Below are 64,943 nucleotides of genomic sequence, written 5' to 3'. Positions count from 1 at the left end.
GGGGGGGGGGGGGGGGGGGGCCCGCCCCCGGAGGGCAGTGGGCGCCCTGCCCCAGGCCAGCGGCTCCTCTCACCACTTCTCCTTTTGGTTTCACTTCAGTTCTGGGGAAAAGGGCATGGTTTTAATTAACCATTCATCCCAAGCCTGGTCCTGGGCGTTAGAGGCCAGCCTGGTTCCCTTGAAGCGGGACAGGCTGCTAAGTCATCCGGTGGGTGAACACTCGAAGGCTCCCTGTGGACTCTAAATAATGATGTTTCCTCACAGCATCCATTGCCCCGTGATGTGGGGTATGTGCAGTTGGTGCTGTTGGGACCCAGAGGTCCTCATGGGTCAACCACGGGACAGCCCCTCCCTGTCCCCAAAGGCTGTCCCTTCACCCTCATGAGGGTGTCAGCCCCAACCCTGGTCTGCTTTCCTGCCTTAGCAAGCAAGGTTAAACCAAGCACATGACTTGGGGACCCTTTTGCACCCCCCCCCCAAGGGATGGGCTTCTGCAGTCAGCCCTGCCACTGATTCCCCTGGCCCACCCTCAGCTCATCGTGATCAGAAAGCCCACAGCCCCACCACACATCCAGGCCTCCCAGAAATGGGGCAAACAGAGACAGAAGCCCATAGGATCCTTTTTTTTTTAAGTTTATTTATTTAGATGGCGTGCCTGGGTGACTCAGTCAGTTAAGCGTCGGACTTCGGCTCAGGTCACGATCTCAGGGTTCGTGGGTTCGAGCCCCTCATACAGGGCTCTGCGCTGACAGCTCAGAGCCTGGAGCCTGTTTGGATTCTGTGCGTTCTGCCTGTGTGCGTTCTCTCTCTCTCTCTCTCTCTCTCTCTCTCTCTCTCTCTCTCAAAAATAAACAAACATTAAAAAAAATTTTTTTATTTATTTTTGAGAGAGAGAACGCACCTGAGCAGGGGAGGGGCAGAGAGAGAATCCCAAGCAGGCTCCATGCTGTCAACACAGAACCCAACTCAGGTCTCAATCCTGAACCATGAGATCAGACCTGAGCCAAGATCAAGAGTGGGACACTCAACTGACTGAGCCACCTGGGTGCCCCTGAACCTTCTTAGACAACCCCTGTCTGGCACCTCCCAAGCAGAATTCACCCATGCCACTTTGTCTACCACTGTCTCCAGTGGTCATGCCTCTCACTGAACCTCTCCCTGGGGACTGCAACAACGTCTGTGTGAACTTCCCAGAGGCAGGGCTGCACTCTCTTCGTATGCCACCAGCATCCCTCCCCCTATCAGCAATGAACTCACAGTGGTTTTGGAATTTTAAAAAATTTGGTTCATCATTAAAATATTTTTAAAATATGCACATTCTGATTTCAGAACAACATACTTTCTATATATATATAATTTTGTTAATGTTTATTTTTGAGAGAGAGAGACAGACAGAGTGTGAGCCAAGGAGGGGCAGAGAAAGAGGGAGACACAGAATGTGAAGCAGGCTCCAGGCTCCGAGCTGTCAGCACAGCACCTGACGCGGGGCTCGAACCTACGGACCACGAGATCATGATCTGAGCCAAGGTCGGACGTTTAACCCACCGAGGCACCCAGGCGCCCCAGAACAACATACTTTTTTTTTTTTAATGTTTATTTATTTGGGGGGAGGGTGCAAACAGGGGAGGAGTGGAGAGAGGAGGACAGAGGATCTGAAGCAGGCTCTGCACTGACAGGCTGACAGCCGAGAGCCCCATGTGGGGCTGAACTGCGAGATCACGACCTGGGCAGAAGTCAGATGCTCAACTGATGGGCCACCCACATGACTCCAGAACAACATACTTTTTAAACTCTTCCCCCAAATCGTGGAGCTATCCCTGTGGCAGCTGAGTCCAGAAGTCCCAATGAGGGGCCAAGCCAGCACAGAGGAGGGGACCGGACTCCTTCTGAGCCAGGAGCACCTTCACATTTACCGCCAGATGCTGGAGAGTTGGGGGTATGAAGACCTTACTCTGGAAACGTACGTGTTTTCTGTTCATGTCTACAAAACTTCAGAGAGAACACTTGGGTAGAAAATGTGGATTAACCTCACGGGGAGGGACCAGAGGAAGAAGCCAAGAAAGGTCGTCATCACTAGGCTCCTCCGCGAGAGATGATGGGTCACCGGCATCGAGGCGCCCGAAGTGCGGCAGAGTCACCAGGATTGAAGGAAGCGCTAGATGTCGTCACAAACGTACACCGTGTTATATGTCAATCATCCCTCAGTAAAGCCGGGGGGGGGGGGGGGGGGAATTTCCTTGCGAGGGAAAAAGACTGTTGACAAGAATCCACATAGCAAAGAAGATGGAGAACAATGGAGCCTGTGCTCCTGGGTTAGTGCGGTAAGTGGTTTGACCGGACGGAGACAGTGACTGGTGTCATTTATTTCATTAATGAACCTCTTAACACACTCACTTTTGAAATAAATTGTTTATCGACTGTTGACTTTAATAGTATCTGGCAAAAAAAGAAAAAGAAAAAGACAGACATGGCTGGCTACTTTTTCAAATCATGAGAATATATTTCCTGCTCTGTAAAATCATTTGTGAGGAAGTCCATTCTGACATGTTTCCAGTGACCCATCACTTTTCAAGAATCTGACTATGTAAAAACTGGATGTAAACCCAGAGCCTCCCCTGACGCCAGGTACACAGCAAGTGCTCCATTAATGCTGGTGGAGGGAAGGGCTGAATGAATCCTTTCATTCCTGTCACCGAGGTGTAGGTTCCAGACTAGCGCCTGGGGAGATGGGGAAAGGGTGGAGATCCCCCTCCCCGGGAATGAGTGGAGAGGCCAGGGCTCCGAGTTCCTCCGGGGTGGTAGACTTCTGCCCAACCCAGGCCCCTGTTGCCCCAACACTGGGTGAGATTCATCACCCCCTGGGTGAAGAAGACACAACCACTGGGATAAGCAGCTGTTAACAACCATTAATAAACACATCAGCAGGCAATTGCCAACGGCTCCCTGGAAGAAGTAACCTATGAGACCCCATTAGGAGTCAGCAGGCTGAGCTGGGCTGTGTGTCCTTGAGCAGGTCAGTCCCCCTCTCTGGCCTCAGTTGCCTTATCAATAAAAGGAGTCTGGACACGCTGACTGTGACAGTCTTTCCCAGCCCAGTTGTGTAGTTCTGGGTTAAAGAGGATGAGAAAAGCTATGGGGCATGGGTTCATCCTGGAACAAAGTCAAGAAAATAGAACAGTCTGAAGGAAGATGACAGCGGCCAAGGATTTTCCTACTGAACCTTTTGGACAAGGCCACTTGCCCGGCCTCCTCTGGTGTGGAACTGACGAGGGCCCCCGTGGCGGGGGGGTGGGGGGGTGGGGGGGGGGAACTAAGCCAGGACATAAGCCCCGCTCAAGAGTGGTCACAGTTCTGAGGGCCAAAGTCTGAGAATCCTTATCAGCTTCTGCACAGTGATTCAAAGCCAGTTCAGGCTCAGCCAGAAGGGGGATTTCCTGACCTGCTGGGGGCGAGAGGCAGGAGTCGTTTCCTCCTTCCAAGAAAGAAGATGTGACTATAAGAAGTTCTGTTTTCAGCGAAGTGAAAACACTCCCTTCCCTTTCTCCCCTAAACCTTACTGGAGGGGTCGCAGGGCAGAGGTTCTGACCCCCTCGGGAGGCCCCAGCCAGTCTCGAGGCAGGGGGAAGGGGGGGGGGGTATGGAGCAGAGAGAAGCTGAACCCATAGCACAGAGGCATTTCCCTGCTTTAGAGCAGCTTTGGGTTTGCAGAGTCCTCTTGGCTAACACGGACTCCGTACTCCTTACAGAGCAGGTGCCCACTAAGCATGTCACAGACGCTGTCTTAGGAAGATTTCCTGCAATGCTGAGAGGTCAGGGCAGGACTAGCCTCTGCATTTTGTGGCTGAGAAGCCTGAGGCTCCAGAGAAATGAAACAACTTGCCCAAGGTCACACGGCAGGTCCAGGAACGGGAGATAGGAAACCACAGGTGGAGAGGGAGTGGAGATCTTCACTCGGTCACTGTCACAGAGGCACCAAAGTTCCGAAAACTCGGGAAATGGAGGTTGGGCCAAGTGAAATGAACTGTTCAGCAGAGATGCTGAGGGCAGAGAGGTAGGGCCACGGCCTCTGCTTGAGAAGTGCCCAATACATTCAGAGTCACTAAAACCAACCAACCAACCAAGTAATAGCACTGGGTTTTGGAGACACATCCCAGCTCTGCAAACCTCTGCCTCCATTTCCCCATCTTTAAACTTCAGGGGTTTGGAGTGTGGATTGAATGACATAAATTATAGGCAGGACCCTTAGCACAAGGCCTGGCACATAGTAAACACTTAAATGTCAGTTACCATTATTATTATTAAGACTGATGAAACAGTACTCCTTTTTCCCCATGCAGCTTATTATTATTATTGTTATTGTCATTATTACTAAGACTGACGAAACAATACTCCTTTTTCCCAGGCAGGATCAGCCCCCCCGAGGGCAGGTTGTCATGAGCTCATCCCTTTCACAGATGAGGAAACTGAGGTCCAGTAAGGGATCTCCGCTTCCTTCTTCTGTAAGTTGAAGGAATTGGGCTGGATGCTCTCACTCCCAAGCTGGGCAGGCAGCAAGGAGTAGGGCAGAGAGAGGGATCACTCCCTGCACTCCACTGAGCCCCAGGGCTGCCCTACCGAAGAATGATGCCCCCCACCCCACCATGTCCTGAATGTGAGGCTTCCCAGTTCCCAGCCTCCCAGATGCCCAGGCAGCTTTGAGGTCAGAGACAACAGCTGTGATCCCTTGAGTGCAAAACCTGCTGGGGATCCCTGCTGCCCTGGGAGGGAGGAGGAGGCCGCCGTGCGGCCAGGTGCCTTCCCGGGAGACTCGGTTGGTACCCAGAATCCACCTGCCCCTCAGGGAGAGACTTGCAGCATCTCCTCGTTGAAATCCAACCTGCCCTGCTCCGGGCTCTCTGGTTGCTCCCTGTCCTGGACGACCTTCCTGGGCGTCTTCAGAAATCTGGAATTTGGGCCCCAGGAGCAAATCAGCCCTTGTCCTAGCCGCAGAGAGTTTCCAGCCCACCCAAGCCCAGCCCTGCTTCCCCTTTTCACCTCGGCCCCTAGGCTATTCACCTGAACAGGAGCTTCTGCCCAGGTTCTTTCTTGATGATGTTCAGCTTATAGTAGTGTCGCAGGGCACGTGACATCTTCTCGTAGGTCATGTTCACCCGGTTCTAGAAGGCAAAGCAGTCCCACGTCACCCTCCGCTCCCTACCTTGCTCCTTCCAGGCCTTGGTTTCCACACCTGGAAAGGAGCAGGTCGAACTGGATGGTTTCTTAAGCCCCTCAGCCCAGGGTTCTGTGAGGGGTTACAAGAGTTCCCTTGAGTTTGGGAGGACAAATACGGGGCTGGGAACCATGGGGCAGGAGTGACTCACACATTGCTTTTAAATAGCCAATGTCACAAGTAGTAACAAATAAGTATATATCTAGTTGGAAATGACGACAGCTAGCTCAGTAAGGGGCATATGGTAGGAGTAGTCCCCCGCCAAGCTGCGTGACTTTAGCCAAGGTATTTCCTTCTTCTCTCTCTGAGGGGTGGGCAGTGCAGAGGAAGGGCAAAGAGGCTGGGTTTTGGGGTCAACATAAAGCAGCTGCGTGACCTCAGGTAAGTTTCTTTACCTCTCTGCATCTGTTTCCCTGGGTATAAAATAAGGATAAGAACATCCATCCCACAGGTTTGTTTGAGGATTAAATTAGCTAATCCATAGAGCACTTAGCACAATGCTTGGCAGGTAGTACACGTTCATGAAATGGAATTACTGCTCTCTGGGCCTCAGTTTCCCTCCCTGTACTATTTGGGGATTGGACCAGGTAAGCACGCCCAAACTTTAGTCCATTGCATCCTTCCAGCCCCCAGACCACTGAGAGGCAACAAGAGGGGAGCACTGAGCCACACTCTCTGTGTTCAGCCCCTGCTCTGCCATCCACTGCCTGCAAACTCTTGGAAAAACTGCTCTGTGCCTCCATTTCCCCTCTGACGCCTACCTCATGATGTCTCCTGGGAATTAAATGAGTTACTATGGGGAAAGCTCTCAGAGCAGCGCCTAGCAATGAAATCCTATGCCATTTTAAGAAATGCTATCTGGGGCGCCTGGGTGGCTCAGTCGGTTAAGCGTCCGACTTCGGCTCAGGTCACGATCTCGCGGTATGTGAGTTTGAGCCCCGCGTTGGGCTCTGTGCTGACTGCTCAGAGCCTGGAGCCTGTTTCAGATTCTGTGTCTCCCTCTCTCTCTGACCCTCCCCCGTTCATGCTCTGTCTCTCTTTGTCTCAAAAATAAATAAATGTTAAAAAAAAAAATTTTTTTTTTAAAAAAGAAAGAAATGCTATCTACTGTAGATCACCATTATTGCTAATAGTTTTTTTTTTTTAAGGCTCCTTTTTTAGTTAAATGACTTTATTTATAGACAAGGACACTTGCTTTATATCACCAGTGTCAATCAAGACATTGACATCATAGTTAAAACTTTTCATCTTCTTACTAAAATAAATACTTAATTATTAGAATTTGGAGTCAACCACCTAAAGTCCTCCGGCAGGTGCCCTTTTTAGGTATAGGCGTCCCTCACACTGGGAATGCTGGCCCCAGGGGTTCCCAGCCCTTTCCAGCCCTGACGCCTGATGTTCCCGCAGGGCCTGAGACCTGGATTTCTACCCCAGCTGCCCCCCAGAAACCAGTTTCCTCATCTGGCCCAGCCACCCCGCAGCAGATGTGGCACCACTCATGGAAACATGCTTTGAAAGTCTCATGGGGCGCCTGGGTGGTTCAGTCGGTTAAGCGTCTGACTTCAGCTCAGGTCACGATCTAGTGGCCTGTGGGTTCAAGCCCCGCATCGGTCTCTGTGCTGACAGCTCAGAGCCGGGAGCCTGCTTCGGATTCTGTGTCTCCCTCTCTCTCTGCCCCTCCCCAGCTCACACTCTGTCTCTGTCTCTGTCTCAAAAGCAAATAAACATTAAACAAAATTAAAAAGGTCTCAAGTGCTAAGCAAGTAGAAGGCAAGATCCCTGAACTTCCCCATCCTCAAGAAGTAACTTCCTGTCCCTCAGTCGCTCCTAAAATAAAACCATCCTGACACATCTGGAGCTGCTGGTGAAGCCCCTGTCCATTGAGGACCATCCCTTAGTGCTGATGGGTCCACTCTGACCCCCTACCCTGTCCTCTTCTGGATGTGTGGAGGTCATCCCACCTGGTGGCTGAGGTTTACCTTGTGGTTTCCCCAGAGTCTGGCAAGCCCGTTTGGATCCACAACTCTGAAGATCTTGGCGTTCTTGTCTTCCCACCTGATGTAGGGCTCGTACCTGGTGTCAGAGAGCAGCTGGTACACATAATCCCACAACAGCCGGCAATCTGCAATAGAGCACAGAGGGTAGGGACAGGGCACTCTCCTGGAGCTGTGAGGACAGGCATTCGTAAGGTGCTTTGGGGCTCATAAGGCCATGCGGCAGGATGGTCAAGACGACAATACTACCAGAAACAGCCACTTGTGGGGGCTTATTGCCTCTTTGATTCGCCTTAACTCTAGGAAGTGGCTACCTTTATCCCCAGGAAGACATAAAGAATTGGGCTCAGAGAGGGGTTGGACATGTCCCGGGCACGGAGCTCCTCAGCGGCAGGCAGACCAAGGAGTCTAACTGTTAAACCCATCCTGTCAAGCACCCTGGTGAGAGGCCTGGGAAAATCAAACGTGCCATCATGGAGAGCAAGCGGCAGAGGGAGCCTGGGAACAAAAGCTTAAGTCCCCCTACCTGGGCCACCTGGCTGGGTCATTTCAGGCAGGTTACCTAACCTCTTCCGAGCCACAGTTTCCTTGTAGGGGATGATATGACAATTAAGTAACATAATATATCCAAAACTCCTTAGCACGGTACCTGGTACAGAGTAAGTGCTCAAAGAATGTTAAGCACTATTCTGTAAGAGATCAAATACTTGTGTTTCAGTGATCCCCAGTTGTTTCTGATCCAGAAGCCAGGCTCCTGCCCACTCTGTGGTGTCTTAGAATAAATGTAGTTACTCTGCCATGGCTAACCAACACACCTTTGGAAAGGCAGCCAGTTTCTCTGTCAGTCTGTCTGGCAGCCTGTTAGTCAACCCTTTGACAATGAATGTAGAACGGAAGTGTGGCTCTAGAGCCAGACCGCCTGGGTTCACGTCCCAGCTCTGCCACTTATTGCTGTGTGATCGATCGTGGGGGAGTCCCTTAACCTCTCTGTGCCTCATTTTCCTTACCTGTAAAATGGGGCTAATAATACCAGCCTCAAAAAGCCAACGTGGGATTAAATACAAGTCTCAGAATCACACGTGGCACATAGTAAGCACCCAACCATTTATAGATAGATAAATAAATAAATAAATAAATAGCCAGGGTGGCTTAGTCAGTTGAATGTTCGACTTTGGCCCGGGTCATGATCTCGAGGTTTGTGAGTTTGAGCCCCACGTCATTTAAAGGAGAGGAATACTCCCCCCCCTTTTGCACTGCTGGTGGGAGTGCAAATTGGTGCAGTCACTCTGGAAAATAGTTATGGAGGTTCCTCAAAAAATTAAAAATAGAACTAACCTATGACCCAGCAATAGCACCACCAGGAATTTATCCAGAGGCTACAGGAGTGCTGATGCATAGGGGCACTTGTACCCCAATGTTTATAGCAGCACTTTCGACAATAACCAAATTATGGAAGGAGCCCAAATGTCCATCAGGCGATGAATGGATAAAAAAGATGTTGTGTAGGGGCGCCTGGGTGGCTCGGTCGGTTGGGCTTCCGACTTCGGCTCAGGTCATGATCTTACGGTCCGTGAGTTCGAGCCCCGCGTCAGGCTCTATGCTGACAGCTCGGAGCCTGGAGCCTGTTTCAGATTCTGTGTCTCCCTCTCTCTCTGCTCCTCCCCTGCTCATGCTCTGTCTCTCTCTGTCTCAAAAATAAAATAAAAACATTAAAAAAAAAAGAAGAAGATGTGGTGTATATATACAATGGAATATTACTCGGCAATCAAAAAGAATGAAATCTTGCCATCTGTAGCAATGTGCGTGGAACTAGACTGTATTATGTTAAGCGAAATAAGTCAGAGAAACATAAATATTATATGATTTCACTCATATATGGAATTTAAGAAACTCAACGGATGAGCATAGGGGAAGGGAAGCAAAAATAAGATAAAAACAGAGAGGGAGGCAAACCGTAAGAGACTCTCAAATTTCGGAGAACAAACTGAGGGTAGCTGGAGGGGTGTTGGGTGGGGGATGGGCTAAATGGGTGATGAGCATTAGGGAGGGCATTTGGGAGGGGCACTAGGTGTTCTCTGTAAGTGATGAATAGCTAAATTCTACTCCTGAAATCATCATGACACTATATGTTAACTAACTTGGATTTAAATTAAGAAGAAAAAAGAAATTTCACTGAATATCTAACCAAAAACTAAAATAAAATATATAGAAAATAAAAAAACAGATTTTTAAAAACAAAAACAAAAAATAAAGGAGCAGAATACTCACCCATGCCAAGCTCACTGTCTGACTAGGACTGGCTGAACTGGAGACAGGGTGGGCTTGGCAATCCTGGGCAGCACTGACTGCTGTGGCTAGATTGTGGCCAGTACACAGGACAGTCACCCCACACTCCAATAGCCCAGCACAGACCCTCTCATCACCCAGCTCAAAACAACCCTCCTCCCTGTCACTCATAACCCTCTGGGACTTGGCCTCAGCACACCTCCCTCCTGGCCAGGGGCACACAAGCCTCCTACTCACCAGCGATCCTGCCATCAATGGGAGCCTCCGGCATCATGGGGGAGGAGCAGGCTCCCTCAGCCCTGCAGCTGAGCTCTGAACAGTGAGATACGTTGAGGGAGTCCTCCCTGCCAAGGGGCCACCTGGCCAGGTGGCTCAAGGAGCTGGCAAACCCCAGGTGTGGTGGCTGCTGCAGGAGACCCGTTCGGGGGGCCAATTGAGGTCGCCCAGTCCCCTCTGCAAGCAGATGAGCACCGTTGATTCTGTGGGCCCAGGGCCTCCCCCAACCCCTCCATGCATGCCTGGGATCCCCGTGGGACAGCACTCCTAATGCTTTTCATCCGCCCAGTTCCCAGCTGGAAGGTCAGGGAGGCAATGGAGGGCCAGACAGCCCAGTGCTAACCCCAGCTCCCAGCAGGCAAGTGACATAATCTCTCAAACCTGTTCCCTCATCTGTAAAGTTGTTTGCAAAGCCAAGGGGTGACAGAGCCACATCCAGAATCCAGGTGCCTTGTATCTCAGTCCTATGTCCTCTCCATCCACCCAACAAATATTTACTGAGAACCTTCTGTGAGCCAGGCATTGTTCTAAAATTCTTGGGGACATATCACTGAACTCAAAACAAGCCCCTGCCCTCATGGAGCTTATATTCTAGCAGTGGGGGAGTGGGAGATTGGAAAGGGAGGGAGATAGTTGAAATAAAATAGAAAGAGTATACAATGGGGCAGGGGGCAGGGGGCAGGAATAAAGCACTCTAAGGCAGATAGGAAATCCCAGGAAAGATAGAGAGCTATGTGATGGTAAGGGAAGGCCTCACTGACGTGTTAACATCTAACAGACATCTGAAGAAAGTAGAGGAGTGAGCTGTGTGGGTATCAAGAGGAGAGAATGCCAGGCAGAGAGAGCAGCGAATGCAAAGGCCCTGAGGCACGAGTCTCCGGTTTGTTCAATGAACATGGAGGCCAGAGTGGCTGAAGCAGCAAGAGCAAAAGGGAGAGGGGCGGGAGAGGACAGCAGAGGGCAGGAGGTCATTGTAAAGACTGTGGCTTTGACTCTGAGTGTGATGGGAGCCATTGGAAGATTTTGAGCAGAGAAGCGACACGATCTGCCTTATGAATCTCTCTGGCTGCTCTATTGCAGATAGATCATAGGAGGTCAAGAGCAGAGCAAGGAGACCAGTGAGGAGGTTCTCCAGAGGTGATAGAGGCTGGGCCGCGGACAGCAGTGGAGGTGTGTGCAATGGTTTGATTCTGGATAGATTTTTTTAAGTTTATTTATTTTTGAGAGAGAGAGAGCAGGGGAGGGGCGGGGGGGGGGGGGGGTAGTGGGCACAAAGGATCTGAGGAGGGCTCTGCACTGACAGCAGACGGCCCGATGCGGGGCTCAAGCTCACGAACCACGAGACCATGCTCTAAGCCAAAGTTGGACACTCAACCAACTGAGCCACCCAGGCACCCCTGGATAGATTTTGAAGGTTGAGTCAACAGGACTTGTTGACGGTTGGGATTCTGTGATTTGGGCAGGAAAGAGAGAAAACAATCAAAAGTGACATCCAACGTTTTGGCCAGAGCAATTGGGAGCATGAAGCTGCGGTTTGCTGAGACAAGGAAGCCCAGGAGAGGAGCAGGGTTGGGGGGAGGGAGGTGGGACAAGAATCAGGTGTTTGCTTTAGGAGCTTTTAGGGTTGAGATGTCCATTAGACATTCCAGGGGAAGTGTGGGGTGCAAACGTCTGGAATTCACAGAGGTCCGGGTATCTGTAGGAATCATCAGTACTAGACGGTATTAAACGCCCAATACTACATGAAATTACCTAAGTCTGAGTGCAGATAGAGGAGAGACCCCCTGAGTCTGGGGCTACCCCAACATTTAGAAGTAGGGGAGAAAATGAGAAGCCACGAGGCTGAGAAGGAGTGACCGTGGGGTGTTCTGGAAGCCAAGGGAAGAGTCTGAGGGGCAGTCATGAGAGGTGACAGTGAATAAGGACCAACATTGGACGCGGACATCCCCACGTTCAGGTGTCTAGAGTCCCTCACAAGAGCAATTTCCACAGGGAGATCAGGAAGAGAGGAAATGGGGACACGAGAAAACAACACTTTGCTAGAGAGGAGAGCAGAGAACTGAGATGGGAGGGGCCAGAGGTGAGGGTTGAGGAGGCAGGGCAGAGGGAAGGGGGGGCTCGGCCCACACAGCTGTCTCTTCCATTCCTTTGCCTGGAGGAAGCCCTGCCCTCACAAAGAGGCCGACTGAGGGGAGGTCCCAGAGCTCTGAGAAGAGCCTCCCTCACCTTCCAGGAGGCAGGGGCAGTGCTGAGGGGGCATCTTCTGCCTGAAGGCCCCTCCGAAAAAGGGCCCACACATCAGGGCTTGCCGCTGGGTCTTGATGTACTGAAGCAGCTCATACAGGACGTCACCTGGGGGTGGGGGCAGGGGGCAGGTCAGTCACCTGCCTCTCAGGGGAGGGCCAGCGTCAGTCACAGCTTCATGCAGACGAGATGAGAGGTGGCAGGATGGAAATGGGTAGGGGAGATGAGAGCCACGGGGAAGGGGAGGGGAAGCGACAGCAGGACAGGACACTGGGGACTCTGCAAACAACAGCCAAACAGCTTCCTGCAGGCCCGCTCTAGCGAGGGGCCCCCCGGGAAACATTTACGGAAAAGGGGACATCTGCCATGCTGGGAGGTGAGCAAGCTCCTCCAACCAGTGCGTCCATCATCCCCCCCTGGGCCTACCTGGGTCTCTGTCAGCACGTTTTAGAGGGAAGCCAGCGAGTTTCCCTGACCTGAACCAGGTGCACGAAGCCGGAAGTCATCCTTGGTGAGGATGCAGAGTGCTCGGCCGTTCATCTCGAAGCCGTGCTCCCCCGTGCGCTGCAGAGAGTACTCCTGCTCGGCCCAACGCAGCCAGTGCAGCACGTCCTCCCTGCTCCAGAGTGCCGGCTGGATGCCTGCAACCACCGTGAGGACAGGGACTGGGAAAGGGCACAGGGTGGGGGCAAGGGCTCTCCCCTCAATAATCGCTCATGCTTACACTTCAGGAGTGTCACCTCCTCTGAGAAGCCCACCCTGAACGCTACACCTGAGCAGATGCTCTTCTGTCCTGCCCCCCACTTTGTCACCACGTCCTGTTCTTTTCCTTTCTGGCACCTTACTTTCCTTGTCATTACATTTGACGTACATGTTTAGCTTTGTCATTATCTATGCCTTATGTTTGTGTTCAGTTATTTATTTATTTTTTTTTAGTTTCTTTATTTTTGAGAGCGTGCACGAGAGAGCACGAGCAGGGGGAGGGGCAGAGAGAGAGGAGACAGAGAATCCCAAGCAGGCCCTGTGCTGTCAGCACAGAGCCCTATATGGGTCTCGAACTTACAAACGGTGAGATCGTGACCTGAGCTGGAGTCAGGAGTCAGACGCTTAACCGACTGAGCTACCCAGGTGCCCTGTGTTTGCCTATTTTGTTTTTGGTGGCTCCTCCTACCAGCCCAGCCTGCTTTCCAACTATTAACTCAGCAAATGTTTACTAAGGAACTATTATGTGCCAGGCACTGGGCGGGATGTGCTGGGGCACGTTGTTGTGTGTATTCAGCACCCAGGATGGTGCCTGGACCATAGGAAGTGCTCCCTAAACAGGTGTTGACCGATTGCATGTATGATTAAACGGTCCTACAAAGAACATGTGTTGCCGTTACCGTTTTCCCAATGAGGAAGCTGAGACTCCCAGAGGTTAAGTGACTAGCCTCGGGTGACACAGGTAGCACAAGGTACGGCTGGGCCCAGAATCCAGGTCTGTCTGGCTGCCACTCTTCAGCTCTAATGTGCCAGCTCAGGTCTGGGCTTGCTCAGGGAACCGCCCAGCGGACAAGGAAGTCTCCTGCACCCATTTCAGCGTGTGTGTTCTTATCTCTGGAAATACCCAGACAAGCAGTTGCTTTATTTTATTCCTTCCTATGCTTCTACTCTGCCTGGGTCTATTAGGCAACCAATGCCAAATATTTACCCCACTAATCTGGGTTGTGTTTAACAAGGCCACATCATGGCTTTCTGGACCCTTGGGACTCTTGCCTTCCTAGGCTCCTTCCTCCACTAAAAAATATTTAAAATTATATTTTATGACTGCATTGCATACAGATGAGTGTATCGTGATGTATTAAACCGTTTTCTTCTGCCTAAAAGTTCATATTTTTTCTCTTGATTTCATTTTATTTTTTAAATTTTTTTAATGTTTATTTATTTTTGACAGAGAGAGAGACAAAGTACGAGCAGGAGAGGAGTGGCAGAGAGAGAGGGAGACATAGAAACCGAAGCGGGCTCCAGGCTCTGAGCTGTCAGCACACAGCGTGATGTGGGGCTTGAACTCATGAACCATGAGATCATGACCTGAGCCAAAGTTGGAAGCTTAACCGACTGAGCCACCCAGGTGCCCCTCTCTTGATTTTAAAAGAAGTCAGAACATTTTTGTGGGCCCCTAAACGTATTGGAGCCCCCAGCCTTGTGCCCACTGTGATGGCAGCCTGGTGCTGCACTTTGTGTGGTTCTTGTCCTCCCGAGAGCTTTTCAGCCCTGTCAGGACCCTGGCCACGTGACAGTGGAAGGCGCCCAGCTCATCAGGGCTGGTGTGACAGGTAGAAAAACTGAGACGGAGGAGGTAACTGTCCAAAGACTAAACCAACCTGTGACTGCCTTGGTCCCAAATTAGCACAAGAGAGAAAACCAGTTTTCCCGTTTACCAAAAAAGAAAACGTGCATCTGCTTGATCATCGATTCAGCCAATATCTAATGAGCACTGGCCATGTGCCAGGCACTGTGCCACAGCTGGGGACATGGCCCAGGGGGAGGCTGGCAGGAGCGAGGCAACCAACAACTAAGGACAATTCCTGCTCAGCTGCACAGAGGGACGGGGCTCCAGGCTACAAACGCAGAAAGCAGGGCAACACAGCCCGGCTTGGGTGGAAGGAGAGGCTCCCCTTACTTTATTTTGGGACCTGAGAAGGAATAATAAAGAAGAAATATCTGCAATTGAGTAAAAAATTAAGGGGACAAAAAAGAATAGAAGTGGCAACTGACCTTTGCGGTATGTAGTACCATCAAGATCTGACGCTGTTACCTAAGACTGGCAAGGATCATTGGGACAGAAGGAGCCAGGAGATGTGTGTATATTTGCACGCGTGCACACGCACGCGCACGTGTGTGGGTGTGTGAAAATTTAATACATGATAGAGATGGGATTTTAATTCAGTGGAAAAGGATAGTGAACTTAAGACAGGGTAAAACCATGACTGGTTTGCCACCTGGTAAAAATATATTTGGATCTTCACCTGTCACCATTTATCAAAAGCAGTTCCAGGTGGATTAAGACCTAATGAATACAACAATAGAAACCTGAATAGAAGTGGAAATAGGGGGTGCCCGGCTGGCTCAGCCAATGGAGCATGTGACTCTTGATCTCAGGGTTGTATGCTCGAGCCCCACATGGAGTGTGAGGTTACTTAAAAATGAAATCTTTTAGGGGCGCCTGGGTGGCTCAGTCGGTTGAGCATCCGACTTCGGCTCAGGTCATGATCTCGTGGTTTGTGGGTTTGAGCCCCTTGTCGGGCTCTCTGCTGACAGCTCGGAGCCTGGAGCCTGCTTCCGATTCTGTGTCTTCCTCTAGCTGCCCCTCCCCTGCTCACACTCTGTCTCTCTGTGTCTCTCTCTCAAAAATGGAAAAACATTAAAAATTGTTTCAAGGGGTGCCTGGGTGGCTCAGTCGGATGAGCGTCCGACTTCGGCTCAGGTCATGATCTCGCGGTCCGTGAGTTCGAGCCCCACGTCAGGCTCTGTGCTGACAGCTCAGAGCCTGGAGCCTGTTTCAGATTCTGTGTCTCCCTCTCTCTCTGACCCTTCCCCGTTCATGCTCTGTCTCCCTCTGTCTCAAAAATAAACGTTAAAAAAAATTTTTAAAAATTTGTTTCAAATAAAATCTTTTACTTTTTTTAAAAAAGTTTATCTTGGGAGAGAGAATGGGAGCAGGGGAGGGGCAGAGAGAGAGGGAGAGAGAAAATTCCAAGCAGGCTCCGCACTGGCAGTTCAGAGCCCAATGCGGGGCTCAAACTCACGAACCCTGAGATCATGACCTGAGCCAAAACCAAGAGTTAGACATTCAACTGAATGAGCCACCCAGGCACCCCTTAAAAATAAAGTCCTTTTGTTTTTATTTAGAAAAAAATTTCTTAATGTTTTATTTATTTTCAAAAGAGAGAAAGAGAGAGAGTGAGCAGGGGAGGGGCAGAGAGAGAGAGAGACACAGATCTAAAGCAGGCTCCAGGCTCCAAGCTGTCGGTACAGAGCCCAACGTGGGGCTCGAACCCACAAACCCACAAACCGTGAGATCATGATCTGAGCCGAAGTCGGACACTTTACCAACTGAGCCACCCGGGTACCCCTAAAGTCTTTTTTTAAGTGGAAATAGGAAACCCATATGCATTAAACATGGGTAGGTGAGCCCTCAACCACGACGGGAAATTCAGAGGCTATAACAAGTGAAAGATACATTTGATTACGTAAGTTGTGTGTGTGGTAAAAGATACCATAAACGAAATTAAAAGAGGACAGAATAAAGGGAAATATTTACAATGCAGATAACAGATAAAGGGCTAATGTCAGGGCGCCTGGGTGGCTCAGTCGGTTAAGCATCTGACTTCAGCTCAGGTCATGATCTCAAGGTTCACGTGTCTGAGCCCCTCGTCAGGCTCTGTGCTGACAGCTCAGCGCCTGAAGCCTGCCTCAGATTCTGTCTCCCTCTCTCTCTGCCGTTCCCCTGCTCTCACTCTCTCACTCTCCCTCTCTCTCTCAAAAATAAATAAACATTAAAAAAAAAAAGGGCTGGGTCGCCTGGGTGACTCAGTCGGTTAAGCGTCCAACTTCCACCCAGGTCATGATCTCACAGTTCGTGGGTTCAAGCCCGCTTCGGCCTCTGTGCTGTGTGCTGACGGCTCAGAGCCTGGAGCCTGCTTCGGATTCTGTGTGTGTGTGTGTGTGTGTGTGTGTGTGTGTGTGTGTCTGCCCCTCCCCCGCTCATGCTCTGTCTCTCCCCCCTCTCAAAAATAAACAAACATTTAAATAAATAAATAATTTTTTAAAAGGGCTAATGTCTATCACAGAGGAAGAGCATCTCTACACTGATTTTTTTTTAAGACAAAAAAATCTTACCAGCAATTCACGGTGGAGCAGGATTTCTCAGCCTCAGCACTACTGACACTTTGTACCTGATAATTCCTCCCTGTGGAGGCTGTGCTGAGCTTTGTGGAATGCTTCCCAGCATCCCTGGCCCTCTGCCCACTAGATGTCAGCAGCAAACACACACACACACACACACACACACACACACACACACTGCCCAACAAGAGTGACAATCAAAAATGTCTGCAGACGTTGCCACATGTCCCCAAGGGAGAGGGGCAAAACCACTGCCAGTTGAGAACTTCTGCAGTAGAACAAATCCACTAATACTCATGTGGCAGGACGTGACACCTCACTGGTCCCCGACAGGCACAATCAGAGAAGAGTGAGATATCATTTGAACGATAGCGCCCACAGCTGGCAGGAATGCAGGGAACAGAATGCCTGGCTGATGGAAATAGAAATGAGGAGCCTCCGCGGGAGGTCCGTCCAGTGGCTACAGAAGTGACTGAGACACAAAAGCTGTGTGGTGTGAAAGCTGGAGGCCACCCGACAGTGAGATTCAGGAGTGCCAGGGGCAGGCCTATGAGCCAGCCAGGGCTTCTGGGGCTCTGGGGGCCAAATGGCCATTGCATTTTTTTTTGTGGGATTGCCTATTCCATGATCTTGGAGGCTGTCGACCTGAAAATTCAAAACTATGATCCTGAGTCAGAAGGGTGCATTGTCCCATGTGTGGCCAGAGGGTTGGGATGGATCCCACACCCCTCTAGCTGTCCTGCCTCCATGGAAACACTAAAACTGCACGAAGGCGGGGACATCATGAACTTGGCAGACAGTATCAACCACAGGTGTGGTCCTGCTACCAGGTCCAGAGACACGGGCAGGGGACTTCCCATGCTGTCCCCGAGGGACTCTGAGGTCCCACAGTAGCACTTGAAAATGAAGCCTGTCATCACCCTGCAGTGGGATTGGGTTTTTCTTTCACTACCTCTTGCTTACTCCTACCCTCACCTTTCATCCGTTTACTGCCAGCTTCTCAGGTCCAATAAATACAGAAAAGGGACCTTCCTGTTCCTTATGTCTTCAAAGAATCCCCAGGTCAAAAGGCTTTCCAATAGGACTCGAGACCCCAGGGAAGGACCAAGTTCCAAGCTCGGATGAGCCACCCAGCTCTGGGCTAAATCTCCAACCCCAGGATCTGGGTCCCAGCTCGGCCCCTTGCTAGCCAAGTCACCTACAAGCTGCTCAGACTCTCTTAGCCTCAATTTCCCCCTCTGTGAAATGAGATAAAACACTGCCTCACTGGGCTACTGTGCTGTTTGAGGGGCAGGGTGGCGTAGGGGTTAGGAGCCCAGGCTACATCTGTACAATCCAGCAACTCACCCCTGAGTGAAGACCTAAGAGCCGTGGTGGGAACACACCCTCCGGAAGACATGTATGCGAATGTCCGGTGGCTCTATTCATAGTAGAAAAGAACTGGAAACATCAGGCAGAGAACGGACAAATTGTGATGTTTGTGGACAATGGAGTGCCGCTCGACCATAAAACAGAGTACAAGGGGCTGTTTCATGTGACACGTGGATTAAAGCTCACAGATACTACGGTGAAGGAAAGAAGCCAGATGTAAAAACACAATCAAGAATAGACGCTAGTCTAGGGAGAGAAGACAGAATAGTGGTCGCCCTTTGGAGGGGAGCGGCCTGGGGAGAGGTGCAAGGCACCTTCCTGGGGCGCTGGAAATGCTCTAGTTCCTGATCTCAGTGGTGGCTGCTCAAGTGTATGCATGCATAAGCATTTGTACACTCAAGATTTGTACACATGACTGCATGTAAAGTATGCCTAAAAAAAAAAAAAGGAAAAGGAAAACCATGCAACAATAAGGATCGAAGCTGGTGCCAGGCCAGCTGGAAGCTGGCTAAATGACCGTGTTTCCATTTCTTCACCTGCAAATCAAGGGTGACAAATACAGTACTAGCGACGTGGGGCTGTCACAGGATTCTATGAGACAATCAATTTGAAGACCAGGGCCTGGCAGGTCGTATGCACTTTCCAAGATGAGCAGAGCTCTTGATGTTAGCTGGGGTGACACGGGTAAAGTGCTTGGCACAGGGCCCAGCACACCTCAGAGCTCAGCAATTGCTGGCGAGTGTGATCTAAGGTGTCTACTGCCCCCCGCTCCAAGACGTCTTCCTGACCTGGTTACTGGGATAAGCCCAATTGAGTCTCCCCTTACTGGTACAACCACACCCAGGGGCTTCACCCCAGAGCAGCCCATGCTTCTCCCTCTCTTGGCTGTGACCCACCGTATTTTCAGTGTGGGTCACACCAACCATCTTTGCCTCTCAAGACTCCAGCCTGATTATCACTTTCCTCTCCCGGCCCCAGCCACTTGCTCCCTGGGGATTTCCAGCTTGGCTAGTTCTAAGCTTCTGGGACAGATCTGGACAGAGACCCTAGAAGGGGAAGCCGGAGGGGCTGTGTATCCAAGACACCACTGGGGGGTTTGAGTATCTCCCTAAAGAGTTAGCACTGTCTCCCACGCACACCCAGAACAGGTAGGACTTGAAGGCCCCCCTCCCCATCCTGGGCTGCATCTCCCTCCACTGCCCTTATCACTGAGCTTCCAGCTTCCTTATGTAGTCACTGCAGCCACCGCTAGGATGTCAGCTCCTTGACCACAGACTTTGCCAGTCTCAGTCACTGCTCTCTCCAGCACCTACAGCAATGCCCGGGACATAGTAGATGCTCAATAAATATAAATGGCCTACATGAGTGTGCTGAAAGACTTCCAGGCATCCTGATCTACCCCTCTCTGGCCCCCCAGTCCCACCCCAACCAGGTCTCTCTTCCCACAACACCCCTTTCACTCTTTTGCTCAAGAAACTGACATGGCGGAGCGGCTGGGTGACTCAGTCAGTTAAGCGTCTGACTCTTGATTTTGGCTCAGGTCATGATCTCACAGTTTGTGAGTTCGAGCCCCGCATTTGGTTCTGCACTAACAGTGTGGAGCCTGCTTGGGATTCTCTCTCTCTCCCTCTCTCTCTGTTCCTCCCCCACTTGTGCTTTCTCTCTCTTTTTTAAATTAACTTAAAAAAAGGAAGGAAGGAAGGAAGGAAGGAAGGAAGGAAGGAAGGGAAAGAAAGAAAGAAAGAAAGAAAGAAAGAAAGAAAGAAAGAAAGAAAGAGAAAGAAAAAAGAAAAGAAAAGAAGAGGAAAGGAAAGGAAAGGAAAGAAAAGAAAAGAAAACAAAAGAGAAGAAAAGAAAAGAGAAAAAAAGAAACTGACATGGCTCTCAACTCTCCACCCCAGCAAGTCAACACTCCTCTGTCCTTGTTTCAAGAGCCGCCTCAAGCTGCCCCTCCCCCCCCATCAAAGCTATTTCCCGGGTACTCTCCTCACCACACCCCCACAGTCTGCTAGACAGAGTGACTTCCAGAACAACAGAGCTGGGCCTACCTTTAACAATCAAATCAGAACTAACAGTTGGCTTCTACCTCCCTGGCAGGGTTCCAGGAGGAACGTGGGAGACGGTAAAGTGCTTGGCCAGTCCTCTAAACATGGGAGCTGTCATCATCCCACATCGGAGGCTTTTGCTCAGCGTAAGTGACAGCCGCAGCTTTGGAGGTACCTGGGTTTGAATCCCAGCCCCACCAGTTTCCTGGGGGGTGACTATGGAGAGGGTAATTCTCCCGATTCCAAGCACAGTGTTCACATCTGTAAGGTAGGAATAATAAAAGAAGCCACTCTCCAGTCCTATTTAAGTGTATTCAATCAGTGCGTATGATATGCCCGCCACAATGCCTGGTCCAGAGTAAATACTCAGCAAATAGTATTCATTATGATTATCAGCATCCTCATTGGTGGAGCCCGCCTGGAAATAGAGGGACTAGCTGGTTTCTCTGCCACAATGACTGCAGTTTAGCAATCGCCATTTTCCGTGGTTTACTGAGTGTCACTGTCTGTCCAGAGTCCCCTCAAATCCATCACCCTATTGTCTATCCTGGTCGTCCTGGCTGATATTGCTTTTCTTGGTAACCACATTCAGTTTTATGGTCACCAGGCCGTGGGGCAGGGCCCGCGCATACGGTTGTGTGGTGTCCTACACAAAGGCACCGCTAGAGAGAAGGAATGGGAGGGTATGGGAGAAGCCAACCCACGCCCTGGCTGGGTTTGGCTTGGCTTCTTCCCAGAGGAGGGGTCTTTTCAGTCTGCACAGAGATGCACATGGTCTAGCCCAGGCCCTGACTTTAGGGAGCAGGAGGCTCTTTGTCCCGAAACTGCTGGCTTTGGGAATCTCCCATCTGTTTGTTGTTTGCCATATTCCCTTTCACTGGCAGGTGACAACATCACTGTCAATACTCAAAGCTTCCCAAACACCCACTTCTAGTCTCCAGCCTCCCCACTCCACCCCACCCCACCTCTCCCTTGGCTCCTGCTTCCACCTAACTTACTGCTTCTCTTGCCTTGATCTAGGGCAGTTCCTCAGACCATTCTAATTGCAACCCGCATTAAAAAAAAAAAAAAAATGCATTTTACATCATGACCCACACAAGCATGTACTTATAACGAGCCAAAACAAAGTATTCACGAGATCACAGCTACCTTTACCATTTATGATGTACTGTGAAATGTTCTATTTCATTAAAAAAATTTTTTTTTAATTTTTAAAATTTATTTTTGAGAGAGAGAGCATGAGTAGGGGAGGGGCAGAGAGATAGGGGGACAAAGGATCTGAAGCAGGCTCTTCGCTGACAGGGGCAAACCCGATACGGGGCTCGAACCCACGAACCGTGAGATCATGACCTGAGCCGAAGTCGGACACTCAACCGACTGAGCCACCCAGGCGCCCTGTTTTATTTCATTTTTAAAAAAATACTTATTTTGACCCACTAAACTGATTTCACTCCTTAGTCCTGGCCAAATGCTTTGTTTTTTGTTTTAAGAAGATAGAAGTTTACTGAATACACCGCAACGAAGGGGCAGGCAGGACAGCAGAGGAGGGGCTGTCTGCCCTGACCAAACACTTGGGAAAGCACTGTTAGGACACAGCTGTATAAAATGTGGCCCTTGAATGTATTTCCGGGAGCAGTGGTGTCACCCAAGAGTTTACTAGAGGTATAGCTTACTAGAGGCTCACCCCAAACCTACCGAATCAGAATCTGCATTTCTATAACGCTCCCAGGAGACTCGCGTGCACAAGAAAATTCGAGATGCTCCGGTCTAGGATGGCTGGAAGCCACTCTGTTAGACTTGACTGTTGGGGCGCCTGGGTGGCTCTGCAAGTTGAGCATCCCACTCTTGATCTCAACCCAGGTCATGACCCCATGGCCATGGGTTGGAGCCCTGTGTCAGGCTCCATGCTGACAGTGCGGAGCCTGCTTGGGATTCTCTCCCCCTCTCTCTGCCCCTCCCCCACTGGCACTCTCTGTCTCTCTCAAAATAAATAAATTAATTAAAAAAAAAAAAGAATTGTACACATTAACATAAGTGCCTGGGGACTCTCTATAAGTGAAGGATATGAACTTGAGCAGCAGCATGAACACCTGTCGGAATACCCCAAGGGGCCTTCTCCCGTACTGTACGCTGCGAGGGCGTTGCAGAAACGTGTCCTCCCTCTGCCCACGACGTCTGAAAATCAGACGTGGCGCTCTATGGTCTCTGCCCGTGGCTTGTTCACAACTAGGAGCTTTGAAAGTCAATTTCTAAACGCAGAGATCTCAATTCTTCTGCAGCCAACCGTGGAAAGTTCACAGAGCTTTTTTTTTTTTTTTTTTTTTTTTTTTCCAGAGAATCAGCTCCAGGAAAATGTGGCAGCTCAGGACCAGGAACTAAGAGTCTGAGGCATGAGGCCCCATCTGGCCGCTAGCTGCACAGAGTCTCAGTTTCTCTGTCCTCAAACGCGGCTGTGCTGGTGACCATCTCTAAACTGCCTCCTCAAAATCCCCTGAGCTGTCCCTAGAGGCTGCATCACCGCCCCCAAGACCCACTCCCCGGGACCTCAGCCCGGGTTCCCGTAAGTGGTCCCAGGGCCTGTATTGCCTTCACGGCTCCCGACTCACCCCTGACCTTGGGGAGACCCTCATGGATGCAGCCTGGGGGAGGGAAGGTATGAATCCCCTTTCACTCCCCACTTGCGCAGAGGGAAGCCTCATTGTGAGTCTCCTTTTGTGCGTGCAGAGCCTGGGGGATCCAGCCCCTCCGTCTCAGCCCCCTTCCTGTCACTAGACAGGACAGTCACCCCCAGAGTGGACTCTGCCCTGCTCTACCGCACATCTTTGTCGGGCAAATAAACACGGAAACGTAAGCTCTGCAGGGAACTTGTGTGTGCCACTTGGCACCCACTCACAAAGCTAAGCAAGATTTGTTTTGTTCGTTCACCTTCCTGCTGAAGCAAATCATCCTGCTGATAAGAGGAGCTGGAGGTGGAGGAGGGAAGGGGGGTGGGTGACGGGGGATAAATACTCAGAGAGACGCCCAGCGAGGGAAACTCAATTTCCAGAAACGTAAGAAAGGGGCATGACATCACCACAGCCGTCTGAAAGGTCAACCCCTCACTGGGGGTCAGCAGTTCGCTCATCTGGGACGCTGTTGACAGGAAAATGAGTCATTTAGCGCTCCCAGTCTTGGAAGACTGCTAGATATTTACCAAAGGCCAGGACTTGTTGCCTGAATACTTTCAGAAGTAAATATGAGTCATGAAATCTAAGAAGTACAGAGGACGCTGCTGGTGCCCTGCCCATGGCCCTTGGCTCTCACCTCTACTCTCTGATGGCCGCCAGATGTCGAATGTGAGCACCTGACTCTGCGCCTGACTTTGCCAGCGCAAAGGGCAACTTGGAAAGGGAAGGTGGGGATGAAGCCGAGCCAAGCCAGCTGGGTTTGCTAGCTCCTTCCCAAAAGGGGGTCTTTTCAGTTTGCAGTGGAGTCAGTGGAAGCAGCCTACCCCATCACGGATGGGAGGCAGGTGAATGAAAACCCAGCTTCCTTACCCCCGGGCTGGGATAGCTCAGGGTGTGCTCTCACTGTCCCCCACAGGTCCCCACTGGTAGTGAGCCCCAGTTGTCCACCGTGCTACAATTTACATTTAAATTGGATTTCAGGAGCACCTGGATGGCTCAGCCGGTTAAGCGTCCGACTTCGGCTCGGGTCATGATCTCACAGTTCACGAGTTCGAGGCCCTCATCAGGCTCTGTGCTGACAGCTCAGAGCCTCCTTCAGATCCTCTGTCCCCCTCTCTCTGCCCCTCCCCAACTCGCACGCACACACACTCTTATTCTCTCTCAAAAATAAATAAACATCAAATAAAAAATAAATAAATTGGATTTCCTTCGCTCCTCTGTGGGGAAGTACTTCAGGGCCTGTTTCTGGAGAAATGTAGCCAAAGGCAGTAGGACTAGTACCCCAGCAGTTCTAAATCGGCACCCTGAGTTGAGTAACCAGGGAACAGGCTGGCTGAAGAGAAGAGGAAATTCTTGTCACTAGAAACGTGCAGGACCACCTGGTAACCGTCTCAGAGCGGCCCCACCGAAAGGGGCTTCAAAAAATTAAAAGTCTGGTGTAGTCGTATTTGCCAAGGTGATGACTACATTTTCTAAAGCCCCATTCCTCTTATATCCTCTTACCCAGTAACTCTGAGCTAGGCACCCAAAAGAGGGAGGTAACTGAAGGTTACTTGACTTTGGGCAGAACACAACTTTCTGGCCCCCAATTTCCTTATTTGGAATGCAAATGAATTACCTGAGGGACCTCAGGTCTCTACAGTGTTGATCTTCTAGGACTTGGTGTGCCAGTTAGGAGAGTGGACTTTGAATATGGGGAGGTAATGGGGGATAATAGAGGGCCTCGTGGGACCTGCAAATAAGCCCCCCAACCACCACTGAGGCTTGGTGTCCTCAGCTGCCATGAGATGTCATCAAAGGTCCTTCTTCACAGCAACACTCAGGGTCTTCAGCTCTGTCCCCAAAGTCCCATTTTTCCTCATCACCACAGTTTGGGTTGTGAACAGAACCCAAATCCTACCCTCTATGTAACTGTTGCCAAACATCTCCTTGGAACAGCCCTGAGCTCCAAGCTACCTACTGGTCAGGGCTTGCGCTCGGACAAGACGGAAACAAGAGAGGTTCCTCACAGAGCCCCTTGCCCCTGTCCCCACATCACACTCCCGCTTCCCTCCACTGCTGCTCTGAGGCGTGAGGGCACCCATGTTCTGTGGTTCTCTCGTATCCATGAGTCCCCGTCTTCCCACAGGCTGCATTCCTCACTAAGAGAATGCCACACTGTTTCCAGCAAAGGCAGCCAGGTCCCCCCAAGGCCTGTGAAGTCACGCCCACTGCTCAGTCCTGTCAGCAGCTCAAAAAGTAGGTCGTGGCCAGGAAATCAGAAGGGTATGAAATCAGTTAAGCAGTGTTCCAGCTCCTGGATGAGCCGAGCAAGAAGTGGCCTGGATGCTTCACAATCCCAGTCAGATGTACCCGCCCACAGCCACCCCAAGAACCGCCTCCCCCCACCCCAGATTAAGACCTCCCACTGGCAGTCAGCTTGCTGCCTATCTTATGATTCCCTTGGCTTAGGAAATACATTTAAAAATCTCTTAGAGGATTATCAGCAGGGCCAAGGGTTGGCCTTAGCATGGAGAGCCCATGTGCTCTGGAGCATGTCACTTAGCTTTTCCACCCCTCAGCTCTGGCAGCTGAAACAATCTACAGCCTGTTCTATGGTTAGGAGTTTCCTCGGGAAAATGAAATAAAAGGATATGGCCAATATGTCTCCCATGGCTCTCCTTGGGTGGGTTTGATTGTTTTACATATTCTTCTGCTTCCCTGCCATTTCCCAATTTTTGACAATAAGCATATGCTACTTTAGGAATAATAAAAATGAAGCATAATTATTTAAAAGAGAGTTCTACATACATACAACTATGGTTCACTGTTTCACCTCATCTGGCTTCCTCATTGGCAACATCCCCAATCCTTTGTCTATAGGCTGGAAGAGATCCCATAGCTCATTCGATCCCAACCCTCATCTTACTAATGAGGAGACTTCTCGTCTTCACCCTTGACCATGGCAGCTGCCTCCCCGCAGTGAAAATTCACATTGACCTCCTCTGACTTCCTCACCAAGGAAAAGTTACAGAAAACCCAGCAGAGAAATAGCAAATGGAGGGAAGGTAGCCTCTTGGGTAAGAAGTCCATGTGTTACATTTATGTCCTTTAAAAACATCAGCCTCTGGGGCTCCTGGGTGGCTCAACTGGTTAAGCATCTGACTTTGGCTCAGGTCAGGATCTCACAGCTTATGGGTTCAAGCCCCACGTCAGGCTCTGTGCCGAAAGCTCAGAGCCCGGAGCCTGCTTTAGATTCTCTCTCCCTCTCTCTCTCTCTCTCTGCCCCTCCCTGGCTTGCATCCTGTCTCTCTGTCTCTCAAAAATGAATAAACATTTAAAATTGTTTTTCAATAAAAAACATAAAAACATCAGCCTTTCTCCTCCCCTCTACTCACGGAGTCTTCCTGGCAGCTTGCAGATTCCCCCTTCACCCAGCAAGTCCATTCCAGCTTCCAATTTGGCCTGGGTGCCTGGGGGTGGTGTGGCTGCCTCGGGGCTCACAGAAAAACTGGCCAATTCTCCCTCCTAGAAAGTAGAAAAGCCGGGGCAATCAAAGAAGAGCCTTCTTGGTGAAGGCTCAGCCATCCTTACATGTATTAAGATTTTTTTTTTCCCAGTGGAAAGAGCAACCATCTCTGCATCTGCCTTAAAGGTAGGAACCATGTATGTCTTCAGCTTGGTACCTTCGACATCTTGTACGCAGTGGACGCTTGATCAATTTCACCTTTCTGATGCAAGTTTTTCACAAATGTGCCTAACCCCACCAGAAGCCTCCCCTGCCAAGATCTGATAGTACGCTGAAAATCTAAGAGCCTAGGGATGCTCTCTGGGACCTTGGTGAGAGGACACAGGGGACCTGAGGGGCCAAGATAAAAAGATCTGAAGTCAGAAATAAACAAGCAACCAAGTAAATGCTGTTTTCAAGAGAGAAAAAGGAAGGATAAATTTCTAAATCCCAAGGTCCCACCAAGGGAAGCCTATATCTTTACAATTTTACAACCAGCTTCGCCCCAGAGGTATTCGGTTCATCCGTTAGGATGAGGGCATGACAAAAGTGACAGGATTTTGTAGAAACAGGAGGATCCTTGGGACTTATGCCCAGTCACAGGTGCCACCCTGTGAAAAGCAAAAGTGAAACCAGTCCCAGCAAGTCATTTTCCCGATCTAGGATCTTCAAGAGCATTACCTTCATCTCTTGGTGTCTGAGGAGGGCAACCTGCAGTGAAAGACTGGGGATTTGGAGCCACACAGCAAACTCCAGAAGCCTGCAGAGGAGGATTTGGCAACTTTTGGGGTAGCTCTCAGGGCATTTCTGGCTGGGACCCAGCCCCCCCTGCTCCCATTGGTGCTGTTTCCCAGGTAATCCAGCCTCCAAGGTTGCCACTGGGAGGGAGGGCTTGCCAGGCTGGAGAAGGGTCTAGGGTCGAGGGCCTGATACTCACAGGAAGCCCCTCGTGGACTCTTCAACCCTCTTCCAAGCATTCTAATACCAGCCAATTCCGGGGTTTTAACTGCCTGGGAAATGCCAGCCAGGGAGCTGCTGAGAGGGGTCTGGGCCTCAGCAGGAAGGCCAGGGAAAGGTCTGATAAAATATGGATATGTATCTGAAACTAGATCGTGGAGAGAGGAGGTGGAGAAAGGCCTTGGATATGGGAAGAGGGAGCCCAGCTCTGAGGCGGTTCTGAGGCTGTTGGGGAAATACGGCAAAGGCGGAGGGACTGCTAAGGAGTGAGGGGGGTGGGGGGAGGCCTCCGCGGTCGCGTTTGCCAGCTGTGAGGGTCTGGTTTGTGCAGGAACCTCCTGGGACATCACAACTGGTTGATGGAGGGGTGAGGAGGAGGTGTGGAGGAGCAGTATATAACACAGAAGGGCTGGAGGTGAGTTAGGAGGAGAGAGGGCCGGCGAGAGAGGGATGGAGGGTGAAGTTTGGTTATGTGTTGGAAAGCGAGATTCCAGCCAGGAAAAAGTTCTGATAAAATGAGTATGGAACTTGATTGAGGTAATGGAGAAGGGATGGGGGGCAGGAGGCTCAGTTCGCGCACTGCGCACTGCGGACTTCAGCCCAGCCGCTGGGCTCTTACCTGCATCACAGGTGGAGAGGTGAGGGAGCCACCGGCTGTCCGTCGTGAGCGCTCCGCCGGCTGCGGCTGCTGGGCCTCCTTCCCCCAACCCCTAACTCGGCTCCCAAAACTGGAAGGTGGCCTAGGAGGAAATCTCTTTCGAGAAGAGAAGCGCCGGGTGGCCTCGGGTTCCCGGGGCGAGCAGGCTCACAAGGGCGCTCCGGTAATCTCTATCCTTCCGGGAAACGAAAACGAAAGAGCGGGATCCGGCTTCCACTCCCGCCCCGGCGGGCTCCGGGCTCCGGGGAGGCAGGGGCCGGCCCTTGCGGGAGCAGAGCCGCGGGCGCTGTCTGCTCGCCAGCCCGGAGGCGTCGGTCCTGCCGGCGTGCCCCCGCCAGTGGACGGACCCTCCTCTGGCCAGCCTGGCCCTGGTTCCCAGGGGCATGGAGGTGAGATGCTGCGGGATCTGGGGAGCCGAAGGAACCCCTGGTCTTGGGCTCAGGACAGCAACAGACCACCTTCATGTCACCCCTGTGTGTCTCCGCATTTGGATGGGGACGGGTCCTCCGATGCTGTCCGCCTGGACCAGGTGCCTCGCCCCTTAGGGATGGGTGACTTTCTTGGCCCTGACCCCGCGTCTGCCTGCCGTTTGGCCCGCCCAAGCCCCACCATCAGAGGGGCTGTGGTACCCCCTGCTGCCTTAGACCCCAGTACTCAGTGGAATCCCCCTACACCTTTTCCCAGGCCGCTGGCTTCTCCAGGCAAACCAACACACTCACCGGAGGAAAAGGAGAAAGCCTGACCTTGTGCAGAAATTCCCAAGGGGGTAGATGCTGTTGCAAATGCTTACTTAGCACTGATACGCCATGAGCTCCTAGAAACTAGTAAGAACAAGGCCAGAAACCCAACAGAAAAAGGAGCAAAGGATATGAATAGAAAGTCCTCCTAAAACAAAATGCTGAATGGCCCCGGATATAGAAGGTGCTCAGACTCACTCATTATTAAGGTGTGCAAAATAAAGTTTTCTGAGATATCATTTTTTTACCTGTTAATCTGGCAAAAATTCAAAAGTCTAATGACATAATCCACTGGAGAGGCCGAGGGGAACAGAGCACATTGGGCAAGCCCACGGAAGGTAGTAAGACAGGATCTGGCAAAGTTACAAATGCACATACCCTTCAGCCAGCAGTCCCACTGCCGGCAATGTATTCAATGAATCCAACGCACCTATCCAAAACGTACATGTTGTTTATTTCAGCATGGCTTATGATAAGGAACAATTAGAAACGATCCAGGCATCCATTAAAAGGGGGCTGATGAAATAAATTATGGTAGATCCATTTAACAGAACACTGTCTCATCTCTCTGTGAGGGATGGCAAGTTCTCCAAGAGGCAGTACAGCATAGTCTTTAGGAACCTAGACTCAGGACAGTCCACCCGGCTTAGAATTCCAGCTGTCATGGGGTGCCTGGGTGGCTCAGTCGGTTAAACGTCTGACTTTGGCTCGGGTCGTGATCTCGTGGTTCGTGGGTTTGAGCCCCGCATCTGGCTCTGTGCTCACAGCTCAGAGCCTGGAGCCTGCTTCGGATCCTGTGTCTCCCTCTCTCTCTGTCTCTCCCCGACTCACACTCTGTCTCTCTCTCTGTCTCTCTCTCAAAAATAAACATTAAAAATTTTTTAAAAAAAGAAAAGAAGAGCAAGAGTTTTCATTGAAGCCTTTTTATATGTTTTGATTTTTAACCATGGGAATAAATACCTATCAAAAGAGTAAAAATAAATAAGAAAGATGTTTAAAATTTTTTTTAATGTTTATCTATTTTGGAACTGTATAGGCATGGCCTGAGACAAACTGAAAAAATGAGGACGTTTCCCTTTGGAAGGGAATGCTACATATGATCAAAATCTACAAAATTTTGAACCCATATGACAGAAACAAGTGGAACCCCTCCTTCACAAAAGGAACATGCACAGGTGTTTCATGCTCAAAAATATAACAATATTTATTTCATTTCTTAAATTATTAATTTTTAAATAGCACTCTTCCTACAAAGAACTCAAAATGTATATATAGAACTTATAATTTATAACCAGAAACTTTCTTAATGCTTCCAAAAGGGGGAGAAGAGAAGGAAGGTGAGGTAGACGGAGAGGTCTAAGAACAGGGCACTGCAGGTCTGGACACAGGCAACAAGGGTGGAGTCAGCAGGTTGCTGGAGGGCCCAGTACCCAGGGAAGGGCCAGGAGAAAGCACCCATTTCTGTGACCTCTGCTTTGAGAACAAGGTTCAATTTCACTCATGAAAGAAGATGCTTCAGGTTGCTTTACAAAGAGCACCGGGGACCGTCCACAGCACTGGTGGTAGAATTCTAAGTGGCAAGGCCCCCTGGGGCTTTGCCGGGGAGGCAGTCACAGACGTCTCACGGCAGGTGGCTCTGAACAGACAAACGGCCAGTGAGTCTGCAGTCCTCCAAGAAACCAGGCGTGAACCAACAGTGATGAGTAAAAAGAGAGGGAGACAGAGAAGGGTCTGCTTCCATCTGCCCCAGTGGGATTCTTGTTTTCTCAGAGGTTAGAAGGTGGCATTTACATATCTTTTACATCCAACGGATATTCCAGAGAAAGCGCTGCAGTGCATGAACTCCTCCAAAGAAAACCAAGACACAATGAGCCAGTGCCTCCCTGACTTCCTGTTGGAGAAGATCCTGTTGAACAGAAGAGGGAGAGAGAAGCTTTTTTTTTTTTTTTTTTAATTTTTATTTATTTTTGAGACAAAGAGAGACAGAGCACGAACGGGGGAGGGGTAGAGAGAGAGGGAGACACAGAACCGGAAGCAGGCTCCAGGCTCTGAGCCATCAGCCCAGAGCCCGACGCGGGGCTCGAACTCACGGACCGCGAGATCGTGACCTGAGTTGAAGTCGGACGCTTAACCGACTGAGCCACCCAGGCGCCCCGAGAGAGAGGCTTTTTTAAAAAATCGATAGAATAGGGGCGCCTGGGTGGCTCAATGGGTTAAGCGTAAGTCTGACTTTGGCCCAGGTCATGATCTCACAGTTCGTGGGTTCGGTCGGGCTCTGTGCTAACAGCTTGGAGCCTGGAGCCTGCCTCGGATTCTTTGTCTCCCTCTCTCTCTCTCTCTGCCCCTCCCCAGCTCATGCTCGTACTGTCTCTGTCAAAAATAAATAAACTTAAAAAAATTTTTTTTTAAATCGATAAAATAATCCAAAGGTAGAAACTCAATATTAATTCAACGAATGCCACAAACAAGCTTCCTGGGCTGCTTTATGAATTGTATGAGCAGGAGGATATCTGGGTCTATTCCTCCGCCCGCCTTGTGGGAAGCTTCGTCTGGATGTATCTTTTCCATCCGAATCATCCGCACGTGGGGGCACTCTTTCCGGGGCTGGTAACCTCTGCCTCTGGCTTTGCAGGGCACTTTCTTAGTCCTTTCAAAGAAGCCAAGTGTTTGTTTTGGGGTTGGAAGAACTGATAGGACTTAGATGAGCGTAGGGGGGAGTGAGTATGAGCGAAGTGGGAGGTGACAGCACAGCAGGTTTGTGGAGGAGTAAGTAAAGGCCGCTGTTTATTCCGGAACATCAAAGAAGAACAAATGGCTCTCCCTGGCCCTGCCCCTCCTCCTGCAGTCTATTCACCACACAGCAGCCTTGGTGAACGGTGAAATGTGCCTCCTGTGCTCGGTGCTCTCCCATGGCTCTGCTTCAGTCCTCAGGGGGACCTGGGATCCTGCCCACTCTGCCCCAACCAGCCGCTCTGACCATACTTTTTACTACTTTCTCCCTTACTCAGCTTCCTTCGCTGCCTCCTTGCTCTTCTTCAAACATGCCAGACATGCTCCTGCCTCCACGTCTCTGCTTCCCACCCCCCTTCCGCCTCCACTGCTCTCCCCCTCCAGAGATGCACGGCTCCCTCCTACACCTCTGTCAAGGTTTCCCTCAGAAGTCATCCTCTCAGTAGTAAGGCCTTCCCCCTCTACTTAAAATTGTAAACCCCCCAACACTCCTCCTTCCTTTCCTTGCTTTATTTTTCTGCACAATATTTGTCATTGACTGATTAAACTGCATACTTTGTCTGCTTATAGTCTGTCTCCCGTTTTAGGATATAAACTCCAAGAGGGGCCCCTGGGTGGCTCAGTTGGTTAAGCGTCTGACTTCAGCTCAGATCATGACTTCACGGTTTGTTCAAGCCCCACATCGGGCTCTGTGCTGTCAGCACAGAACCTGCTTCAGATCCTCTGTCCCCCTCTCTCTCCACCCCTCCCCTGCTCTCTCTCTCTCTCTCTCTCAAAAATAAATAACATTAAAAAAATTTTTTTAATGTTTAAAAAAAACAAGCATATAAGCTCCATGAGATCAAGGAGTTTTCTCACTTTTAATCACTGCTATATCTCCAGCACTTAAACGGATCCTGACACATAATAGACAGTATTCTATAAATATTAGTTATATAAATGAATGAATGAATGAATGAATGATAAACCAACAGTGGCAAACTAAAGAATTTAGACTTTGTCCTGTCAGCAACTAGGAATCATTAAAGGGTTTTTTTTCTCTTTTATAGTTGGTATCAGTTAGGAAAATGGAATGGATTTCCTTCCAGCAAGGTAGATAAGAAAAGGTACAGAGCACCAAGTCAGAGGCTCATATATTTAAATTCCAGCTTTGGCACTTAATTGCCAAATGACCTTAGGTTACCTAATCTCTCTGAACCTCATACTAATCCACTAATCCATAGAGTTATTGAGAGAATTGACTAAAACACATAAGAGTCTCTCAAAGAGTACCTGGAAGAAATTGTTTAATAATAGATGTTAGTTTCCCTTCCCTCTTTTAAACAAAGAAATTCCATATGCATTACTGTACCAGTCAGGGTCCCAGAGGAGACAGATGGCACACTCAAATTAGGATAACTCAGGGACAGTTAAATAAAGAGACAGTCTACAAAGGTGGGGAGCACACAGGTGACGCAATACCACGTGGGCAGGTAACGTCTGAGTTGTTGCCTATAGTGTTGGGGATATGGGGTGGCACAGTTACTAGAACCCAGAAGGAGAGAGTCCTATGGAGATAAAATTCCAAAGACACATTTAAGATCCTAAAAGCAATGGGAAGTCTATTTTAAAACATAGTTTATATCTAGGAAAAGTACAATGCTCCAGATTTAAAAAAAAAAAAAAAAAAAAAAAAAAAAAAAAAGACCAGGTCCTTGAACCAAAATCCCTCCAAAACCCTAAATAGCAAAATAGAAGACGTTATTTTGAGAATCAAGGCCCGCTTGAAAACAAAGAACACTTGCTTACGTGAAAAGAACAAGAGACCAAGCTTTGTAGCCGCTCAAGAGAGATCTACTCGCAGACCAAAGCAGAACTTGGTGAACTCCTTGCTAGGGAGCTCCAAGCGCAAGAATGAAAGTCTCCTTATGCCAAAAGCAGGAAGACATCTGGAGGATCAGTGTGACCGCTTGATTAAACAGAATACAAAAGGTGAATCCGCGATGACTATATACAAAAGAAATACATCATTCCAGATTTGAAATTCTGCTACAGTTGCTTGATTTAAGTCTTGAAGCAGCAGAGTAAAAAGCCTTGAGCATTTTAGAGCCACGCTTTGGAGGAATTTTTACTATTATTTTTTAGACGCACCGTGAGCTACTTAAAGGTGGACCTAAAATGCAATTTTGTGGTCCAGGCCAAGGTACCTTTCAAAGCCTAGGGCAAAGCCGACTTTGTGAAATGCTGCAGGAAACGCTAGGGCAGGCATAAGGATAGACATATAGATCAATGGAATAGAATGGAGAGCCCAGAAATAAACGCTCACATTTACAGTCAATTAATTTTCGACAAGGATGCCAAGGCAATTTAATAGGGAAAGAATGGTCTTTTCAACAAAGGGTTCTGGGACAACTGGATGGATACCCACATGCAAAAGAATGAAGATAAACTTTTAACTCACAGCATACACAAAAATGGATCAAAGACCTAAATTTAACAGCTAAAACTATAAATCTCTTAGAAGAACACATAGGTGTAAATCCTCATGACTTTGGATTAGGCAATGATTTCTTAGCTATGACCCCTAAAGCAGTAGAAACAAAAGAAAAAATAGGTAAATCGAACCTCATCAAAATTTAAAAGTTCAGTGCTTCAAAGGACACCATCCAAAAAGTGAAAATGGGAGAAAATATTTGCAAATAATATATCCAATAAGGAACTTACATCTAGAATGTATAAAGAACTCCAACAGCTCAATCATAAAAAGACAAATAAGCCAATTTTAAAATGGGCAAAGGATCTGAACAGACATTTCTCCAAAGAGACATCCAAATGAGCAGTAAGCACATAACAAGATACACAACACTAGCCATCAGGAAAGCGCAGATCAAAACCACAATATGAGGGGCGTCTGGGTGGCTCAGTCAGTTAGGCGTCCAACTTCGGCTCAGGTCCTGATCTCTCGGTTCCATGAGTTCCAACCCCACATCGGGCTCTATGCTGACAGCTCAGAGCCTGGAGTCTGCTTTGGATTCTGTGTCTCCCTCTCTCTCTGCCCCTCCCCTGCTCATGCTCTCTCTCTCTCTCTCTCTCTCTCTCTCAAAAATAAATAAACATTAAAAAAAATTTAATGATAACTTTATGGAAAAATAAAATTTATATACTGTATAATTTTCCTGTTGAGTAATGTACAGCTAATGGTTTTTAGAATATTCACAGAGCTGTACAACCATCATCAGAATCAACTTTAAGTTCGATTATTTATTTTTAAGAGAGAGAGAGTATAAGTGGGGCAGGGGCAGAGAGAGAGGGGGACAGAGTATCTGAAGTGGGCTCTGCTCAGAGAGCCCGAGGAGGGGTTGAACTCACAAACTGTGAGGTGCCCCTCATTTTTAAAAAAAAAAAGCTAGGGAGTTCAGTGTCAACTTATTAAGCTGTAGGGGTCAATTTAAGACACAAGTAAATTATAACTTCAAAGGTAAGGGAAAGAAAGAAAGGGAGAAAAATGGAATAGGAGGCTATGGAGAGCAGTGACCTCTTGATTGGGTTGAGGCAAATACAGAAAATAGTTGGTTGTGATTTGTCCTCTGTCCTCTTCAGAGAAAAAATTAGAAGGAACCATGAGTATTCAGAATTAGCAGATAAAGAGGCAGGGAAGATACACTAAGGGCTTTCCTAGAATGCATAAAGTCCAGTCATCAGTGAAAACTTTCCTACAGAGGAAACTGTAGCATAGAAAGGAAATGGTAAATATCTCGAGCATGCTGGTAAATGATCCATAGCACAGAGGTGGTCAACTCCAACTGTTTTGTGGTCCAGGGCACAACTATTAAAAGGGCAAAGGCAGAAAACAATTTTTTGTTCGAGTTAACATTTATTGATCATTTTCCGTGGGTCGGGTTCTGTTCTAAGTGATTTACAAAGATTATCTCATTTAATTTTCACAACAGCCTACTCTCTGCTCGGCAGCCAGTACCCATTCTAAATGTGAATCAGCTCACAAAGCTCTCCTGCTCTCCCTCTCCAGAAGCTTCCTTATGCGTGGGGTAAAACCCAAACACCTTATCATTGCCTCTATGACTGAAGCCAACTCCTGGACCTCAACTCACTCCATTCCAGCTACTCTGGCCCCCCTCGCTCTTCCTTAGGCCTGTTCCTATCGCACGCGCTCCCTGTTCCCCTGCCTGGAACACTTGTCCCCCAGGTATTCCCATGGCTCACTCCCTCACTTCCAGTCTCAGCTCAAATCTTGCCTCCCCAGGGAGGCCTTCCCTGATCACCCATCCAAAGTCACTCTCCATCACTCGGTATCCCCAATCCTGCTTTGAGCCTACATCCCTGCCTAGTTATCCGCTTTACTGTTCATCACGAGTTCAATGAGAGCAGGCTCCCCTTCTGTCCGGCTCTCTGCTCTAGCTGCCAATGCCTGGAACTGAGTCTTGCATATAGTACGCACTAAATAAAATTTGCTTGAATGAAATCGGTCCGTCAGGTATTTTATTCGACTCTCTGTGTTTCTTTCCTCTTTGTTTCCTTCTTACTTTCAGTAGTGTTGTTGTTGGGACCGTTCATTCATGTTTTGTCTCAGGGAATGTTTTACCTGGGGGAAAGGCTGAGTATTAGCCGCATTTGAACCAGAGCATAAAAGAGGACATGGCATCCCTGAAACCAGCATGATGGCAGCAGCAGTGATGAATCCTCACAGGACAGGTACTTTTGAGGGGAAGAAGTCAGGCTCTGAGGGGCAGCCCCCCCCCCCCCCCCCCCCGTGGAGCCTCACGTATCATTCTCTCTCCACTGCCAACTATAGGTTATTCTAGTGGACTTGAGCTCCTCTAAGATCTCAAACAGTAACCATTATTCTTTCCCTTATTATCTCATATAATAATCAGGAGAAACAAAGAAATCAGCGGGAGTGGGGCTTAGATCATCACCTCTGGGTCGGTTCAAGGAGGAAAACCACAGTTAAGGGTTTTCTCCTCCCTGAATGGGCATTAGATTCACCTGTGGAGCTTTTAAAGTACCTGATGCCCAGGCCACACCTCTTGACAATAAAATTAGAATCTCTCGGGGCGCCTGGGTGGCTCAGTCGGTTAAGCGTCCGACTTCGGCTCAGGTCACGATCTCACTGTTCGTGAGTTCAAGCCCCGTGTCGGGCTCTGTGCTGACTGCTCAGAGCCTGGAGCCTGTTTCAGATTCTGTGTCTCCCTCTCTCTCTGACCCTCCCCCGTTCATGCTCTGTCTCTCCCTGTCTCATAAATAAAACGTTAAAAAAAATTTGAAAAAAAAAAAAAAGAATCTCTCAAGGTGGGGCCCAGGCATCTGTAGTTCTTAAAACTTCAACGGTGATTCTAATATGCACCCAGGTTGGAGGGTGTGGAGCAAAGTCTCTCACACTTTAATGTGCATGCAAACCTCCTGGGGTGTGTGTAAAAAAGTAGATCCTGACTCTGGCATTGTGGCTGGGGCGTGAGCTTTTGCATATTTGACCAGATGCTACATGATGCTGATGTTGCTGTCCACGGACCACAGTTTGAGTAACAAGTGTGAGATCAAATATTGGCTTTGACTCAGGTTCACAATTTTCAGATCTAATGTTTCAGCATTTGGACATTATTAATCCTCATGTTCTGCTAATTCCTGGGCCTCCCAGCCACTTGGCAATCATTGTTCTGTTTGCTCTTCCTTCCTACCTGACTGGCTGTTTCTGGGGAAACTGAAGACTTACCTCTTGAACCATCCCACGATTGATGCTGTCCCCAATGTTTCTTAACTGCATGGCCAACTTGTGGATTACTTCCTCCTGGTGATGGTTCTGGCCAATGCTACTCTCTTTGGGCTGAGAAGGCAGATTGTGATCTACATTGAACAGAAAAGAGTTCAAAAGAGAGTATTAACTATAAATCACTCACCACTAGTCACTAAAAACTGTCTTAGACAATGAAAGGGATGAAATCTCATCATTGATGACTATAGAAAAGCAAAGCCTTGCATTGGGATAGATTAGTTCTGTTCAATAGGAACATAATTCAAACTACACATTAATTTTAAATTTTCTAGTAGTAACATCAGGCAAAAATATTTTAGTAATATATTTTACTTAAGACAATACATCCAAAATATTATCATGAAACATAAAATCAATACAATTTTTTTTTTTGAGAGAGAGAGAGAGGGAGAGGGAGAGCAGGGGAGGGGCAGAGGGAGAGGGAGAGAGAGAATCTTAAGCAGGCTCCATGCCCAGCATGGGCTTGATCTCACGACCCTGATATCATGACCTGAGCTGAAATCAAGAGTCAGACGCTTAACCAACTGAGTCACGCAGTCATCCCCAAATTACTAACAATATGTTTTGCATTTTTTATAGTTAAGTCTTTCAAATCCAGTGTTTATTTCATACTTACAGCACATCTCAATCCAGGTGCTATCTTTTCGTTGGAAAACCCTGATTTGTATTTGTATTTCATGAAACTTACAGTTTAAAAGGTAGAATCATATATCCAAGTTGTTTATATATATATATATATATATATATATATATATGTTGTTCCAAATGTACTTAATAGTTTTCCAACAATTAAATCAAGTATCAGTTTTTAAACTTTAATTGAAAATAAATAAAACTTAAAATTCAGTTCCTCAACTGGCCACATTTCAAGCACTCAAGAAACAAACACAGTTAGTAGCTATCATCCTGGACAGTACAGATCTGTATCTTTATAGTTTTGTAAGATAGAGCTTTCCATTTTAATGCTTATATCCATGATCCTTGAATGAGTTCCTCCAAACTTTATTTGCTTCCAACAACCAATAAGTGTGTTTTTTTAACACACACACACACACACACACACACACAGAATGGGGGAGGGGCAGAGAAAGAAGGAGACACAGAATCTGAAGCAGGCTCCAGGCTCTGAGCTGTCAGCACAGAGCCCAGTGAGGGGCTTGAACTCACAGATCACAAGATCATGACCTGAGCCAAAGTCTGATGCCTAACTGACTGAGCCACCCAGGCTCCCCTAACCAATAAGTGTTTTTAAGCAACACTATAAGTAAACTACTGCGCTGAGTGCTTTGGGGAACTTATAAAGACAAGGTTTCTGTCCTTACGTTGCTGATAACCCACTGGTTAGGGATTAAACAATTAGCAAGTGCTTCAGGAATACAGAGGAGAGGAAGATAAATTTGGGCTAAAATAGATATAAGCTGTATCATAGATACAGCAAATTATGCATTGAACCTGTGTTGTTTCAGGACTTTGAAATTTTGAAGGACTTTGATTTTTCGGGCTTAGTACTGAGAGATTAAGTCCTGTCCTCAAAGAGTCTAGCAGGAGAGAGACACAAACCACAATTCAACATGTTATAGTACGTAAAAGTAAGGTCTGCACAGAGGAGCCGGGGCAGATGTCCCAAAGAAAATGATAACTGAGTTCAGCATTGAAGAAGGAAGGATGAATAAGAATCAGCCAGGAGAAGAAGAGAGAGATGGGGAGATGGGGGCGGGGCCAGCTGGAAAGGAGTGGAACAAGACCTTGCCAACAGCAGCAAGTGTCACATGAGCAAAGGCATGGGGGTAACAGACAGTGAGGCTTTGTACATAACCTCTAAGTAGTGCTACTGTTAAAAGGCAGCGAATGATGGGAGAAAAAGGTAGGTAACAGAGTAGGCAAGAGCAAAATCATGAAGGCACAGTGAAAGGCTGGGACTTCATCCAGTAGGGCAGGGGACCCACTGAAAGGTTTCAAGCAGGAAATGACTTGATCAGATTCGCTCCTAGCTCTTACCCTCTGGGATCAGAGTGAAGATGGGCAAGACTTAAGGCAGGGAATGCATTAAAAGGCTACTGCAGGGGCGCCTGGCTGGCTCAGTCGGTTAAGTATCCGACTTTGGCTCAGGTCATGATCTCACGGTTCGTGGGTTCAAGCCCCGCATTGGGCTCTGGGCTGACAGCTTGGAGCCTGGAGCCTCCTTCAGATTCTGTGTCTCCCCCTCTCCCCCCCATCCCTCCCCCACCTCTCTAAAAAATAAACATTAAAAAAAATTTTTTTTAAGGCTACGGCAAAGTGCTGCAGAGAGATGATAAGGAGTTGCCTAAAAATAACTAGCATACTTACCACATGCCAGGCCATATAGGCATTGTCTTACTGAGTACTCCCTCACAATGACCCCCATGAGGTCATTACCCCATGCTACAGATGAGAGAGTTGTGGTTTAGAGCAGTGCTTTTCAGACTTGGTTCCACCTTGGAATCCCTTGGGGAGGCTTTTATTTTATTTTATTTTTAAACGTTTATTTATTTTTGAGACAGAGAGAGACAGAGCATGAACAGGGGAGGGTCAGAGAGAGGGAGACACAGAATCTGAAACAGGCTCCAGACTCTGAGCTGTCAGCACAGAGCCCGACGCGGGGCTCGAACTCACGGACCGCGAGATCATGACCTGAGCCGAAGTCAGCTCTTAACCTAGTCGACGCTTAACCAACTAAGTCGATGCTTAACCAACTGAGCCACCCAGGCACCCCTGGGGAGGCTTTTAAAACTCCCACTGTTCAGGCCTCACTCCATTCCAGCGAAATCAGTTGAGCCAAGAATTGGTATTTTGTTTAAAGCTCCTCAAGTGGTTCCCATGTGCAACCAGGCTTGGGGATGGGGGGGCGGGGCGGAGGGGTGGGGTTAGAGGGAATGAGTAACTTGCCAGTGGCTGAAAGCGTGAGAGCCAGGATTTAAACCCAGGTCTGCCTGGCTCCAGAGCCCATGCTCTTAAACCTCAGCATACAGAGCCTGAACTAGTACTAACCTGAAATAGTACTAACAGAGGTGGAGTGGGGAGAACAGATTCTATAAATGTTTAGGAAGCAGAATAGGCTGGAATTTGGCAAAAGATTTGCTGAGAAAGGGGAGGGAAAGGGAAATTCTTACTTTACCAGCTCAGGAGACTGGAAAGGTGATGGCAGTATCAGCCTGTACAGAGAATGAGGGTCGAGGGAGGACAGGTATAGAAGGCAGAGGAGGCAGGCAGAAAGAGGAAGAAGAAAATTCGAGTTCATTTATAAATTTAAGGTACCTGTAGGACATCTTAGCAGACATCTGGAATATATCTGAAGCAAATAATAATAATAATAATAATGATAATAATAATAATAAAAGGAATATACCTAAAGCTCAAGAGATGTCAGAACTTAAAGATTTAAGAGTTATCATTTATTTATTCAATAAAAATGCAGGTGTGGATAAGATCTTTCAAAGTTTATGTAGCTGATGGATAAGACTGATGGCTAACAAGATAGGCAAAGGAACAAAAGCCCACAAAAATGACTGAGAAGGAATAGTCAGAGAGGTACATGGGGAAACAGGAGAAACACTATAACAGTATTTTCTAACCAGCTTTCAATGCTTGTTGAAAATTTCCTTCTAAACTGTACTAATGGGCATTGTTACTTGGTTAAGTATGGTATACAGAAAATGACCATGTATGTGTCAGTGTGTGTGTTGTTGTTGTTGTTGTTGTTGTTAATGGTGATGATTCAGAATGATTCAGGTGATTCAGAATCCTGAAACACACCTTAAAGTCCTTTCATTAAAGATGCCAATCATTGTCTGACTTGCCCACACCCCCTTCCAAAAGAATCTGCCATATTGCCTAAGCAGTCTAGCTCCTTCTCCCACGTCCCCACCCCAACCCCAGACCACAGCTGTTTAGATCAGAGATGGACACCTGAGCCAAGAACATATCATCCACTGGTTGGCCAAAAGAGAGCAGGGTCCCTTCCTCTCAGTTCATTGTTTAGGAGACTAAGTTCAGGAGACTAAAGGAAAAGTTGGCAGTGGGACCAGGAATGCCACGGGATTATGTTGGGCCCAGGATAAGTCAAAGCCTTTGCAAGTGAAAATTATGAAGGGGAAGGAAACATTTGAAGGAGAGATGGAAGAAGCTGGCTGATAGAGAAGACCTAAGCAGAGCAAACAGAAAGATAGCAAGAAAAAGAAAAGACTGGCCCCAGAACTGCCTTAGAACTTGAACCCTCCAAGTTCAGTTCTCTTTCACAAGCATCCTCACCAGCAACCACAGCTTTCTGGAGGTGACCGGAGTACGTTTCTCTTCCCTGTAACCAAACAAATAATCATAAATATCTATGTCAATTATCATTGTCCAGAGCTGTTGAATATAGATAAAACTGTGTAAGAAATAGTGTTGGCTATACATTGGCTTCAGGATAGACTCTGAAAGTAAAATTTAAAAACTAGGTTCCTGGGGCGCCTGGGTGGCTCAGTCGGTTAAGTGTCAGACTTCGGCTCAGGTCATGATCTCGTGGTTCGTGAGTTCGAGCCCCGCGTCGGGCTCTGTGCTGACAGCTCAGAGCCTGGAGCCTGTTTCAGATTCTGTGTCTCCCTCTCTCTCTGACCCTCTCCTGTTCATGCTCTGTTTCTCTCTGTCTCAAAAATAAATAAACGTTAAAAAAAAAAAGAAAAAAAAATCTTAAAAAAAAAAAAAAAAACTAGGTTCCTGACGCTAGAGGCTTTTGTTTTTGCTTCCGGTCATTTACCCACTCCTCACAAAAGTCGAATGCAAAATGGATTCAGTACTCAACCTATTTAGTCAGAATTATTTGTTGACTAAAGAGAGCCAGTATACCTCTCCTACAGACATTTACACAGCAAAACAGTTATACCACCACAGTATAAGAAATATAAGATTACAGGAAAGAAATTACTAAATCAAAGCTCTACAATAGTCATATGTTCTCTTAGATACAGAGAACAAACTGAGGGTTGCTGGAGGGGGGGTGGGGGATGGGCTAAATGGGTAAAGGGCATTAAGGAAGACACTTGGGATGAGCACTGGGTGTTATACGTAGGGGATGAATCACTGGAATCTACTCCTGAAATCATTATTGCACTATATGCTAACTAACTTGGATGTAAATTAAAAAATAAATTGGGGCACCTGGGTGGCTCAGTCAGTTAATCGTCCGACTTCGGTTCAGGTCATGATCTCATAGTTCATGGGTTTGAGCCCCACATACGCCTCTGTGCTGACAGCTCAGAGCCTGGAGCCTGCTTCTGATTCTGTGCCTCTCTCTCTGCCCCTCCCCTGCTCATGCTCTCTCTCTCTCAAATATAAGTAATAAACATTAAAAAAAATGTTAAATAAATAATAAATTAATTAATAAATAGTTAATTTGAAAAATAAATAAATAAAAATAAAATAGTCATATGTTGGAGAAGTGAGAAGTCTTGTGACAAGATAATCAAAATGAATTAAACAAAAAAGGTAAACCTTTATTATTTTCCAAGTATTGAATTTTTACTTTTTTCCTTTTTTTAAAAAAAATGTTTATTTTTAAGAGAGAGAGCGAGTGTACATGAGCAGGGGAGGGGCAGAGAGAGGGGGACAGAGGATCCAAAGCGGGCTCTGTGCTGACAGCAGAGAACCCGATGCAGGGCTCAAACTCATGAACCATGAGATCATGACCTGAGCCAAAGTCAGACACTTAACCAACTGAGCCCCCAGGCACCCCCCAAGTATTGAATTTTTAATACAGAGGGAGATATATATCTCCACACAGAATTCTGAAAATAAAATCATAGTCTAAATGGCCTACTGGGAGATTTGGGACAATCATGTGGTTAATCCTTTTGCAAGAATAATTCCTTCATAAAGCAAATAATAAGCCTCAATGTAGTGGAATTTTAAAAAACATTGCTATGTGTTGTGAGTCCTACATAAGCAACTTTGACCAACTGTCCCTTCAGTTGCATTTTGGAAAACTTTTAAGCAAACATGCTTCTAAGATTTTATAAGTGTTTCTCTGCTGCTAACTATAATGTGAATACTTTATTTTCTCATATGGTGATCACTTTCAGAATCTTGATTTTGTTCACTAAAAATAGAGGCATAGGGACTTCTGGCTTAAGAGTGAGCACAAGCATTGGCCTCCCATTTCCCCTAATCCCTCCCAAGGCACAACCAAAATGAATGTATAAAAAAAGAATAAAACCACAACAGTGAAAAGAATGGGAGACTGGGTCAACAGCAGATGAGAGATGTGTACGTGTTTCTGGAAGGCAGAAAGCAAATGAGACAAGAGGACAAATGGGCCAGACAGAGAAAGCGCCAAGACCCCACCACACGAGCTCCTGAGGCTTGGAAGCCCATTTACTCACTCAAACCCCAAAGCTGGGAGAGGGAGATGAGAGATTGGAACTCTGATGAGGATCAGCTGTACCAGTTGGTCCCTCAACACCCCCAGGCCGCTATACCCACCACAAACTTCAAGCAAAAAACACTCTTCTCTAACAGAAGAGAACGAATCTTGTGAAGGAAGCTAAAGCCTTTTTATGAATGTTGGTGCCTCAAATTAAAGGTCTCCTTGGCGGAAGGGGAAAAAAAGGTCTCCTTGTTCTAGCATTTAGGGGACCTGGGGCCAGAAAATGAGCTCCCTAATTCATGTCCCTAATGCCCACTGCCAACTCAGAGCCCTCCTATGCCCCCATATGAGTCCCTACTCATTGGGGAGCCAGTTAAGCATAGTGGTAAAATCCTGAAGCCAGATCACTTGGGTTTGATTGTTAAATCCACTACAGATAACACTACGTAACCTGGGACAAGTTATTTAATCTCTCTATGCCTCAGTTTCTCCAACTGTAAGATAGGAATAGTAACGTATTATTTCATCAACCCTAAGCTTTTTACTGCCTCCAGAATCAGAATGCGTTTTACATCCTAGTCATGTCGTATTTCAACAACATTTACCTTCTTAGGAGTAAACAAAATGATGGTATATTTTACAGTTGATGGAATATCAAACTTAATGAAGTATCGTGGTAACTACCTCATAGAGAGGTTGTCGAAATGATAAAATGAGTTAATACATTTATCCCCCACAGGGCAGTGCCTAGAACTTGGATAAACACTACATAATTGTTAGCTACTGCTGCTAAGAAAACAGTCCTACTCACACAACAGCAGAAAAAACCCACACCAGCTACACAGTCCATATTTCTTTAAAATAACAAAGGATCACCAGCAATTGATAAGGACCACAGGATGCAAGAGAAATACCAGAAAACAAATAAAATTAACCCCAAGAGAAACATAGAACTCAGGGAATAGAAAAGTAAGTTTGCAAATTATAGAGTATATATTTTGAGAGATTTAAGAAAGTATTACATTCGAGAAACAAAAGAGAATGCTATGGAAAAAAGAATAATCCCAAAACAAGATCTTACCAATTTTAAAAATATGATTTTCAAAATCAAAAATAAAATGGATGGTCTGAAAAAATAAAGTCAAGGAAATCACTCAGGAAAAAAAAAAAAAAGAAGATTAAAAGACATTAGAGAAAAGATAGGTGATGTAGAGGGCCGATATGGAAAGACAAGCATTTGATTTATGGGAGTACCAGAAAGAGATCAATAGAGGGGGTAAATTTCAAACCAAACAGTGTAAGACAGCTTCCCAAAGCTGAAGGTCACCAAACTTCAGACTAGAAAGTCCCATGTGCATGGACGCAAGCATACACACACACACAAGCCCCACCAAGTTCTCAGGACCACAAATGGGGAAGTAAAAACCTCACTTCTAGAACATATTAAAATTTCAAAACACCAAGCATAGGAGATGCTAAAAATCTCCAAAGAGAAACATGGATTAATTTGGCAACTGACTTCCCAACAACAACAAATACTAGAATATAAAGGCACAATTTTTGCCCCAGAATTTTATAAAAAATTATTTTCTTTTGGGGCACCTGGGTGGCTCAGTTGGTTAAGCATTCAACTTCGGCTCAGGTCATGATCTCATGGTTCGTGAGTTCGACCCCGTGTCAGGCTCTGTGCTGACAGCTCAGATTCTGCTTCAGATTCTGTGTCTCCCTCTATCTCTGCCCTTCCCCCACTCATAATCTGTCTCTCTCTCTCTCTCTCTCAAAAGTAAATAAACATTAAAAATATTTAAAAATAAAATAAAATAAAATAAATATTTTCTTTCCTTAAATAGACTTCATGCCCAGCATGGAGACCAACATGGGGCTTGAGCTTACAACCCTGAGATCAAGACCTGAGCTGAGATCAAGAGTCAGACGCTTAACTGAATGAGCCACCCAGTACCCCTAAAAAATTATTCTCAACCTAGAATTCTATGTCTAGCTGAACTCTCACTTATATGTGAGAGGTGAATAAAGACATTTGCAGATATGCAAGGGCTCGGGAAGATTTTCCTCCCATACAGAATTTCTTAGGAAGTCTCCCGAGGGAGTATTCCAAAAACCCAGAGTATGACAAAACCAAGAAAGAGAAAGGAGATTTAGCAGAAGGTGAATTCAACCCGTGTGAAGGGAAGTCCCAGGATGACAGAGGTACAATAGGCCTACAGAGCACCGAGAATGGAGCAAAAGAACAGCCCCAGGAGGGAAGTTCCGGGGGCAAGAGAGACTTGCTAAAAACTGGGGGAAACTCAAAGCAATCGTCACTACACATCATGTGGCGGAAGAGAAGGAAAGGCAACGAGCAAGTCCAGAAAACAATAAAAGGTCATGCAGGAAGTTTATGGTCTGAATGTGAAGCAAATTAAAATGTGGCCTAAGTTGAAAATGAAGGAACCGCTTCATAGTTCCTTCCCAGCAGGATAGTCCTGTGTGTTAAACTTCACGGTACTCTACCTGTACGACTGGGCCAAATTTTAAGCAATCGCCATTTCAGTTCCTTGTTTCATTACTGGGAAGTGACTATTCTCAGGAAAAAATCATTCCAGTACTTACAGATTTTATTCCTGGTAGCTACCATCCCTAACTCCCAGAGTCTTGCACAACCTTTTACCTTTGGATGCTGACACAACAGGTGGACAAAAACGAGGACGAAGGTTTTGAAGTCTTGGCCTTTCTGCTTCCAGATTGGAAAACACCTCCCCTTTGCAGAGACAGACCAGTTTACCAGAACACAAGGCCTCACCTCAAACTCGGTGTGACCTTTTCCCTTAATTGAGGAAAGTGGCTTCTTTTAGGAGAGCTTTAAGCCATTAGCTAGTGCTTTAGGTTCAGCCAACTTTCAACATCTAAATCTGTCAAGTGCAAAATCAACAGCAACTGCCTCCTCTCAAAGGACAACCCTTTCATAACCAATTAAACACATTGTAGTTGAATGTTCTATTGCTAGCAATACCTAATAATTTCAAAGTTTGCAATTGAAGTTTGCTTCAATTTAGCGAGAATACTAATCAGCCTCAAGAAGGCTCAAAGTATCTTACCAAGGTCAAACTGCTCTTTTAAAAAAGGACCTGCTGGGGGCGCCTGGGTGGCTCCATGGGTCAAGCATCCAACTCTTGACTTAAGCGCAGGTCATGATCCCAGGGTTGTGGGATAGAGCCCATATATATATATATATATATATATATATATATATATATATATGATTGGAAACAACCCATATGTATATTAAGAATAAAATATTTAAATAAACTATATGTTATATTCACACAATGGAATATTATGCCATTGTAAATAAGAATGACATTCTGCAAGGATTAATGCACAAAGATCTCCAAATCATATTGTTAAGTGAGAAAGCAAGTAAATATAGTGTGCTTTGCATGCTACCTTGCCTCTAAAAAGAGAGAGGGTATAAAAACCTATATTCGCAATTGTTCATATTTGCATAAAGAACCTCTAAAAGAATGCCCAAGAAACAAGAACAATGGTTGACTAGAATAAGGAGTGTTAAGAGTGGGATTTTGAACAGACGGGGAACAAGAATACAAAAAAGACTTTTCACCATATGCCTTTTCATATTCTTTAGTTTTCCAACCATGAAAATATTTTTTTAAGCACTTATATAGCACTTGGCGTGTCAGCCACTGTTGCAAGCCATTTAAAATTAGTAACTCATTTATTTTTAATGTATTAACACAAATACTCAAAAGTTAATTTAAAACGCATCTTAGAAGTGTCATAATTGTATTGTGGTTATGCAAAAAATAATCTTTGTTCTTAGGAGACAAATTATTTAGAGATGGAATTATTTAGAGATGAAATTAGTATCTCATAACTTTATCTCATAACTTTCTTCGTAGCAGAGAAAAACACGTGCACATGCATCCATATGTGTGTATATGAGTATGGAGAGAGATAAAAAGATAAAGCAAACGTGTCCCCTCAAAAAATGATAAATCCAGGGGCGCCTGGGTGGCTCCGTTGGTTAAGCGTCCAACTTTGGCTCAGGTCATGATCTCACTGTTTGTGGGTTTGAGCCCCACATTGGGCTCTGCGTTGACAGCTTTGAGCCTGGAGCCTGTGTCTCAGATTCTGTGTCTCCCTCTCTCTCTGTCCCTCCCCCCGCCCCATCTCTCTCTCAAAAATAAAGAAGCATTAAAATTTTTTTTCTAATGATAAATTCATGCGAATGGTATATGAGTAACAATAGGCTTATTTGCGCAACTTTTTTTTGTAGATTTTAAATTTTCCAAGGTAAACATTGGAAGGGAAAAAAATATCTCAGAAAAGTCCTTAAAAGTTAGATAGAACATTTCTATTTAGTTTCCATAAACTCTTTGGACTTGTTTTCAAGGCTCTTAGAATATATCTCAACTTATCTGTCCAGACTTCTTACACTGCTTGACCAAATCTTACCTTTGAATCACATCTCAAAATTTACTTTCTCAAGATGTCTTTTTTTGAATTTTCCAAAATAATATGATCTCTCACCACTTTGCATACCTACAGTTTTTTTAATTTTATTGTTATATGAAGCAAGAGATGATAATGCCTAATAGATGAGTATGTTAATATACTTAGCTAGTTTACACACATTGTCTATAACAATAATTATAGATTATGAGTTAATCCCCAAGAATTTAACAATTGAAAGAAAAAAGAAGTGTCTCTGATAACTAAGAGGCAAGATTAATTTTTTTTTTTTTTTTTTTTTTTTTTTTTGGGACAGAGAGAGAGACAGAGCATGAACGGGGGAGGGGCAGAGAGAGAAGGAGACACAGAAACCGAAGCAGGCTCCAGGCTCCGAGCCATCAGCCCAGAGCCTGACGCGGGGCTCGAACTCACAGACCGCGAGATCGTGACCTGGCTGAAGTCGGACGCTTAACCGACTGCGCCACCCAGGCGCCCCAAGGCAAGATTAATTTATGTGTAGTGGAAATGAATGAGATGGGCAGTCATTGGAAGGGGAGAGGCTATCAGCTCTCCCTTGCCCAAGCTTCTCCCTCTGCCTGCAACTCCCACCGCCCTTAACTCTTTCAGGTCTCACTCCAGGCGTACATCTTGAGGAAAGCCTTCTCTAATCTCCCTGCCAGGTTGAAGCCCCATTATAGCATCTGGACCTCTTCTCAGCCCTTAGCACATTGTATTTAACATTAGTATGGGTTTTTTTTTTTTAATTTTTTATTGTTTATTTATTTTTGAGAGAGAGGAGAGAACAGGGGAGGGGCAGAGAGAGAGGGAGACACAGAATCTGAAGCAGGCCCCAGGCTCCGGGCTGTCAGCACAGAGCCGACGCGGGGCTCGAGCTCACGGAGTGTGAGATCATGACCTGAGCTGAAATCGGGACGCTCAACCCACTGAGCCACCCAAGCGCCTCCATTAGTATGTTTAATTGACTACTATCTGCCTCCATTACCAGACTGTATGTTCCAGGAAGGAAGGGGCTGTTAATGCTTTTGTTCACCAGTGTCACCCCAATATCTAGCACAGTGTCAAATATAATAGGCCCTAGTATTTTTTTTTTAATGAATAAAAAACTAAAATGCGTCCATCAGGAGGAAGAGGGGGAGAGTTGATGAGCCTTGGAAGAAAAAGAGAGGGGCAAAAACGAGCATCCAAGCACTCTCAAAGGGAAAAAAGAGGCTGAATATCTGGATTCTACTGACTTCTACAATCAGTATATCCCATTTATACTACTTACATACATACATACATACATGCACACATGTGAACATAATTCTGCCCTTTCCCACCAATAATTATCACATTTTTAGAAGTGGGAAAGGCCTCTTTTTGCTTTTACTAACTTTTGTTCTCCCAAGAGTTTCTCATTTCCCTGAAATGACCCTATCAGGGTGGTTGTTCCGGACTTCCCAAGAGCCTACCCATCCCCTCAACTTTTCTAAGAAAAAACAGCTTTAAGTTTCCCCTACAAAAATTACGTTTTCTTTCTCCAAAAAGCTACGTGTTCATCCGTGTTTATTTCGCTAAAGTAACAGAGACAAATTTTGGCTTCAACGAGTCACTGAATAATGACTGGTGATTTCCATTTCCAGTCTGTGTCGCAGCCTGGCACAAAAGCCACTGAGGGGATAACGGGACTTTTCAATAATCAGCTTCCTCAGAAGGAGTTTTACGCTGGGCAGTACTTAAGACTTTTTTAAAAATTTTTTAACGTTTTTATTTATTTTTGAGACAGAGAGAGACAGAGCATGAGCAGGGGAGGGGCAGAGAGAGAGGGAGACACAGAATCTGAAGCCCCCTCCAGGCTCTGAGCTGTCAGCACAGAGCCCGACGCGGGGCTCGAACTCACGGAGTGTGAGATCATGACCTGAGCTGAAGTCGGACGCTTAACCGACTGAGCCACCCAGGCGCCCCCCACCTTTTTTTTTTTTTTTTTTTTTTTTTTTTTTTTTTTTTTTTAAGACAACTTCCCCAAACCCTCCGAGCGACCTTCCCTCCACCTCGGCGAGACTGACCACCCGCGGCGCTGCACCCACCCCTTCTCTGGCGGGAAGGCGCGCGCCCGGCCGGCGGTTTTGGCGGCAGGGGTCACGTGGTCCCGCTGTGGCCAATGAGGGACGCACATGGCGCGCGCGCGCGCGGCGGCCAGAAGCGGTCTCCCGCGCGGGCACCGGCGCGCCTTGTTCGCTCACGGCGACCGACCAGAGCGTGTGACCAAGAGACTGGGCGCCCCGAACACCCTGCCGGGCACCTCCGATTACCCTGCGGCTTGGCGTTCTTGACGCCGTACTGACACCTCCGTGTCCCTCTTACACCGCCCCCTTCAGCCTGCACACCCCCCTTCTCTAAACGCTTCAGCGTTTGGGGGAGAAACGCGCTGCTGGCTCCTGGGCCAGGGAACGAGTGGAAAGGACCTGGGAGGCTTAGGCCTGCTGCCACCTCACACTGAGCGACCCCTTGTCTCCTATTGTTTGGCAGTCCTTGGACGCACACCGGTGGCCCACCAGGCTACAATACTTGTCACAAATAAGATTTCACAGTCATAATAAAATGAGAGTTCTAGGCACGGAAACAAACACGTAGATTAGGTTGTTGGCTGTTACTCTAGAAATCAAACTTAGTAGCTTTATTAATTCAGCTTCCTTATGCTTTTGAGGTGAAACTAATGAGGAAAACATCTTGGGTAAATGTGGCAACCGCCTACACGGCACCTCTGAAGGTGCTTGAGGAGGATCAATTGGCATAGCGAAGTGTGAGAACATACCGAGAAAAGTTTACAGTAAAATATACGTTCCAGAACAGTGATAACGCTTGCACAACTTTAGGAATATGCTAAAAACCACTGGATTGTGCCCTTTAAAAGGTTGAATTCTATGGTGTATGGATTACATCTCAATTTAAAAAAAAAAAAAAAAGGTACGTGCCAGAAGGTATTCCTAGGTGACAGAATCTCAGGCTCTGAAAAATTATTGTTGACATCTGCACAAATCAAAATTCAATATTTTAGTCAATTTAGTTCTTCCTGGAAAACAGATACCATGTCTGATATGGTGGCTGGACACTATCAGCCTGAAATTTCCACCGTCTCAGTAGCATATAATTCTTTTGAAACCGGATAATAGTTTGAGATTTGCTTTAATTCTTCCTTTCGGGTGTCTAGCATATTCTGGTTTTGTTTTTTTTTAATGTTTGTTTATTTTTGAGAGAGAGAGACAGAGTGCAAGCGGGGGAGGGGCAGAGAGTGGGAGACACAGAATCCGAAGCAGGTTCCAGGCTCTGAGCTGTCAGCACAGAGCTGGATGCGGGGCTGGAACTCACAAACGATGAGACATGACCTAAGCTGAAGTAGCAGGCTTAACCCATGGAGCCACCCGGGGGCCCATGGCTAGCATATTTTTAATCTAAAAGTCTAAAACCCCATAAACTTAACCCCAACACTCTCTAATGCTCCTCAAAATATAAAACTTTAATCTTCCAACATTCAAAGCCATCTAGGAATGATGCAAATTTTTGCAAAACAAAAATGCAAGTTTATCTTTCCTTCATGTTCTTTCCTATATAGGCAAAATCAAAGAGGAATCAAAACTGAATTTTCCCTGCTTAACATTGCCGGGTCAAGTTAAAGACATGTTCTCGTTAAAAGACAAATTGGATCTGTTTTAGTTAATTTGCAATCATCTTCATGAGTTGTCACATCAACAATTCAGAACTAATAGAAACTAAGAGATTTAATACCATAAAACAAAGTCAGTTTTAGATTTTTACCACCTAAGAATATTGATGAATAGATTTACCACTATCTTCTCACAATTAATGTTTAAGTAATCTATTTAATGTCCTATTTTATGTCCTCAACACCAAGAAAAATATTTATCTTAGCTTAAGGCAAGTAGTATCTTACCTGGGCTTCTTGACATGGCTGAAACTGGCTGGGAGCTAACAAGTCGGGTCATGTACTCCTTCTGAAAACTGTATTTCACCACAGGGATTTGCAACAATTTGTTACTTTGGGAGAGGGATTCAGAAGTTCTTTAGGTTCACAAACAATGGCATCATGTTTTTCTCTGTTGAAAAATATATCTTCAGAGAATTTCCCCCATCGGTATATATTCAGTATGTTTGATGAATATTAATGTTCCAACATTACAAGCAGCCTTTATTCTATGCATAAAAGGGTTATGGTTTTGAGTGGAAAATGGAACAGGGTAATTAAGGTCTTTTTCAACTTAGATAAACATCTTTCTATGTTCGTCTTTAGATCTAACACCACCCCACATTCTCATCTCCAAACAGTTTTTCTTCATCTTTTCAACAGCCACATTCTACCAAGAGAGCAGTCTAAATTAGTATGCATAGATAAAGGGAGACGAATTAGTGTAGCCAAAAGAAAATAGATTAAAAACCTAGAGATGGGGAGGATTGGAGATGAAACACATTTTGTCCTACTACCTTGTATGTGTGTGATTTTGTATTATCTCTTTAATTCTCCATATACATGTAGCCCATCCCTACAGACACTAATGAAGACTATTCTCCACCCCCCACCCCCTTTTTTCCAGTATTGTAGCACCAATCCAACATATTGAAGAATTGAACTGAGATTTTCATTGTCTACCAGTACACTTAATTCTCTTGGCTTAAAGGTTGGCCACAGAGTTTCACTTTCTAGTTTTTTTTATTTTACCTTCCAAATCTAAGCAGTTACGGGAAAGGGAAGGAATGGTTAAGAGAAGCTAGACAATAAAGAACAACCAAAGAAAGTAACAGGAGAGGCCTTCAAGAGCCTTAGATCAGTGCTATCCAGTAAAAGATGTGAACCACATATGTAATTTTAAGGTTTCTAGCAGCTACACTAAAGTAAAAAGAAACACGTAAAATTTATTTTAATGATATATTTTTTAATAAAATATATCCCCCAATAAATCCAAATGTTATCATTCCAACAGGTGATCAATACACAAAATTATTAAAGAAATATCTTACATTCTTGTTAATGTACGTCTTCAAAATCCAGTATATATTTGACACTTACAATACATCTCAACTCAGACTAGCCACATTTCCAGTGCTCAGGAGCTACATGTGACTAGTGGCTGCATTGCAGCTTGAGGCAAAAAATTAAGAACTAAAAAGAAATGAAAGTAAAGCAATAGGCAGCTTTCTGAGCTATGCAAACCAAGAGCGGGTGGGAATCATCAAGTAGAATTCTGACTCAGTTTTCAAATGTACTACATTTTCCAGTGCAGAATGCTGCTTGAATATTTCGATTTTTGTAATTTGGGCCAGGTTACGGAAGAGGGAGCTATGGGTTGAAGGGTTGTAAGTGCCTGGGTATTTTTGGTATCTTGGGCAGTTGGACAGTATTTTTTAAATCTCTGTGACTTATTTATTTTATAACTGAAAGTTTGTACGTCTTCATCCCCTTCACCTATTTTAACAGCTTGACATTTTAACTATATTCATCAGGCAAACTTCTGATCCTAATTTGACTTCTCAAGTAAACTTTACATTGGAAAAAGGACATGCTCTCCAGCTAATGCATCACGGCCAAATCAGTCCTGAATAAAATTATTAAATTAGTAATTAGTCGAAGTTGACAGTCAAGATACAGAGTGAGGTTCTTATCTGAAAAGAGCCAGATAGCCTTATCCATCAGTCCATTGCGAGATTGTCATTTTGTACTATGTATTCGTATGACATTGCTAGAGAACTCAGAATAAAATATGTAATCGTGACCTTTTAAAATAAACAACCAAAAAAAATAAAGTAAACAATCAAGAATGTTGGAATTGAGGGGCGCCTGGGTGGCTCAGTCAGTTAAGCATCTGACTTCGGCTCAGGTCGTGATCTCACAATCCACAGTCTGTGGGTTTGAGCCCTGCATCAGGCTCTGTGCTGACAGCCTGGAGCCTACTTCAGATTCTGTGACCCCTACTTTCTGCTTCTCCCCTGCTTGCGCTCTGTCTCTCTCTCTCTCTCTCTCTCAAAAATAAATATTTAAACAAAAAAAGAATGTTGGAATTGATTTTCCCCAAATAGGTTTTCATTATCATTTTTCCCAAACAATTCTGCAGGATGTTGAGAGGTTATTTATTGAAAAATAATCCATAGTAATTATATTTTTCATCCAAAATATACTTTTAAATATATGTAAAAAAAGCACTATGCTCTTTTATAATTAGATAATTAGATAATTGCCTTTAGGAAATAGTGTGCCTACCTGAAAACACCAGCAAATCCCATGACTCATGAAAGCATGATAATGGATTTGCACATGGAGGAGAAGCAGCTACTGATCTGATGTATGTTGTCTATTTAATAATCATTGGTTTATGCTTGTCTTATTATTTCAATATGCATTTATGATATTTTTCACTCAATAAATTATTTTATCTACTTTGGAAGTTGTTCTGACTTAAAGTTTAAGGTACACATGAGACTAGAATTTAAATTAAAAAATGGGGGTGCCTGGGTGGCTCAGTCAGTTAAGTGTCTGACTTCAGCTCAGGTCATGATCTCATGGTTCATGAGTTTGAGCCCCACGCTCCGTGCTGACAGCTCAGACCCTGGAGCCTGCCTTGGATTCTGTCTCCCTCTCTCTCTGCTTCTCCCCTGCTCACGCTGTCTCTCTCTCTCTCCTTCAAAAATAAATAAACTTTTAAAAAATTAAAAATAAATGGGGGCGCCTGGGTGGCTTAGTCGGTTGAGCATCTATCTGACTTGGGCTCAGGTCACAATCTCGCGGTTCGTGGGTTCGAGCCCCGCTCCGGGCTCTGTGCTGACAGCTCAGAGCCCGGAGCCTGCTTCTGATTCTGTGTCTCCCTCTCTCTCTGCCCTTCCCTTGCTTGTGTTCTCTCTCTCTCTCTCTCTCTGAAAAATAAGTAAACATTTAAGAAAAATTAAAAATAAATACATAAACATTTTAAAATTTTAATAAAAAACGAAAATAAATAAAATCCTAAAAAATATGTATGAGTGAAGTTTTTATCATTTCTTACAGCAAGTAATTCATGTATGGATTTACTCGTTTTTATTTTATTTTAGAGAGAGAGAGAGAGCATGAGCAGGGGAGAGGGGCAGAGGGGGAGAGAGAGAATCTTAAGCCCAAAGTGGGACTCTATTATCCCACGAGATCATGGGATCATGACCAGCCTGAGATCATGAACTGAGCTGAAATCAAGAGTCAGATGCTCCACCCAGCTGCCCCAGGATTTACATTTTGCTGCCTATATGGTAAGCTGAATAATGGTCTCCCAAAGATGTTCACATCATAATCCCCAGAACCTGTAGATATTTCACCTTATACAGCAAAATAGATTTTGCTGATGTGGTTAAATTAAAGCTGTTGAGAAATACCTAATTATCATGGATTATCTGGGTAAAACCTAATCCTATGGGTCCTTATAAGAGGGAATCAGAAAGGTCAGAGTCAGAGAAGGAGGTATGACAACGGAAGCAGAGGTCAGAATGATATGAGAAAGATTCTATGAACCTAGGAATAGAGGAAGCCTCTGGAAACTAAAAAAGGCAAGAAAAATGATTCTCCCCTAGAGCCTCCAGAAGGAATGCAGCCTTGCCAACCCATTTTAGATTTCTGACCTCCAGCACTGTAAGATAATAATAAATTTGTGTTTTGGTCACTCAGTCTCTGGTCATTTATAACAGCAGAAACTCATACACTATGCTGATCTGAGTGCACATTACTATCAGTACATTTTAATTTTACTTTTTTTATTGTTTGTAATGTTTATTTATTTTTGAGAGAGAGGGGAATGGGCAGAGAGAGAGAGGGAGACAGAAGATTCTAAGTGGGCTCTTCGCTGACAACAGAGGGCCAAATGCGGGGCTCAAACTCACGAACCATGAGCTGAAGTCGGATGCTCAGCCAACTGAGCCACTCAGGCACCCCTAGTACATTATAATTTTAAAAGTGTTCATTGTAAAATAAGTTTGGAGATGGACAAGAGTCCATATTATAGTATTTCTGTAACAATAATTGAACAATCATAAAAACTAAGATCGTTAAACTCTAAATAACTACTTCTTGGTTGGTAGTAACTGTGAATCCAGCTACAAATCTTTTTTTTTTTTTTTTAAGTAATCTCTACACCCAACTTGGGGCTTGAACTCACAACCTCAAGATCAAGAGTCGCATGCTCTACTGACTGAGCCAGCCAGGTGCCCCTAGCCACAAATTTTTATAATGAGTAATGTATGTTGATTAACAATGAAAAATATATATATTAATCCCCTACTAAATGCTAAGTATTGCACTAGACACAGGGGATATAGCAGTCAGCAAGACAGAAGTGGTCCCTTCCCTTGTGGAGGTAACAATCTAGCAGGGGAGGCAGACATATATACTTAATTAGAATCAAGGTAGGTATTGTGAGAATATACTATAGGGAGTGGACCTAACCTAGTCTGGGGGGGTCAGACAGGACTCATGTAGGAATGATGTTTAAGCCGGGATCTAAAAGATGACATGGGGGGCGCCTGGGTGGCTCAGTCAGTTGGGTGTCCGACTTCAGCTCGGGTCATGACCTTCCAACTTGTGGATTGGAGCCCCGTGTTGGGCTCTGTGCTGACAGCTCAGAGCCTAGAGCCTGCTTTGGATTCTGTCTCCCTCTCTCTCTGCCCCTCCCCTGTTCACACTCTGTCTCTCTCTCTCTCTCCTCTCACAAATAAATAATAAAACATTAAAAATAAATAAATAAAAGATTACTTGGAATTGGCCAAGAGGGAAGAGGAGGGAGGGAAAAGGAATGTGTCAGAGAACCAGTACACCACATGCAAAAGCCCAAAGGCAGTCAAGAATTCAAGGCACTTGAAGAACTAAAAAACAGTGAAGGCTTTTCAATTCAAGATAGCAGAGATCTTCCCCTATCACTTCTCTCAAAAATAACAAGGAAGCAAAGGAAAAGACAGATTTCATTTTGATTGAACTGGTAGTCACACCAAACTGCAATGCGTGAAAATAGAAAATGGAGGATTTAGCAGACGCAAAGAAGGTCAAGCCAAAGTGGTTGGAGAAGGAGAAACCAAGGAGAAGCAAGGCAGGTCACCCTGAGAAACCCTGGAAAGACTCAAGAAGTTAGCGAAATGGAGATGGGAGGAATGTAGTGCTGAAAAGGGAGATTTGTTTGAAAATTTGTTTAATAAGTGGAGAGATCCCCACATCCCCACTCCACCTGATATCATCAGGCTACTACTTTTACCTCCACAGGAAACAGGAAATGTCACCTCTGGAGAAAGGAAACCAAAGGAGTTCTAGATGTGGCAACACTAGACATAGATCGGAGTAAGAGGGAGATATCGAGAGGAATGAAGTCTGAAACTGAAAATGAGACACCCAGTCTGTTTCTTCTGCTCAGACACGGACGTTTGCAGCCAGGTTCTACTGTCTAGCAAAGAATAAAGGATACATCTCAGCAAAAAATGAACTGCCAGAAAAAAAGAGCCACAGATACTGACATTTGGGGGTTCCTAAAGAAACAGCCTTTAACTGACAAGACTCAAACACACACTTGGGACCTCCAATCAGCTTTTAGGACTTCACTCTTAATATATGAATGGACAAAAATCAACAGATTTTCTCAACAGAGAAAAACCTTCACCATGAGAAAGTAAAAAAACCTCCAATATGTAAGAATCAGGAAAAGGAATCACAAAAAACAGAGACAACAGGGAGCATAAAAACACTTCCAAGAAATTATAGTATCATCAGAAAAATATTGTATCCAGGCAACAAGACCAGGATACTAAAAGAGGAAAGAGTCTAAGGGGAGGAAAGAACAACTGAAAATTGCAAATATTAAAACAAATTAATATTCAGTAAAAATCATATATTGAAAGATAAAGACAAATCCTCTGAAACAGAATAACCTTGGAAATTGTTACAAGTCAGAAAACGTCATGCGAACATTCTAAAAAATAACTGACTAATCTTTTTAAAAAATTAGTATTATAGAGAGATAAAATGGTAGGCAGATGGGGAACATTGCTCTAGATTTAAAAAGGCTAAAGAAATAAAACAACCAAGCGCAATGTGTGAACTTTGGATTCTGGCTTTTTTTAAAAAAAAAAAGAAAGACTGCTATAAAAAAAATGGTATTGAGGAACTAATGTTACTTTTCCTGGACACAATAAAGCTATTACAGGAATACAGAGATCGCCCTTATTTTTATTTATTTAATTTTTGCCTTTAATTTTATTTATTTATTTAATTTGTGCCCTTATTTTTAGGAGTTACATTTTCAAATATTTGGGGGGTAAAATGTCAGGTTGTCTGCCACTTACTTTCAAATGAGTCAGTAAAATAGTTAAATGAATAAAGCAAATATGAGGAAACATTGACAATTTTTAAATGTAAATAGTAGTTATACGCGTGTGAAATATACTACACCCTCAATTTTTCTTTGTTTTAAATTTTTCAGAATAAAAACTTAGAGATAAAGTCATGAACAGATCTAAAATTTAGTAGACCTTTGTGTTAATTCATAAGAGTTGTGGCCTCTTTGGAAAAGAGTTCAAAATGGAATGAAACAGTAAATAAATTGGCTGAGTCTAATCAAGTGAGGTAGCTATTATAAATTCTAATCAGATTAGAAAATTAGTTCATGGTATAACTGAAATCCTCCTTAGTTTTGGTAGAACAGTTTGGGTGTATAAAGGCCAAGTGAAACCAAACCTATATTTGCGATATCCAAGAGAAACTGGCATACGAGAGAACTAATAATCGCTCACATTTCTGAAGGAGTAGAACTGATTGATTAGAAAACAGGATCATAGGGAGATGCCCAGGTTTTTGTTGAAGCAGATAAGTCGATTATGGTGGCAGTTAGTAAACCAGAGAACTCCAGCACAGAATTAATAGTTGGCCTTGTTTAGTGGTAGATTTTATTTTGGGAGAGGGGTGTTGGTGACAGGAAATGGTAAATTGAGTATATTCAATGCTGTCCCTGAATGAAAGTCATTCAAGTGAAGATATTAAGTGAGCATTTGCCAAAACAAATTTGGAGCTCAGAAGAGAGATCAGGGCTGGAAATTTAAATTTGTGAGTCATTATCCTAGCGAAGATGAAAAATGCTACGTAAGTAAAAAGAACACCCTTGTGTTCAATCACTTAAGAGAATATTCCTTGAATTCCTACTATGTGCCAGGTTCTGTGCTAGATGCTAGGTTACAACAGTGACCAAAAACTTTATGGTACAGAATATATAAGTGGACTCCACTGTGGGCAGTACCAGTCCCCACGGGGTGTTGTTGAAAATGTTGTTGTGTATTTGTATAGTGATATTAGTAGAGGTTTATATTCAGATTTAACAGGGCCAATCAGGTACCCTAGACCTACTCCAATGCCTGTCAAGATTCTGCCCGCCCCCCCAAAAGTGTACTGCAACCTGTATACTATATTTACGCTGTTCCTCTGGCTATTCACAAAAAGTAGGCAAAAAGTCCATGTATAATTATCTGAGTTTAGAACTTATATACGTTTCACACATAAACCCCAAAATTATTTGTGTGGGTTTTACATACACCGGATTTTCTAAGAATTCATCTACAGCCTAGATCCAGAGAAATCAAGAGAAACATAGTTTCACTGTTATTGTTTTTCTGAACTTTACCAAAATGTGTTTGCCATATCCGAAAATCAGATCACACACTACAGCGCCGCACATGGTAATTGAGCTCCTAGTTTAACATACCTTTCCAGGCTGTATTTGTGGCTGTCACATTCCCAGTGATTCTATATGTAAGTGCAACCAAATGACTACTTAATTGAGTCTTCTCTTGTATTAAGCCTGAGTATTAGCATACTGAAATATGTACCGTTTTATGATAACTGCTATTGTAAATTACTTTCCGCTCATTCTCCTCTATGAGAAGGGCATTATATAGATTTTTTAAATTGGATTTGTACATAGTTCCTATGAACCATGCATGTCATTCCAGGAGAGAAGAGGAGGTGTGACAACATAGTTGTTTTAAAAAGTGACTTTCAAAGTGTTCTATGGTCCTTGCATTGTCCCAGAAGAGGTAAAAGTACAAACATAAATTTATGTTATATCTAGGAAGCTATACTTTTTATATGATATAAAGTTAGATAGACCCATACGATTATTGGCCCCATGAGATGGGGCAGTGGCTCCATGAGATGGGGCAGTAATGACAGTGTGCTAGTTCCAACCCGGGCCTGAAGGGGCCTAGAGTGTCTCTGCTTACACACTTGCCATCTCCAGGAGAAGAGTGTGCCCTGGGGAGCTGCTGCCCTTCAAACTGAGCACCAGAAAGAACATAAAACAAAGACAGTAACATATCAATAGGCTAGAGTCAGGGGTTCTTTTTCCCTCTTTTTCCCAGAGGAAGAGAATTAGAGACTCTTTATTCCACTCTCTATTTTCCAAATTTTCCAAATGAGCATAGATTACTTTTCATTCTCAGAAAAAGAAAAGGTGCTTAAAGAAATGAAATCATTAGCTCTCTTCCAGTAGAGTGATACATAATTGGTTTCTCCCAGGACATGAATTTATCAGAGTGCACACAGTAGGCAATAAACGTTTGTTGATGAAAAAAGGAACACTCCTAACTCTTCTCTCCTGGCCTCCACTGAGAATCTTCTTTGTTCTTAGTCTTTCTCTCCTTTCTAAGACCAGATTCCTCCTTTCCTCCACTTCCAGTTTCTCTCTCCCTCTCTGACTCCTCCTCCTTTGCTAACTCTTTGTCATTCTTCTTTCTTTTCCTTCTCTCCACCTCTAACTTTTTCTTCCCATGTTTCTCCCTTTTTTCTCTTCTTCCTTTTTTCTTTTAATGTAGTATTGCCTCCCCCCTTCTTTCTTCTCCTTCCATCAGAATTCTACCTCTCAGCCATAATAATAATTACTTATAATGTTTATTGAAAGTTTATTATTTACAGAAATGTATCCTGTTTTCAGTGTTTGGATAATTTTTTTTACATGTTTATTTTCACACACACACACACACACACACACACACACACACACACACAGTGTGAGTGGGGGAGGGGCAGGGAGAGAGGGAGACACAGAATCCAAAGCAGGCTCCAGGCTCTGAGCTGTCAGCACAGAGTCCCAGTGAGATCATGACCTGAGCTGAAGTCGGAGGCTTAACCAACTGAGCCACCCAGGCGCCCCTAGTGTTTGGAAAATTTTAAAATGTAAAAATATCTCTATATTTGTGCTTACTTTTTAAGAATTATTTTAATGACACATTAAATTAAATTGCTTTTTAATTATGTGTGACTCTTTCTTGACTTTTCAGTGGTCGGTGATTCTAGGCAAAAGTTTCACTACATCAGTTTATACCTCTCCAAAGAAAAGGACCATCCTCCAGTGACCTTCGAGTCTTGGAAATTCTGCTTATTTGGACAGACAATATTTACACACATACCAAGGTCATTTTTAAGAAGCTTTTGGAGCCCAGGCCAAATTCCACTTTCTGAGATGCCTGGATGGTTCAGTCAGTCGGGCATCTGACTCTTAATTTTGGCTCAGGTCATGATCTCATGATTCATGAGACAGAGCCCCGTGTTGGGCTCTCCCCTGATAGCACAGAGCCTGCTTGGGATTCTCTTTTTCTCTCTCTGCTTCTCCCTTTCTCTCTCTCTTCCTCTCAAAATAAACATTTAAAAATTACTGAATTTCATATTAAAAAATAAAAACTCCATTTCCTGACACACCTTCCTATACATATTTCCACCCAGGTAGAATCAGGTTACAATGAGCATTACAGGTAAACTTGAAAGAGGAAATAAATCACAACCATAGGCTGGTCACTCATCCTCTTTGGACCTTAGATTCCTTCTTAACAACCGAAAACCCTGACATTAATGATTTCTAAGGCCCTTTCCTTAGAAAGAAAGGCATTTTGTGACTGAATCCCGAACAATGAAATTTCTAAAAGGGAAACATGAAACCAAAGGGATAGATTTTCTCAGTAAGCCTAGAATTTCTTTTCTTCCTTTCTTTTTTTTTTTTTTTTTTTTTCAAGTAGCTCCACGCCCAGTGTGGAGCTCAACAAGGGGCTTGAACTCATGATCCTGAGATTAAGACCAGAGCAGAAATCAAGAGCCGGACGCCCAACCAACTAAGCCACCCAAGTGCCCCAGTAATCCTAGAATTTCAAAGCTAAAATGGCTCCATGGAGTTCACCTAATGCAACCTGAAATAACTTCATCTCTTTGAGCTTTGATTTCTATATCTTTATTATGGGACTATGTCCTGCCAGGCTGCTAGGAGAATTAGAGTTAACATCTGCTTACTGTTAAAAAACAAGACAACAGACCCAAAATGGAATTGCTTATGCTATGCTCCACATCACCAAATGGAAACTTAATTACAGGTTTGGCTCTCTCAGAAATGGAATCTTAAACCAGTCAATCAGGAATCACTGATCAGCACCCATTAGGGAATTTGTCTAATAGACCCCTGTAATCCCCTAAAGGAAGGTAACTTTGCAATAACCAACCTGCTTTTTTGCCTAGCAATAACTTCTTTGTTCCCACTCACTTCTGCCTATAAGTCTTTCCTTTTTACAACTCCTCAGAGCTCCTCTCTATCTACTGGATTGGATGATGCCTGGTTCAAATCAGTTTTTGCTCAAATAAGCTCTTAATGTTTTTAGTTTTATTTATATTTATTGAAGAATAATTGACATACAATATTGCTTTTCCAGTGTACAACACAGTGATTCAATATTTATAGATTTATGAAATGGTTACCACAGTAACTCTAGTTACCATCTGTCACCATACAAAGTTGTTAGAATATTATTGACTATATTCCCTACCTTGTACATTACATCCCGGTGTCTTCTTTCTTTTGTAACTGGAAGATTGCACCTCTTAATCCCTTTCACCTATTTCATGCATCCCCTCCTCCCCTGTGGCAAAAACCTTCAGTCTGTTCTCTGTATCTACGAGTATGTCTCTGTTTTGTTTTGTTTGTCTGTTTCTTAGTTTCCACATATGAGTGAAATCATACAGTATTTCTCTTTCTCTGTCTGACTTGCTTCACTTAGCATAATACTCTCCAGGTCCATCCACGTTGTTGCAAATGGCAAGATTTCACTCTTTTTTATGACTATAAACTCTTAAAATTTTTAATATCTTTTATCAATTTAATGTCTTTTAATATCAGTTTATCTCTTAACACTACCATATGGAAGGTAGTCAATAAATGGCAGCTATCATTTGATCTAAAACTTCTAACTTTTGGATAAAAAGAAAAAAAATCAGACATAGAGGTGATGATTGACCTACAAGTGACCAGGCTGATACCAGATGCCTGATCTCGTTAATCCCTGTTCAGCCTTTTCTCATTTTACTCCTCCTCAAAGTCAATTTCTTTATTTTTTTTCTTTTTTTTAAAATTTTTATTTATTTATTTATTTATTATCGAACTCACGGACCGTGAGATCGTGACCTGAGCTGAAGTCGGAGGCTTAACTGACTGAGCCACCCAGGCGCCCCTCTTTATTTTTTTCTTATGTTTATTTATTATTGAGAGAGAGTGAGAGACAGAGCATAAGCAGAGGAGGCGCAGACAGAGAGGGAGACACAGAATCCAAAGCAGGTTCCAGGCTCCGAGCTGTCAGTACAGAGCCCAAGGCGGGGCTCAAACTCACAAACTGTAAGATCATGACCTGAGCTGAAGTCTGACGCTTAACCAACTAAGCTACCCAGGCACCTCTCTCAAAGTCAATTTCTAAGCACAGGTATCCCCCACTACCCGAAAGTAGAGCGTTCTTATGAAATAAAGATAAGAAGAAGAAATCTCCAGTAATTATATGGAAAAAAATGTTGAGCATTCCCAGGCCCAAGAAAATAACCTCTCTTAAGCCTCTCTGACACCTTAAGGATACATCTTGCTAATAAATACATGACATAAATGGAGATAAAGCCAGATGCTCTTAGACACAGTTCGAAGCTATGGCAGCCTGATGCTGAGACGCTGAGTGTGGTTCCGGGGGAAGAAACTTGTGCTGAGTGTACACACTGCCTCTATAACAGTTTGCTGCAAAACAAATGCTGAACGCGATTTCTGTTTTTTGCCTTTTTAAAAATAAAAACAAAATTCCTCTTCGGAGTTCTTTCCATTGGTGAAAACAGGTACTAATACAGGTTTTTTTGTAAAAGCAGAGTAGTATCACTCAGACTTTCAAAAACCAAGGGATACTTGTATCTGATCTCGACCCCCAAGCCTGAACATCTAATTTTCAGCATCTTAGGGCCTACCTGCATTTACAATAAAGAACAAGAGGGAATAACCCAAATTGCTATTTAAAGTGCTTCAGAGACTCAGAGCAAGAAGAGAAACATTCTGAAATTGCTCTTTTCAACCTTGTTTTTATGTTGCTATCATGTTATTAAAATTCAGAGTGGTTGATGGGAATGCAAGCTGGTGCAGCCACTCTGGAAGTATGGAGGTTCCTCAAAAAACTATTTTAGTATATGTGCTGCCGAAACGATCACAATTCCTCAAAAAACTAAAAACAGAACTACCCTACGACCCAGCAATTGCACTACTAGGCATTTATCCAAGGGATACGGGTGTGCTGTTTCGAAGGGACACATGCACCCCAATGTTTATAGCAGCACTATCAGCAATAGCCCAAGTATGGAAAGAGCCCAAATGTCCATCGATGGATGAATGGATAAAGAAGATGTGGTATACACACACACACACACACACACACACACACACACACACACACAAAATGGAGTATT

At 45.4% G+C, this 64,943-nt stretch overlaps 2 protein-coding genes across 2 annotated transcripts; both read right to left on the bottom strand.

Moving 5' to 3' along the window:
* Positions 1-4,621: 4,621 nt before the first annotated feature.
* Positions 4,622-28,312, bottom strand: ETV7 (ETS variant transcription factor 7). Its single transcript, XM_049653382.1, has 8 exons — positions 28,042-28,312; positions 26,356-26,485; positions 12,486-12,650; positions 11,992-12,117; positions 9,727-9,942; positions 7,189-7,331; positions 5,056-5,156; positions 4,622-4,942 (listed from the first exon to the last, which is right to left on the bottom strand). Exons 1-8 carry the CDS (start codon positions 28,045-28,047, stop codon positions 4,837-4,839), a joined length of 993 nt encoding a protein of 330 aa, XP_049509339.1. The 5' UTR covers positions 28,048-28,312; the 3' UTR covers positions 4,622-4,836.
* Positions 28,313-30,060: 1,748 nt separating this feature from the next.
* On the bottom strand, positions 30,061-54,439 carry PXT1 (peroxisomal testis enriched protein 1). Its single transcript, XM_049653195.1, is given in 5 exon segments — positions 30,061-30,723; positions 37,255-37,385; positions 52,098-52,175; positions 52,178-52,260; positions 54,417-54,439. Coding segments are annotated over 5 exon segments (423 nt in total). The 3' UTR covers positions 30,061-30,615.
* Between the last annotated feature and the right edge of the window lie 10,504 nt (positions 54,440-64,943).

Source organism: Panthera uncia, assembly GCF_023721935.1.
Source record: "Panthera uncia isolate 11264 chromosome B2 unlocalized genomic scaffold, Puncia_PCG_1.0 HiC_scaffold_24, whole genome shotgun sequence".
NCBI classification, from domain to species: Eukaryota; Metazoa; Chordata; class Mammalia; order Carnivora; family Felidae; genus Panthera; species Panthera uncia.
This window is presented reverse-complemented; position numbering and strand designations above follow the sequence as displayed.

Excerpts from the sequence above, each read along its gene's own strand:
- ETV7 (XM_049653382.1), bottom strand. Across the intron at positions 12,651-26,355 it reads CAAGCTGCCAGGAAGACTCC|GCATCCAGCCGGCACTCTGG; the intron begins GTGAGTAGAGGG and ends CGGTGGTTGCAG. Across the intron at positions 7,332-9,726 it reads CATTGATGGCAGGATCGCTG|ATTGCCGGCTGTTGTGGGAT; the intron begins GTGAGTAGGAGG and ends GCTCTATTGCAG.